Source organism: Oryx dammah, unplaced genomic scaffold (assembly GCF_014754425.2).
Source record: "Oryx dammah isolate SB20612 unplaced genomic scaffold, SCBI_Odam_1.1 HiC_scaffold_16, whole genome shotgun sequence".
Lineage (NCBI taxonomy): Eukaryota > Metazoa > Chordata > Mammalia > Artiodactyla > Bovidae > Oryx > Oryx dammah.
This window is the reverse complement of record NW_024070200.1, coordinates 49,389,818-49,448,202: the sequence shown is the minus strand read 5'-3', so window position 1 is coordinate 49,448,202 and position 58,385 is coordinate 49,389,818. Positions and strand designations below refer to the sequence as shown.

The 58,385-nt window shown below is 45.4% G+C and overlaps 1 protein-coding gene across 1 annotated transcript; it reads right to left on the bottom strand.

The window, feature by feature from the left end:
• Positions 1 to 16,835: 16,835 nt before the first annotated feature.
• Positions 16,836 to 41,043, bottom strand: DET1 (DET1 partner of COP1 E3 ubiquitin ligase). Its single transcript, XM_040257590.1, has 5 exons — positions 40,903 to 41,043; positions 32,496 to 33,588; positions 28,130 to 28,317; positions 21,098 to 21,289; positions 16,836 to 17,488 (listed from the first exon to the last, which is right to left on the bottom strand). The coding sequence occupies exons 2-5, from the start codon at positions 33,582 to 33,584 to the stop codon at positions 17,299 to 17,301; spliced, it is 1,659 nt and encodes a 552-aa protein (XP_040113524.1). The 5' UTR covers positions 33,585 to 33,588; positions 40,903 to 41,043; the 3' UTR covers positions 16,836 to 17,298.
• Between the last annotated feature and the right edge of the window lie 17,342 nt (positions 41,044 to 58,385).

Here is a 58,385-nt window from a genome sequence, read left to right as displayed (position 1 = left end):
CTCTACTGAGCATGCAAAATCCTTGGGGACCTTGTTAAAATGTGGGTTCTGATGTGGTGGATCTCAGTTGAGACCTGAGAGTCTGCATTTCTGACAAGTCCCAGCGAGTGCTTTTGGCGTCACCCCCACCCCCTGCGAAGAGCACAGCTATAGCCTGAGAGGATACTGAACATCTCTGGTCCCCCTTTGGGGGCCTTTAGCGGAAGTTCCAAGGCAGCATGAAGAAGCCCCTTTACCATCCTGCCTAAGTGCACGCTGGGTTAGGTGCGTGGGGGGCGTCGTGGGGAATGAGACACACTGGGGACCCCCAGGATCACGGTGGGCCAGCTCCTACCTCACACAGAGCCCCTTGTGCCTTGGGGACCCAGCCTCCCACCTTCCGTGTCTTGTGACTAAAGGATTCATCCCGCTCCTCAGACAAAGGCAAGCAAGTGCTTCCCGGCTGGATGGGGGTTTCAGTCCCTCAGTGGATGAGCACTTTAGGAGCACAGCAGAGCAAGGCGCTCATTCCGGCGGCAGACCAGGGGAGGGGAGGACAGCGCAGGGGGCCGCAGCTGCCAAGCATCACGGGTGGGTGTGGAGCAGTGGAATCATGACTGAAAGGCTGGAAAACGTCAAGGTCAGGCTTGGCAGTGTGTTCTGTAAACAGCCCTCTTGATCCACGGGTGGGTCAGGATGAGCAGAGTTGGGGGGCAGGGTCGGCTGGGAATGCCAAGTGGAAGGCCTGAAAAGGGGCTGAGGCCAGGCTGGTAAGGCCAGGCAAAGGAATCTGGTGCACCCCTAAGGATTCTGAACAGGGCTCTGATCAGAGGCAAGACAGCATTCGGGGGATGGAATGGGGTCCGACGAGCAGACACATAAGATAAAAGGGTTCCAAGGTCACATGTCCTTCCACCAGCCCTGGATTATAGGAGCCCAGCTTCATCGGCCTTATTAACTATCTTATAAACAGAGGCACTCACTCTGCTGGCTTTCGTGTCTTTTTTTTTTTTTTTTTCCAAAAGTAGAACACTAAATGAAACACCAGAAAAGAACATGTTGTCCATTTAGATTACACAAAAACATGCACTTTTGAGGGGCAACTGGAAAATAACCATCACGGCACTCAATAAATATGTGTTGAATGTGACCCACGAATGAATGAATGCAGAAGTCTAGGGCAAGCTGCCTTGGGCAGGAGGATTCCAGGGGAGTCCAGGGTGGCCCTGATCACAGGCAGGGTGGCACTGGGCAGCCTGTTCCTTGCGGGCCATCCCTCTGCTCCTGCACACCCAGCCCAGATTCAGTGACGAGCTGACAGATCACTAGAAGTTTGTGGAGCTTTTTACTGACTATCTCATAGATATCTCGACCCAGTCTGGCCAAAATAAAACTCTTGATTCTCATCCCCTCTCCAGAAACCCTTTCCCTCTTCCAGTCTAACATAAGTAGCTAATGGAACCATTTCCCAGTTCAGGCCAAAAAACTCTGGATGCATCCTTGATTCCTTTGTCTTACCTCTACGCAGAACTCTGCAACTGGGCCAGCCGGCTCTGCCTTCGAAATATGTCCAAGTCTGATGGCTTCTCACCACATCTACTGCCACACCCTTGTCTTGCCTGGCCTGTTGCCTTGGCCTCTTAAGTGGGCTCCCTGTTTCCTACCAGCCCCTGCCCTGAGCACAACCCATTTTCTACACAGCAGCCAAAGGGATGTTGCCAAAACATAAACGAGATGATGTCACTCTATTAGTTTTCTCATTTGTGTTCTGCTTTGTCTGCTAGAACGGAACACCAAAAATGCAGGGACTGGTGGATTCACAGTACCCGGAGCCTAAGAAAGTGCTCAACACGTGTGTGCTAAGTCGCTTCAGTCATGCACAACTCTGTGCAACCCCATGGACTGTAAGGCCACCTGGCCCCTCTGTCCATGGGATTCTCCAGGCCAGAATACTCGAGTGGGCTGCCATGCCCTCCTCCAGGGGATCTTCCCGACCCAGGGATCAAACCTGCGTCTTCTACACCTGCTGCATTGGCAGGCGGGTTCTTTACCACTAGCACCACCTGGGATCAATAAATGTCTGTAAATCTCACTGAATCAAGGGGCCTAAACCAGTGACTGGAGTCGGGGCCTCGCCTCCAACCTCAGTCACCCAGGACTTCCCAGACTGGCTCATGCTGCCCAGAAGCCAATACCCAGTTACAAACTCAGCCATAATCCAGATAATACCATGAGAAAGTTGGCAAGCATTAGAAAAATGTGATTTTTAAAATGGTTTTCTAGAACATTTCTGGAGAAACATTCTAGGACAATAAGGAAAAGACTCTGGCTTACCAAGATGCACACTTAAAATGATATGTAGTAGTGAATTCCGGAGTGTTAAGTAGAATTTAAAATACTAGCCAGCATATCTGATTTTGAAAGACCATCATATTGATGGCCCCAAAATATGACAAAAGAATTTAGAAAAGCAAATAGTGGAAATACTTTGCTGCTTCTTTTTTTTAAAAAAGGTACTTAATATTTATTGAATTAATCAAATTCTTTTGTTACATAAAAAAGAAAATATGCCCCAAATGTCATTCTAAGCATTAAAGTGTTAAAGACTAGAGTGGTTCCAGAAGCAGTATTGAGAAAAGGGGTCACTAAGGGATCCTGGCATTCCATACACACCTTTGATGGTTTACCCATACAGTCCTCTGGCCCCAAGTTACTCAAATACATATTTCATTATTCTATTTTCCACCAGCCATGTATGGAAGTTAGAGTTGGCCCATAAAGAAGGCTGAGCACCGAAGAATTGATGCTTTCAAACTGTGGTGCTAGAGAAGGCTCTTGAGAGTCCCTTGGACTGCAAGGAGATCAAACTAGTCAATCCTAAAGGAAATCAACCCTGAATATTCATTGGAAGGACTGATGCTGAAGCTGAAGCTCCAATACTTTGGCCACTTAATGCAAACAGCCAACTCATTGGAAAAGAGCCTGATGCCAGGCAAGATTGAGGGCAGGAGGAGAAGGGGACAACAGAGGATGAGATTGGATAGCATCACTGACTCAATGGACGTGAGTTTGAGCAAACTCCGGGAAATAGTAAAGGACAGGGAAGCCTGGTGTGCTGCAGTCCATGAGGTCTCAAAGAGTTGGACACAACTTAGCAACTGAACAACAACATTATTTTCAATATATATTTTGAGAGCTGCTTCAAATCTTTTGTGAAATAAGGCAGGAAACAGACAGGAGGGCAGAAAAAAACAATGAAATCTGCAGCCCCATATCAAAGCAGATACAAAGCACGTGGACGAAAGGGGGATGAGTAGGACAGGAGAGAGACCATTCACCACAGTTACAGATGAGCCTGGGCTTGTCTTCTTAGTTGGGCTTCTTACCTTCTAGGAGAGAGGAGGTTCTCTGATCATTTGCAAAAGCTCCCTGGCCATCAAGAAGTGGAAGATTCCACGGCCTTAGCAATGGCCCTCTCACCTCCTGCTGCCATGGGGACAGAGATTAGCAAGCACTAAGCTCCCCAGGTTTGGAGGTGCTGGAGGGACCAGCCAGAAGGGCCCAGTGTGTGTCTCCTCCCCCCTCCCCCCAGTGGTCACTGAGGTTGCAGGGTACACCTAATCCAGCTGTCACCACGCACTCTGCAAACAACAGCTGGTCAGGGCCGGGCTCCATGGCTGCCCATCTGTCACCCACCCTTCCTGGCCAGAGATGCTCAGGTGTCCTTAAGATGGCACTTATCCCTCACAGCATCCCTCCTCTGTCCCCCTGCCTTGGCTCTGCGGCTCATATGGGGATTTTCCACCCTTCCCAGAGGGCTGGCTGCTGGCAGTGAGTCCCAGACATGCCATCTGCCCTCAGGGATCTCAGGCCCTTTCCCTGGGCCCCTGATCACACACAACGTGGAGCAGGCCTGAGCTGCTGACACTGAACCCCATTTGAATTCTGACTCCAGCTCTGTGACCTTTGGCAGGTTACTTCATCTCTCTGTGCCTGAATCCTTGTCTCTAAGATGGAGACAAGGCACTTCAGAGAACTGAGTCAATCAGTTAACATGCATAAAGAATGTGTGACCCAGTGCCTGGCTCACATGCCCAAGAAATGCTCACTCTCTTTAGACCCTTGCATTCCCTCTGACCTCTAGAAGGCACCCCTGGCAGCTGACCTCCCCTTTAACTCCAGCAGAGTCTTCAACTCCAGCTGTTTGCACTCTATTAAGCAGAGCCAAAGAAGTCATTTTAAAACTCTCTTTGGAAAGTGTCTTGAAGTCTATGAGGACCTTAAGAATTCAGTGGAGAGACTTTCCTGGTGGTCAAGCAGTTGGGAGTCCGTCTGTCAATCAATGCAGGGGACACATGGGTTAGATCCCTGGTCGGGGAAGATCCCACTTGCCTCTGGGCAACCAGCGCGGTGCTCCGCGGTGCTCCGTGAGCCAGCACTCTAGAGCCCATGCTCTGCAACAAAAGTAGCCACCACAAGGAGAAGCTTTCGCAGCACATCTACAGATTAGCTCCCGCCCACAGCAACTAGAGAAAAACTACACCAGCACAGTGAAAAATAAATTAAAAAATAATTTTTTAAAGCTATTAAAAAAGAATCTAGCGGAAAGGCTGCAGGCTGATGCTGGCCCCGTCAGTGAGTCCCTTGTTCTTGTTCTCTAGCTGGTTTCCTGGTCCATAACCTGGGAATCATTTTGCCTGAGCCCCATCACTCCAACAGCAGCATTTCAATAACTGATGCTGCTGCCTGATGGGAACTGGATCTAGAAAACAAAGTTTTAGACTAAATATCAATATTTGGGGGCTACTGCCCTAGGAAGGGGGCTGCCCCTGTATCCTTCCTGTCCAGCGGGCCAGGAAGTCTGCACTGGTAGGCCGACTGGCAGAGCCTCAGCTGTGAGGCCCCATGGAGTAAGCTGGTTTTGCTCCCTATTGTTTTGTCTGGTGCTCTGTCGTGTTCAGCTCTTTGCGATCCCATGAAATGTAGCCCGCCAGGCTTCTCTGTCCATGGGATTTCCCAGGCAAGAGTACTGGAGAGGGTTGTCATTTCCTCCTCCAGGGGGTCTTCCCGACCCCGGGATCGGACCTGCATCTCCTTCGTCTCCTGCGTTGGCAGGCAGATTCTCTACTGCTGAGCCACGAGGGAAGCCCTGGCCCCCTGTTGGAACTCATAAAATGTAGAATCTACAAACCCAGAAAGAGGCTCAAATGCCAGGGGAAGTCAAGATGATGAAGGCACTCCGCGGTCTGAAAAGCAGAACCGTTGGGGAGAGCCCACTGAAGTCAATATAAGGGTGAATGGAGGCCTTGAAATTGAAACTGTTGGGTGTGTCTGAATCTCATGGCCTCTCATGAGGTCAGCACAGGGACGCTGCGACGCCCGACTGCCTTCCGCCCTGTGCTCTTGCAGCACCGGTGGCCCGAGCCCGCTCGCTCTGTTCTGTTTCCTAGAGAAGGTGTGTTGAGGATGCACTCTTCCCCGGCCTTCCTCCACACCCACCCCTCAGCGGGCGTCCCGTTGTGCTGTGGCTTGCACAATATAAAACCCACACCCAGAAGGTGTCCGCAGGCTGAGACAAGCTGGCCTTTGCCTTCGCGATGGGTGAACCCGGAGTGGGAGGCTTCCTATTTTCACTTCAACTACAAGCAGCAGCTGGAAGGGAAGGCAGAAACATGGGTTGCCATCTCCCATGGCCTCTCTAGAAATGGGAAAAGCTAGTCCTGGCTCACCATGGGTAGAATGACTTGAAAATGCCAGGTTAACCCTTCAAACACTCACTTGTACCCACCCGGACCCAGGGAGAGGGCGTGTGCTCCCTGGGAGGGAGGCAGGGGCTGCCCAGCCTGGCGTTTGACAAGCGTTTTCTGCCCCAGGTACTGGGCACCCGCTATAATGCGGGTGGGGCCCAGATGTGCAGGCTCTAATTCCATCCTCACAATGGCCCTCGAAAGTCAGTACTGTTATGCCTTTTTATGGGGCTTTCCCAGTTGCTCAGCTGGTAAAGAATCTGCAGGCCAATGCAGGAAATGCAAGAGATGTGGGTTCAATTCCTGAGTCGGGAAGATCGCCTGGGAAAGGAAATGGCAACCCACTCCAGTATTCTTGCCTGGAGAATCCCATGGACAGAGGAGTCTGGCGGGCTACAATCCATGGGGTCGCAAAGAATCGGACACGACTGAGCTCACATGCACCTCTATGTGAAGAAACAGGCTCCAAGAGGCCACACTTTAGCATCAGAGACTGAGAAGGTATGGAATGAGAATTCTACAGAACAGAGTCCCAGCCACTCCCTGGCCTCCCTCCCTCTGGGATGGTCAGTGCCTCTGGTAGAGTCTCCTCCTCTCCCCTCTTCTCATCAGGCTAACCCTTCTCATCTTTCAGAATTCAGCTGAGGTCTCAGCTTTGCCAGAAACCTTCCTGGACACCACTAGCCGGGGTCAGGTGCCCGAGTCTCTGCTCCCCTGTTTCCTGTGCTTCCATCTCCCGCTTGCTCTCAGTGACCTCCCTCACCCCAGCCTGCTTCCTTCTCTGTCTCCCCATCCGGTCCATAAACTCAGGTCTGCAAGGACCATGCCTTCCCATCCTTTCAACCCAGTGCCTAGCTCAGGCTGTGATGCTCAGAAGAAGCTCAAGAAATGTTTGTGGAAAGAACCGAGTAAAAAAAAAAAAAAAAAGAATTAAGCAGTAAATACAAGTGGACCACTGCAGAAGCAACATTGTTCACATCATGGATACAGAAAGGTGAGGGGTCACAGGGCAAATGGGCCAATACATGAGTGAAATGGGTTATGCAAGCTGGAGACACACATGCCCGGTCTAAGATGACCCCAGCCATGGGACTCGGGCTGCCTAATGGCAATGTGAACATGCAGGATATTTTATAAACCTTCAAATCTGTGAAAATACCACTATGGGGCTTCCCTGGTGGTCCAGTGGCTAAGACCATGCTCCATGCTGGGGGCCTGGGACCAATCCCTAGTCAAGGAACTAGATCCCACACGCCACAACGAAAGACCTGGCCCTGCCAAATAATTATTAAAAAAAAAAAAAAAAACCACGTACACCATAAAGGCATGTCACTGAATGGCATCTCATCTAACAGTGTCCAGTTTGCAAACTCTGTGCAAGCATTTGGGTGGAATTAGGCCTAGAGTCTGGTTCCTAGGTAGCCATTGCTCACACTCTGGAGGGGTGGTGAGTTCAGATACAGGGTGTGGCTTCTGCTGACATCTTCCCACCCCCAGCCCCTTTCCAAAAGCCCAGGAAACCCAGAGCAGTTGGGGCCACCTGGAATGAGGCTTTCCTTTCTCTCTGTGCCCAGGATAGGCGCCCCCAGAGACCCCCCCACACACACCTCCACGACCATCCCAAAAGTCAGGCTCTGCCTACTGTGGGGCAAGTCCCCCTCTCTTGCCCCAGAGTCTCCCAGCTGCACTTCACAAGCCCTGCAGACTTTCCTGGATCACATTGCTCCATCTGTGTTATAACTGGTGACCTTCTCTCTGCTCTAATCATGAACTTGAGGGAGTGGGGTGGAGCAGGTAGGTCAGAGGTTTTAGCCCCCTTTCTGGCTTTACAGGAATAATAGGTTCAGATCACCCACTTCCCCTGGAGAGTTAGCCTGAGACCCAGGACCACCCCCACCCCCTCCCACCCCAGGCTGTGACAGCAGGTGGGCAGGCCACCCACCTGGTCTGGGGAGAAGCAATCAGGCCAGAGTGCCCCCCGTTGCTAGGGAGCCACTGGCAACAGCTGGCTGAGGAATAAGTCGTGTCCTTGGGAAAGCATGTTCTCGGCCTTTAATTAAATGCTGCTGCACGTCTCTTCCTTCAGGGAGCTATAGAAATGTGCTGAATCAATGCAGGTAGGAGCAGGCAGGGAGCAGCAAGTTCACAATCGTGTTAATGCCTCTCTGTCTGGGCAAAGGAAAGGCTCAAGGGGCAGGAATGAAATTGCTCAACCTCCACGAGGCTGGTAAAGTAAAGAAAATCATGACCTCACACTACTCGGCTCAACTAAGACCACAGTGGCTACTTCTGTTGCTACAAGGAAATTCACGTTAAACACTTTTTAAAAAGCTCTTTAAATCCCGCTCCTGGGTATTTATCCAAAAGAATTGAAAGCAGGATCTCAAAGAGATATATGCTCATCTTATGTTCATAGACACATCATTCACAATAGCAAAGAAGTCAGAGTAACCCGTGTCCAGCAACAATGAATGAATAGATTAAACAAAATGTATTCAATAGTATATACATTTGAAAGTGAAAAAGTGTTAGTCTATCAGTCTTTGCAACCCTATGGACTGTAGCCCACCAGGCTCCTCCATTCATGGAATTCTTCAAGAAAGAATATTGGAGTTGGTTGCCCTGCTCTCCTCCAGGGGATCTTCCCAATCCAGGGATCCAACCCAGGTCTCCTGCATTCCAGGAAAATTCTTTAGAGCATCTGAGCCACCAGGAAAGCCCCAGTATATACATATAATGGATTATTATTTAGCCTTTAAAACCAATGCTCTCACATGGATGAACTTTGAGGACATTGTGCTAAGTGAAAACAGCCAGACACAAAAAGACAAATACTGTATAATTCTACTTATCTGAGGTAGTTATTAGTCAAATTCATAGAGACAGAAGGTAGAACAGTGGTTGCCAGGGGTGGCGTGACAGGGAAATGGGGGGATTACTGTTTAATGGGTATAGAAGTTTGAGTTTCGCAAGCTGAAACAGTTGTAGTTTCAGAATTGCAAAATGAAAATGTAGAGATGGGCTGCTCAACAGTGTGAGTGTACTTAATGCTACTGAATTGCGCTCAGAAATGCTGTACACGCGTTTAAGATGGTAAATTGCATGCCATCTGTTTGTTTACCACAGCCACAAATCAGGAATAAACTCATTTAAAAATTTTAAGAAATACATGTTCACAGTAAAAGAACCACAAAGATAAAGAGGATAAGCTAAAAAGTGAATGTCCGCCTTCCCTCAGCCCCAGGCCCAGAGGGAACCACCATAATCGTGTCTTCCGTGAGCCTTCAAAAATGTTTTCTGACTCTAAGAATATGTATGTATTTATGTCTATATTGATTTCAATTTCATTTCAGATTCGTTTTTCTTTTTTACAGAAAAGAGCATCACACTAAACACACTCGTTCAATTAATATGTCTCAGAGAGCTTTCCAAATCAATATGTATGGATCTGGTTCATTACTTTTAACAGCGGTATCAGATCCCATTTTATGGATGTTTCATAATCTATTTAGTTTGTCTCTCTTGACATACATTCAGTAGTTTCCACTTTTTCATAATAAAAAAGTTGCAATGAAAAACCTCATGCATATATCTCAGGCACATATACATATGTTTTGGCCTAATAACATAACATTTAACTGAGCTAAAAGATATGCACATTTATTAAGACGCTGCTGTTTGTCTTTCAAGAAATCTGAATCAACTTTCTCTCCCACTAACAGTGGGTGAGAGTACTCTACCTTCTTGACAATACTGGGTCATCAAATATTTTTAGCCCTTGCTAATCTGATCAGTGAAAAATAAATATTATAAACATTTTTCGTATAGTTTTTGACCATGCATTTATTTTTTCTGTGAACACCCTGCTAATAATACCCTGGGCCCATTTTTTCTTTGGGATAGTTCATCTTTTTGTTTGACATAGAATGAAAAGAATGCTAGATTTCCAATTTAAAAAAAAAAACAGATATGCAACAAACAACAAAGATTTACTGTGTAGCACAGAGAACTATAGTCAATATTTTAAATGTTTTTAAACTAAGGAAATCAATCCTTTGACAAACGGGTTGATTTTATTTTGGTAATTTTCCCCAAGTTTCCATTTGTATGTATTATTGAGGATTTTTTCCCCCTTCTTAAAAGGGGCTTATTCACTGCAAAATTATAAATAGAAATCTAGAAGGCAACGGCACCTCAGCAATTACATGTTCATTTTGTATCCCTTATCTTTCTGTGACCTTGCTACCTGCCCCTCCCTGAATCTTCTCTTCAGGAGCTCATAGAAATGTTCCATCTCAGGGGCTTTGCTGGTGGTCCAGTGGTGAAGACTCTGCCTCCCAGTGCAGGGGGTGGGGTTCAGTCGCTGGTAGGGGAACTAAGGTCACACATGACCCATGGTGAGGCCAAAAGATTGAAAAAAAGAAAGAAAGAAATGTTCCTTCTCCAGCTTTTTCCATTCTACCTTTTTTTTTTTTAAATGATATCCAACATCTTTCTAACACAATGCTTTCCAGCCTCCCAAAACACATCTCCCTGTTTGATAACCAGGAAAATCTTCTGTCCTTCTAGGATGTTTTAAAGGATGTGTCCCAATTATGAATCCCTGTGTCTTCTTGCTTAACCTCATCAGGTAAGATTTTTTCCAATGTCTCCAGTTTGTAATGTGAAAATTTATGCATATTTTTCATTTTTTCAATAAAAATGGTTACCAACTTGTTTTTCCAACAGACTCTCCCTCAAGATTTGAACATGCCCACTGCTTCAATCTTAATCTTAACCGATGCTGAGTTGAAAATCACTTTTCAGATAAACTTTATTTTTAAAAAATATAAATAGAATGGCATTTAAAGTTTAAAAAGATTGTTGACTTGGGAAAACAGTCCAGAGGTAATTTATTTTGAGCAACACATTCCTCCATAAGGATATATTTCAATCCTTATAACCTCCAACAAAAACTATTAGGGAGAAGCCTGAAAATTACCTTTTACTTTTTTCAACTGTTCAGAATATTTCCATTCCTTTTTTTTTTAGTAGAAATATAGACCTCACTCTATTCTTTCAACAATTAGTTGAATATTGATACCACATATAAAATAGATAACTAATGAGAACCTACTGTATAGCACAGGGATCTCTGCTTAATGTACTGGGGTGACCTGAATGAGAAGGAAGTCCAAAAAAAAGAGGGTATATATGTATAATGGACATCTGGCTGATTCACTCTGCTGTGCAGCAGAAACTAACACAGTATTGCAAAGCAACTATACTCCAATAAAAAGTAATTTAAAAAACAGTGAAGGATATAAGCTTCCCTGGTGGCTCAGCTGGTAAAGAACCTGCCTGCCAGTGCAAGAGACGCAAGAGATGCAAGTTCAATCCCTGGGTTGGGAAGATCCCCTGGAGAAGGAAATGGCAACACACTCCAGTATTCTTGCCTGAAGAATTCCATGGACACTTTGGGATGGATTGGTCACACCAGGCCTTTCACTGCATTAGAAACTTCTTCCATTTAATCCAAAGGATGGGACGGTTTTCCCATCATTCATTTGCCCTGTTTTGTGTTTGATGGGCAAGCCTTTTACACTAATCTCAGCATGTCAGTAAATTTTCAATTACTAGTGTGTATCTTTCTTTAGTTCTAAGATGCACTTGGGGCTTCCGTGGTGACTCAGACAGGAAAGAATCTGACTGCAATGCAGGAGACCAGGGCTGGGAAGATCCTCTGGAAAAGGGAATGGCAACCCACTCAAGTATTCTTGCCTGGAGAATTCCATGGACAGAGGAGCCTGGCGGGCTACAGTGCATGGGGTCACAAAGAGTCAGACACGATTGAATGACTGACACTTTCAAGATACACCTGATTGCTGTTTTGCAAAAAATACTACCTCATGTTCATTCCAGCAGCAGCAGCAGCATGTTCATTCCTAAAATGGCAAACCTCTGCTTCAATAATACCAAAATGAATCCCACTGCTCTGCTTCTATGGGCTTCCGTGGTTGCTCAGATGGTAAAGCATCTGCCTGCGATGCAGGAGATGTGGGTTTGATCCTTGGGTGGGGAAGATGCCCTGGAGAGGGAAATGGCTACCCACTCCAGTATTCTTGCCTGGGAAATCCCATGGACAGAGGAGCCTGGCGGGCTACAGTCCATGGGATCACAGAGTCAGACAGCACTGAGCAACCAACACTTTCATTTTCAAACTGCTTCTGTACCTTTCTGAGTACAAAATAACCTTTCATTGTAATACCAAATCACGGTACAACGCCCTTTTTCTTTTAAGTTGGAGTGTAACTGCTTTATAATGCTGTGTTAGTTCCTGCTGTACAACACAGCGAATCAGCCATCTGTATACATACACCCACACTTCCCATCGACCCCTCCAGGTCACCACAGGGCACAGAGCTGAGTTCCCTGTTCTATTCAGCAGGTTCCCACTAGCTATGTATTTCACATATGACTGTATGTATGTCAACCCTAATCTCCCCTTTCATCCCACCCTCTCCTTCCCGCTCTGTGTCTACGTGTCTGTTCTCTACATATGTGTCTCTATTCCTGCCCTGGAAATAGATTATTTTCTAGAGTCCACATATATGCGTTTAGCCAGGACATGCAAACAACCTAAATGGCCCACGACAGATGAGCGGATGATGAAGATGTGCCACATGTATGTGATGGAACATTACTCAGTCACACAAAGGAATGAAATCAGGTCATCTGCAGAGATGTAGATGGACCTAGAGTCTGCTATACAGAGTAAAGTAAGTCGGAAAGAGAAGAGCAAGTATTATAGTTCAGTCTTTTGGAAGACACGTGAAACAGCACAGAACTTTACCACATGTCACGTCAGTAATGCATATTACTTGGTAGAAATGCTGACATGATGACTATGCTCAACGTGATCACTCAGAGGAGCTGACAGTAGTGACGTCACAGCTGTCACCTGGCTGACACTCGGAGATGCCAACTTTAGATAGGGTCCGGTTTTGAAAACTGCATCCCAGGATGAACACAGTAGTACACAAATCCCTTCCTGTGTGAGGTGCTTAACAGAGCTTCTGGCCCATGATAGACGTTGTGAGTCACTCAGTCATGTCTGACCTCTTGCAGTCCCATGGATTATAGCCCGCCAGGCTCTTCTGTCCATGGAAGTCTCCAGGCCAGAATACTGGAGTGGGTTGCCAGTCCCTTCTCCAGGGGATCGTCCCAATCCAGGATCATAGCCAGGTCTCCCGTGTTGCAGGCATATTCTTTACTGTCTGAACCACCAGGTCCATGATAATAAGCTCTTACTAAATGCTAACAATCAATGATAACAAACTCTCAGCAAACAACGTTCTCTTCTAGCCAACATGTCTGGCTGCAAAGAGGGTTAGGGATGTTCTGATCCTCTCAGACATGGGCGAGTGGGAACAGAGGTAAAGTTACCAGTCTCCTGGGGGTGATCAGGAGCTGGGCCTGGAGAAGGCAAGCTTATGTTGCTTGGTCACCAAGGAATGAAGAAGCGTTTAGTTAATGCTCATTCAGTGCTCACACTGACCTTGCAAATGAGAAATTATCCCCATTTTACAGAGGAGAAACTAAGACTCCATCAGGTTCTCATTATCAACCCCAGGGTCACAAAACTAGTAGCACAGACCTCATTTGCAAACCTGAGCTGTTCTCATAATTCTATCAGGGCTCCATCTGTAAAGCATCTGAGTCTTACTATGCATCTCTCTGCTTCCTACATTATTTCTGCCACTGGTAATCAAATGTTGTACAATGGAGACAGCCTTCAGAATTTTTTTTTTTTTTAAAACAGGGTTATGGCTATAAAGGTATCCACTGAGCAATGTTGTTTAATGTTGTAAACAAAATTACCCCACAGAACATAAAACCACTTAATACACTCAAATGCTTTGGAAGCACGCACTGAGGAGAACCGTTATGCTGATTACCAATAATTATGATCTACTCATTAAGGAACATCCCTAAGGGCTTCTGCAAAGAACACTTCATAGCTGAGATGGAGTTACTCCATGTACTTGAAAATAATGAAGCTACGGTTCTTTTAAAAATTATCTAATTTAGGCTTTTCACTGATTTATGTGCTTCTCTGTGAGAACTCTGAACGAAAGAGGTTCTGCTGAATTTACATGGAAGCTTTTTCTCAAAGGTCCACAGCAGCCTCAAACTGACTGTTGACATGCCAGCTCCCTGCCGAGTAGGAACGAGAGGAAAGAGGTTCAGAGAAGAATTTAAATCTGAAGTCTCTGCATTTTTTAAACATTTTGGTTTCAAAGAGCTTGTTTCTCCAAAGATTCTTGAGGTTTATTGGGTGAACATTTGCAGAGAGAAGACACTAGAGTTTACTTAACACAGCTTTAAATCCTTTAGAAACAAAGTTAATGTAAACAAATGCACAGGATTTGAGAACTAAGTATGGGTCAAGTAAATGTGCTGAGTGCTTTATCGCCCATTTTAGTTAAATCCTTCTAGGGACGAGAAACAGCCAGCCCAGCTCAGGTATGGCTGCAGAGGCCTACAGGAGAACCAGAAGTCTGGCAGAAATTCAAGAACAGGGATCTAAGAATAGGAATCATAATGGGGCCTCATGGACACTGGAACGGGATCTAAGGTCCCCAGACACCAGGAACTTTATGACTCTTTCCATGGGCAACCTGCCTTTCTCTTTGCATCTATTAATTTGCTTTCAACTGCAAGAAACAGCAAATCCAATTCAAGCGGCTTAGACAGTAAGGAAATTACTGTCTCAGAGAACTGGAAATCCAGATGTAGGGTGGGCTTCAGAGTTGGCTGATCTAATCAGCCAGCTCTGTCATCCATGAATCAGGTTCTCTCTGCATTTTACCACCCAGAAGGCCAGCTTCATCCCAAGGCTGATTCTCAGTGAAATATGATCATAGGGTGTTGGATGGCAGGAGTGTGGGCTACATGTTTCCTCACTAACATGTTCTTTTTTTAGATTATCTGCTTATTCTTGGCTGCACTGGGTCTTCACTGCTGTGCACAGGCCTTCTCTAGTTGCAGGGAGCGGGGGCTACCCTTTGTTGCAGTGCTCAGGTTCCCCAATGTGGTGGCTTCTCTTGCTATGGAGCACAGGTGCTGTAGCACACAGGCTGCAGCAGGTGTTTCTCGGGCTCTCGAGCGCAGTAGTTGCAGTGCATGGGCTCAGTTGCTCCGTGGTATGTGCAATCTTCTCCAGCCAGGGATCAAATCCATGTTTCCAGCATTGGCAGTCAGATTCTTAACAGCTGGACCATCAGGGAATTCCCCCTCACTAGCATATTCTAACGGAGAAGGCAATGGCAACCCACTCCAGTGCTCTTGCCTGGAAAATCCTATGGACGGAGGAGCCTGGTGGGCTGCAGTCCATGGAGTCGCTAGGAGTCGGACATGACTGACTTCACTTTCACTTTTCACTCTAATGCATTGGAGAAGGAAATGGCAACCCGCTCCGGTGTTCTTGCCTGGAGAATCCCAGGGACGGAGGAGCCTGGTGGGCTGCCGTCTATGTGGTCACATGGAGTCAGACACGACTGAAGCGACTTAGCAGCAGCAGCAGCATATTCTAAAGAGAAATGTTCCCTCAAAGGCACTAGACACCTTTATCTCAGGGTATCACTGACCTGAACTAAGTCACATGACATTCCTACACTAACCCCTATGCCAACTGGTCTTAGCCTTATTCCAGTAACTAGCAATTCATATGAGACCACCATGATTTGCTGACTGCTCAGGGCACTTCCCTGAAGTCAGATGAGTGGGAGGTGGGGGAAAAAAAAGAAATTGAGAGAAAACTCCTTAGGTTTTGCAAGTAAATGGCTAGAACTGAAGTCATTTGAGAACCTTGTAGGAAAAACAGATTGGGGGTGGGTGTGGGAATGGAGAATATTGTTTAGGATGCACGGATTCTGATATGCCTGTTAGATCTGCACATGAAGAGGCCACATAAGCCAAGGGATACGTGAATTTGGCACTCAAGGAAGGAGTCAGGGCTGGAGTTAGTGTTTTGAGAATCATTAGCTTATCTCTAGAATTTAAAACCATGAAATGGAAGAAATCATCTAAAGAATATATAGAGAAAAAGAGGTGAGGACTCAAGGCTTCCTCTGTCCTGGCCCAAATGACATACTCTCACTTACCCAGTTTCAGCATCCCTTCCCCAGCAGTCGTCCTTCTCTGCTTCTCCTCCAACCTCCTCTACGGATCCCAGATACACACCTCAGGGTTTTTTTTAGCATTTTGCCTACTCCTCTCCTCATTCTCAACATCTCAGCACAGCATCTACCGGACACATAGTAGGTGCTCAAATCTTATACTGAACGCTGAATGAGAATGAATTTAGCTGTTCAAGACTGAAGATGATGAAATTAGCTGAACTGGTTTTGGTGGGGCTCAGCATCTCATATCACATTTCTTACGCTCCCAAGGGAAGCTCGTCCCTAGACAGGAAAGGGATGGAGGATCCAGCTGTCTGCATCCACGGCTCCTTTCCCTGCCTTCTCTGAAACCCAACACTCCAGAGCGAGCTTCAAAGTCAGAGGCTGCACAACAAACTCACTTCATAAATGGCGGACACATTTATGAGGATGAAACATACCCGTCCTGACAATCCCTGCGGGGGAAGACAGCTGAGAATGTGAGAGGGATGCTGCCTGGTGCCTGGCAGGTGTTTGGAGGAGTGTGGCGATGGCTCAGCCATCCAGGAACAGCCCGGCTGATCTCCTTAGGGACGCCTGGGGCCTGTCAGCTCCCACCCCTCCAAACGACAGTACGTGCTGCACAGAGCTTGTCCCTGCTGCGGCCGGAGAGGACGGCCTGCTCTCCACCTGCACAACACAGATGGCACAGATGGGAGCATGCTTCCACACGGGGACGGGCAATTAGGCTCCGTTCCTCCAGCTGTAACAATTACCGGGCAAACACCCTGGAGAAGGACATAAGCCTGGAAGAGAGCCGGCCTCCACACTGGCCCACCCCAACTTAGTCCTACCAGCAGGCGCTGCTGGGTCCATGGCCTCTAGTCCCTTTCACAGGCCTTGCTGGAACCCATGTATCTGGAAAGAATTTAGTGAGATCGGAACAGAAATCAGTCCTCAAGTGGGATATATTTAAGTAAGAAAATACCAAGGCTTTATTTTTTTTTTCCTTATAAAGACAGCCCTGCTGTTGGCTAATTGAAAGGATGTACAGAGTTCTCATGAGTAAACAAGAGTTTCTGCTGCAGGCTGCATACTGTAATGCCAAAGAAGTGACATGAAGGGGGCAGAGGTGTAATGCTCTCATCTTCATAGCAAAAAAATGCAAAATAAGACAAAAAATTAAATGGACTTAATGCTGGGCATCCCCACAGGGAAAGGCAAGACGACTGTTGAGTCGATCGATCAGTAGCTGTGCTGCGCACAGGGCTGAGCCACCCTCACGCCTCTTTCCTCCTGTCTCCGGCTCTCCACATCAGAGGCACAGCCTGGGCCCCCAAGGCTGCGCGACAGGAGCTTCTGCTTCACAGTCCACTGGACGCAGTGGGTGGAGGGCTGGGCAGGCCAGAGGCGCCGGCTCCATGGGGCACCTACGTGCAGCAGTGGCGCATGTGGAAGTTGACGACATACTCGGCATTCGTCCTCTGCACGGAGATGGCAAAAGGCTCGAAAGGGTGGAAGGTGAAGGCAACGAGGCGTCGCACCGTGTGGTTGATGGGGCGGCCCAGTAAGCCTGCCTGAATCTCAAACTTGAGCAGACCAGAGTCCCGGGCGTAGAACCTAAACAGAACAAGGAGAGGAGAGCGTGGAACAGACATTCACCACCACCCTAAAACCTGAATAGCAGGAAACTCATGAATTAACCTCACCGATGAAATCTCCTCTAACATCAGCCCCTAGTCAAAATCGCCTACGTCTGATCAGCTCATTTTACAAGCAGGGAGATTATGAACTTCACTATGCTGGCCCGAATCACTGGGTCATTTGTCTTTCCCAAGATGACCCTTAGTGATGGCCTTGATTATGGCCTCCCTTTTTCCAGCAGCTATCTGCCCAGCTACCTACCTGCCTAGGCCAGGGCTGGAAATGATAAGGTAAGCCAAGTAGGCATGCTTAAATGTTCAGGCAGCCACATTAAACAAAGTAAGAAGGAAAAAGTGAAATTAATTTTAATAATATTTTAGTTAACCTAACATCGGCATCTAAAATACTATCATTTCAACCAATGATATAAAAGATACTCAAGAGATATTTCTTTTTTTTGTACTAAGTCTTTGAAATCTGGTGTGTATCTGACACTTGAGCAGAGCTCACGTTAGTGCTCACCAGCCATGGGAGGCTGGTGGTTACTAGAGGATAGTGCAGATCGAGGCCCATATCTTGAGTTCTTCTTTCCTCTTTTTAAAATTTATTTTATGTATTTTTGGCTGTGCTGGGTCTTTGTTGCTGTGCACAGGCTTCCTCTAGTTGTGGCAAGCAGGGGCTATTCTCTAGTTGCAGTGTGAGGGTTTCTCATTGCAGTAGCTTCTCTTGCTGAGGAGCATGGGCTCTAGAGCTCAGGCTTCAGCAGTAGAGGTGAGTGAGCTCAGTAACTGTGGTGCAATCTTAACCTCTGGACCACCAGGGAAGTCCTGAGTTTTTAACTGTTAAGAAGAAATTCTTTTGGAAGGTTCTTCTTTTGCACACACAAAAACAAAATACTAACTAGTTTCTACTTTTTCATCTAACATGGTAAGAACAAAGATGCTTCCATTCATCCCAGGACTTAAATGCCTTTTGCCCATACGCAAAGCAAGTGCCCTGTGAACTTGGGAACTAGAGATGACTGGCAGGGTTGGGGCTGAATTGGAGGAAGCTCAAGAAAACAAGGAGCTCTGAAATAAAGAGCTCTACAATGCATGCCCCTCTTGGAAAGCAAATATATAGGAGATACAAAGATATTCGTATCCCTTGACTCAATAATCCAAGAGCTTATATCCTCAGAATTTAAGTGAAGTAAATAGTGACGTGAATCAAGATGGCTACTAAAGCATTTTGGGCTTCTCCAGGGGCTCAGTGGTAAAGAATCTGTCTGCCAATGCAGAAGACATAAGGTTGGATCTCTGGGTTGGGAAGATCCCCTGGAGGAGGGCATGGCAACCTACTCCAGTATTCTTGCCTGGAGAATTTCACGGACAGAGGAGCCTGGTTGGCTATAGTTCACACGGTTGCAAAGAGTTGGACATGACTGAAGCAGCTTAGCACGCACAGAGCATTAGCTCTAATGTAAAAATGCAGGTAGAGAATAAATGCTCAGTAATAGGGGAACAGCTAAATAAATTATGCTACATCTATTTTATGGAATAATATGCCATCATCAGGACTGTAACTTTAAGGACTATGTAACGATATGGAAAATGTTTATGAAATAAAAGCAGGCTACAAGGTACTATGCCAACCATAACTACAACTGCATAAATGTAAACACACAACACTGGCAAAGGCTAGAATGGAATATATTTAATACAATAAAGGTGTTAAGAGTAATGGCATTATCTCTTCAAATGACTTTAATATCCCTACATTTCTCATTTTAAGTTAAAAAATAAATAAGAATTACAAGAAGTCAGGGTCAATGGCATTTCCAGATTTGTTACTTAAGTTAATCTTTTCAAATCAGAAAGGCAGGGCAGTCAAAAGGGAGAGAAATGTTATCTCGGGCTACATGACAATGTCAAATGAGCCCAATTATCTGCTTTTATGTGTGAAAACCTTCCCCTCACCCACATGGTCCCCAGCACACAAAGGGCTTATAACGTAAAGCTAGTTGTTGATCCTAAATCTAACTACCAGTGTACAGGAAATAGGGGGAAATGAGAACTGCCAGGGATGCAATGAGCCAAAATCCAGAATGTGAGGAATACTACCAGACAAACAACCTGGTTTCTTCAGCAACTTCACTACAAAGAAAGTAACGGGAAGCAGAACTCATAAAATAAAAAAGACTTAGGAGGACAGCAACCAAAAAAAAAAAAAACCATACGGACCTTCTTTAGGTCTTGACTGGAACAAACTGTAAAAAGAATATATACAAAATAATAGGAAAACGTGAAAACTCACTTGATATCGGTGATCTTAATAAAGGTTTAATTTTCGTAAGATGGAATAATGGTATTGAAGTTATATTTTTTTTAAGTCCTTATCTTTTAGAAATTCATACTGAAATATTTACAAGTGCAATGCTATGATACCTGGGCTGTGAGAATCCAGACTGGCAGGTGGGAGGGGAGCAGTGGTAGCAGAAAGAGATGAAACGACACTGAGAGCTGCGGAGGTGAGGTGATGGGGACAGAGAGGCTCATTACAGTCTTCCACTTTTACATGTTTAAAAATGTCCGTAATAAAAAAATTAACTGGTCTTCAGAACTCGATTACAATTTCCCAAAGGAAATATTACAAACAGTAAATAATCGCACAGAATATGTTACACAAGCCTATTTAATATACAACGAAGCTGGATTATGAAATACTAACTACCACTGTTTCTATGTGAAGGAGACTTCCCAGAAACTACCACTGTTTCTATGTGAAGAAGACCTTCCAGAACCCAGCTCACACCTCCCTTGAAATAACCCCACAGTGGAAGTGGTGCCAGCTCCTCTCTCTAGCATCTGTGAAGGCAAAAACAGAACCCAAGCTCCCAGCACGGAGGAACAGGGGGGTCTGTGAGCGGGACACCCGGGACGAAGGAACTGCAAGGTCCTAAGAGTAACATGGCAACCTGCGTTCCAACATTCTTCCAACCGAGGAAGCGTGAGTTTCTTCAAAACCTACTTGTTCCCCAAACTGTCTCTCCTTTCCATTAGGTAACAGGAGGGGATAAAATAATTTGAGCTGGGTAAAATGTAAGACTCAATTATTTTTAAGTTTCATGTGAAATGGTATTAGGTCATTAAATTGAAAAGTATGGTTCTCTTCCCTGGCTACCTTAAAAAGAGAACAATACTTATCTGAATTGGATATTTTGAGGAGAGGCAAAGAGCAGAACTAACTCATTTTTGATACTAATGCCTAAATGATCAAAGTGAAAGTGGCTCAGTAGTGTCCAACTCCTTGCGACCCCATGGACTATACGGTCCATGGAATTCTCCAGGCCAGAATACTGGAGTGGGTAGCCTTTCCCTTCTTGAGGGGGTCTTCCCAACCCAGGAATCGAACCCAAGTCTCCCACACAATAGGCAGGTTCTTTACCAGCTGAGCCACCAGGGAAGCCCAAGCACCCACATTAAAGAAACAGCCTGCCCTGTGACTTGAACCTGTCAGTACAAGTGGACAGAGGCACAGTGAAGTGATGCTCAAGAGAAAGAGAAAGTGGCCGCCCGCGCCCAGAGGCAGCACGCAGCTGAGCACCTGATGGGGTGGTCTCCGCAAGTCTTGGGTCGCTCCATGACTGACACCCACTTGTCGTCGTAGCTAAAGAGAGACAGGTCAAGGTAAGGGCTGCCGCTGTAGGACTGGGCGCTGATGGGGAGCTGGCCCAGCAGCCGGCGAACGGCCTCCGTGTGTCCTCCGTACTTGGCGTTGACGATAGTGTCTTTAAACCTGAAATAAAGCACCGGGGAGGAAGGCTGTGTTAGCGGTGCACAAGTTGCCTTGGTTTTAAATTGACAAACATGTCTAAAAACAACATATCCTGAAAACACAATCTAGATACTGAACTCTCACACCTCCCAAGTCTACACATCTCCAAGGTGAAGTGAAAGTTGATCAGTCTTGTCTGACCTTTGTGACCCCATGAACTGCAGCCCACCAGGCTCCTCTGTCCATGGGATTTCCCAGGCAAGAATACCGGAGTAGGTTGCCATTTCCTTCTCCAGGGGATCTTCCCACCCCAGGGATCGAGCCCAGGTCTCCTGCGTTGCAGGCAGATGCTTTACCATCTGGGCCACCAGGGAAGCCCCTCTGCATACCTACAAATACTCTCAAAAAAGCAGAAAACAGAATGAAAAACTGGAAACACAAAGTTACTTAAGAAAAGTTAGCAAAGATCCTACAAAAGTTAAAAATGAGTATAACTAACCTCTGACAACTATTTCTGTTGAAATTTATATATTTCTCCCAAATTAGAGCCTTCGACTGCATTAACAAGGAGATGCAAAGAATCCTGGACAGAAGTAGTGTCTGACTCTTCTTGGGATCAGTTATAAGCCAACTTGCAAAAAATCTTTTGAAAAATTACTGTCTTTGTTTAAAGTTGGGGAGGGAATTCCCTGGCAGTGCAGGGGTTAAGACTCTGTGCTTCCACTGGCAGGTGCACGGGTTCAATCCCTGGTTGCGGAACCAAGATCCATATACCATGCAGTGTGGCCAAAAAATAAAAATAAAGTTGGGAACTAGCTACCTATACTTCTGCAGAAACACCAGAATCTAGAAGTATATAATATGAACACAGAGTCATCTATCTCACTTATCTTTAATTATAGTAATAATAACAATGGAGCAGTTATTTCTCACAATTATAATGAATATTAAACTTAATATCCTTTGACGAATCTGCCCTAGGGAAGAAAAATCCCTGTGTACATTCAATATACCAGTGGTCATGACAATGAAAAAAAATGACAGGAATATTAAAAACCTAATGGAAAACTATTATTTTCAAAGATAATGTGGTAACAGAAGAAATGTTTATCATAATAGTAAGTGAAAGAAGTAGGGTACAGGGAGCTCCCTGGTGGAATGGGGGTTAGGATTCCAGACTTTCACTGCCTGTGGCCCAGGTTCAGTCCCTGTTTGAGGAACTGAGATCTTGCAAGCCACACAGCACGCACAGACCCCCCCCCCAAAAAAACAGTAAGCTATGTTCTGTATATACAGTATGATTGAAAACACACACAAAAACTAACGTCTTTATCTGTGGGAGAGGGAGAGGGTGGGATGATTTGGGAGAATGGCATTGAAACATGTATACTATCAGGTAAGAAACGAACTGCCAGTCTATGTTCGATACAGGATACAGGATGCTTGGGGCTGGTGCACGGGGATGATCCAGAGAGATGATATGGGGTAGGAGGTGGGAGGGGGGTTCAGGATTGGGAACTCATGTACACCCGTGGCTGATTCATGTCAATGTATGGCAAAATCAATACAGTACTGTAAAGCAAAATAAAGTAAAAAAAAAAAAAAAAAAACAAACTAACGTCTTTAAAAAAAAAACAGTGGAAATACATCAAAATGGTCATAAGCTGTTTTATCAGCTTTATTTTTTAAAATCTCTACACTGAAGTACATCACACAGTTTAATAATCAAAGGGAAAATAAATAATTTTTTAGTCCAGGGGAAATGCGATATTACATCTCACCCTTGAAACTAATGGTATAAAAAAACTCAATGTTCCTAATTTTGATGAGACTAGAGAGGTTGATGAGATGGGTTTTGATTTTTGTTTTCACTGTCAACCTGAAGGGCTAGATGGACATTAACACTTCTCAGTTCCCCTAGAAGGAAGCCGAGCGTCAACAGTGCTTTTCCATTACTTTTCTTAACAGTAATTTTTCACAGCCTTGGTGTAAATCATAAAATTAAATCCTGGGCCACACAAAACTTACTTCTTTCCTTTTCATTTGAGCTGGTATCAAAGATCCTGGGTTCCTTGGTTTTCCGCCCTTTGTCAGCCAAGATCTAGTTCTCCACCCTGCCTGGCTCACTGGCTTCAAAAGGTGATTTCAAATGACGGGGCTGGCCCGTGGCTGTGATGACCACAATCAAAGCCTCCGTGGCCATCCACCGGCTGAAGCTGTTCCCACTGCCCACAGCGCCCACCACCTCTACTCTCAGATGCCCAACAACTAGAAGATGAAGCTGTCACCCCTCTGAGGTCTTCAGTGGATTAACTCCTGGTGCACTGTCCCTCTGTCCAACCACCCTTCTCTCAATTCACGATTTCAAAATTCTCAGAGGTGATCCTTCCTACACCATGGCTTCCTAGTTCCTGGACCTCCTTTCTGCCTCAGCAACGCATTCCCACATCATACCCTCAATCTCACTATTACCAATGACTGCACCTCCATAATCTCAGGGAGCAGCACATAGACTCCAGTTATCTTCTCTCCTAATTTTCCAGATAACTCACTCTGCTATCCCAGCTTCAACATCCTTCAACTGAAATGGGACCAAAATGCCACTGATTCTACCAACTTCTCGCCATCCTATGCCTTCATCATGAACTCTTTTCCTTCCTGAGCCAGCTTACATTTCACAATCATTGAAATCACAGACTTTATACCCATGAACTCATGGATAGAAATTTGCTGTAATGCTGCAAGGCACTCATGCTGCATTCCCACAGTCTGGCAAGTCACCCTCTCCCTTAGATGGCTACTTCATCCTCCCCACCCTCCATGCTCACCCTCCTGGATGGCACTGCCTTCTTTGTAACTGACAGAAGCCATGAAAAGAAAAGTTTTTAAAGCTCCCATCAGGAAACAGAATGTAGTACTTTTATTACTGGATCACCGCAATGGTTCACTAACTTCCAGCCTATCCTCCTATGATCTATTCTTAAAACAGCAGCCAGAGTGACTCTGTTAAAACATAAGTGGGAGGGACCGCCCTGGTGGTCCAGTGGTTAAGACTCCAAGCTCTCACTGCAGGGGGCACAGGTTCAGTCCCTGGTTAGGGAACGAAGATCCCACATGCCACAGGCTGTGGCCAAAAAAAAAATGTCCGTGAGACCACGTCACTCCTCTGCTCAGATACTTCAAACACTACACAATCTCATCTGTAGTTAAAGCCAAAGCCTCGGAAGGGCCATACGTGTCTGGTCCTGTCTCTCACCACACACCTCTACCTACTCTGCCTCCTGCTTCCTCCAGCCCAGCCACCCTGAGTTCCCTGCTGTTCCTCAAATGTCTGAGACCCACCTCTGGACCTTTACATTTACTTTTCCCTTGGCTTGCTCTATTCTTCCCCTGACAGCCACATGGCTTGCTCCCTAACCTCCTTCAAAAGCTTTACTCAAATATCACCTTCTCAGTGAGGCCTATGCTGAGAACCCTGCTAGGACAGCTCGGACAATCTTGTCTTAATACATTGAAAGCCAACAGATATTCTAGATATTGTCACCTGTCCTTGGGCACATCCGTGATAGGAACCTCCCCCTTCCTGCTTCCACCTACCTGGTCCAACCCGCGCTCCCGTCCTGGAGCCTCCCTTTAACATTATCCTTGGAATTCTCTGTGCTTCGCTCCACTGTTTGACTCTACTTCCTGTATCATTCTTTCATGGTTTATTGGGGGATAATATTTTTCAGAGGTTTCCTTAGAAAAAGAACATGGGAGGCAATTTTTTGAGACCTTAAGTGTCTGAAAATGTCTTTGTTAAACCCTATTATTTCAATGCAGAATTCTAGTTTTAAAACCTTTTTTGCAGAATTCTGAGGGCATAAGTGTGTGTGTGTGTGCGTGTGTGCGTGCGTGCATGCGTGTATTCTTCTTTTTCCTTTGGCCATGTCATGTGGCTTGTAGGATCTCAGTTCCCCAACCAAGGACTGAAGCTGGGCCACTAGGTCACCAGGCAACTCCCATGAAAATGCATATTTTTAATATTAGGAAATGGTTGACATAATTTCCTCCCTCTCATTTTTTTATTGCTCCTTCTGGAAGTAGCCACATATTGGATCTCTTGGGGAACTGCTCTAAACTGTTTTTTTTAATCATTTCTCTCCCATTTTCTCTTATCTTTTTTTTCCCTACTTTCTTGGAGAGTTTCTAAACTATATCTAACAGAGTTTAGATTTCTAAAGTATCTCACTTAGTATCACTATTCTAGGAATGTTCTTGTTTTTACAGTTTAAATTATTTCAGTTAATACCATGTTCATTTTTTATACTGTTTTATTTTGGTCTCTATCTTTCAAAATGAAGGCTTTCGTTAAGTGACTCGTGATCTCTGATGTACATTTTTTCTTAATCATTTATTCTAACCTATAATAGTAACAATAATAATCAATTTCACTCATTTTATCAGAAGTTCTTTGAAGACTGTAAAACTGACCCATTAGAACTATGCCTTCACAAGAAACAAAAATAATTTTGATTTATATGTACATTGTATTTTCAATGCAGTGAAATATGATAAGATGATTGATAAAATGTTATTAGGACACAATTTTGCGGAGAAGATGGATAAATTTGAAAATAAGAAGAAATATAAAAGTTCAAACAGTACAGGAAAAACTTACCCTGAGCTTTTTATGTCAACTATGAATACTAAATTACTATGGTATTAGAGTCCCTGGGCTATATTTAAAAGTCTTAATACCTTAAACTTATACAATGTTATATGCCAATTATATCTTGTAATACTTTTATTTTTAAATGTCAATGTTTAATATGCTGAAAACTGCATCCTCTGCCACTATTTAAATTTAACAGTAAGAAATTTAAAGAGCAACTTAAACATTAATGTGTGAGATCTACAGTTTTCAGAACCATTTGCTGATAAGCAAAATTTTGAAGATCATGAAGCTAGAATGTTTATTTTCTCTTCCTACAATTTCACTTAATTATGGGTACAGTGTGAAATAAATTTTCAGAAAACATAGCCTCCTCTAATTCCTGATGATGATATTCATTCAACAAATGCCTAACGAGCTCCTCCCACATGGAAGACACTGGCCGAGGTGCTGTGGATATGGCGGTGTATATATAACAGATAAACACCCCTGTCCTCATGGAGCTTGGACCTTTTGGACTCTTTGATATTTTAACTGTACCCAGCTTTTGTTACTAGTTGATAATAATCTACTTAATTTTAAAGTTAATTTTAAAAGACAAAAATTCATTTCAAAATGAAAAAAGCAAAACCTGATCCATATTTTGCTTCCAGAAATCCTTCTATACTGATGAGAGATGCCAGTCAGGCTGAAAATGTGTGTGAACCAGAAAAAATAAAAGGGCATGTTTACTTGTCCAAAAATCAATATCCACTTATTTTTAATCATGTACTATCCTTCTATAGGAATACGATGCCAGTGAATTAGATATCTGCTTTGCCCATTTCCCCCTGTAGCAGTAATGCTTATTCTGATTCATCCACTCGGATCTGATCTGTACTGGAACCTAAAGCAGCTCTTTTCTATAACTGGCTAAGGTATGTAGAACGTGATGAAACACTGACTGACTTCAGCAGGGTTGCAGGCAGACCTTTTGTCCAAAACCACTAGTCATTTCACAATAATATACTCAGATGATTATAAGAAGCTCTGGTTCTTAGCAGGTGGGTATCAATCGAGGGTGACTTAGGTGTTCTGAGAAGGGCCTCCAAGGGTCTCTTCTTCAGGCTGGTCAGTTTCCCTAGCCTGAAGAGTATATGCCTGGATACCATATCTGATAAGAGGAATAGGAGTCTACCTCATCAGTATATCAATTTTCACTTAATTCTTGAAACCAGAGGCTGCATGGTTAGATTTCTCCAGAGAATAAACCTCTAGCCTTTTGTTGAGTTGGGGAAGAGACAGTCATTTGGCAGTTGGGGGCTTAAGGAAAGGAACTAGAGTATCTGACTGTTCCCTTTAAGAATGTCATCTAGGGGACTCCCTGGCAGTCCAGTGGTTAAAACTCTACACTTCCACCGCAGGGGACACAGGTTTGATCCCTGGTCAGGGAACTAAGATGCCACAAGCTTCAAAGCACAGCAAAAATAAAAAAGAATGTCATCCAATCCTTCAGAGGTATATAGGACCTCCAGTTTCTTGACTTTTTCCAGAGTTCTCTGGTGCAAGACAGTTTACTTCTTGATGGGTAAGCTTTGTAGTCTTTTTTGTTCTTTGAGGTATGTCAAGTTAGTTATCACCCATCCACTGGCTCTTCAGCTTCTAAAATTCTGTTGATATCTCCTCTCCATTCTCTTTGCTCTTGTAGGTTTACATCTCTTCATCCTTTACTGTCACTTTAAGTAGGATCTTGGGATACAGCAGAGATAAATGCGTGTGTTCAATGCACATGTTTAACCAAAAGTTATAAAATTATTTCCTTATTCATTCAAAGTTGGTGATGGACAGGGCCGCTGCAGTCCATGGGGTTGCAAAGAGTTGGACACAACTGAGCGACTGAACTGAACTGCAATGATTCATTCAAAAATTATTTCAGGTGCTTGACAGTGAACCACTGCAGATACAGCAATAAACTAAACAAAGACACAGTCTCTATCTCTCTGCAGGTAACAGTCTAGGAGGAATCGCAGAGAACACACAAGTAATCCCTCGGGTGCTAAGAGAGACACATTTAGGACGACACAGGAGGTTACAACAGGCAGACCGACCCAAGGCCGGGTGGGCAGAAAGAACATGGGAAGGTTTCCCGAAGTAAACAACTACTGGCCCCACACCAATACATTTTCTACAGAAAAATTAAGCTTGTTAAGTCCAGGGGAGCAGCTTACCGGCGCTGGATCTGCCGTGCAAAATTGTTGCTGGAAGCTGAGCAGGGAAACTGGACTTCACTATGCAGGGTAGCATTCCGGAAGAGATCACAGAAGTTCTCAAAGAGCTCCAAAAGCTCATCTGACGTGTTCTCAAACACAGCAATCACCTCTGTTGTTACCATGTTGTACACCACAAAGAAAGATGCCTGTGGGAGGAGAGAGAGACCCAAGGGACAGCTGAGCATAAGACCTCACCCAGTATATTCACCATTTGGCTGAAAACTCAAACTCCCCTAGTAAAACAAGCAAACACCTCCACTCTGGCACTACAGCAGCAACATGATGCCTAGAGGTTCTGGAAGAGGAGGAAGCCTCGGTGGGATTGAGCCATCAAGGGCCTCAGAGCTGCCTGATTTCCCACTGTACCTGTGCTGCTAGAATTACTGAGTCGCTCAGCATATATGTATAAAAGGGCTTTCAATGTTTCATTTCAAACTGTGTGCAAATTTAATATGTTTCCTTTCAAGTGCTTATTCCCTACTTATGCCCCAACCCACTCTGAGATTAAAAACACTTTTCTAAAATGCCAGATTTAATTTTCCTTCCTGCTGAGAAAGTGATTTGCAGTCAGGAGCTGCCTGTTGGCAAATTATTTTCTCTTGTATGTGTATAGAAAGTTCAATTTGGGGGCACTTCCTTTTCTTTCTTAATATTTCTAACATGCAGAGAGACATCTTAAGCACACCATGTCCACCTAGGCAAGTTGTAACCAAGGGACTGCTGCTGAACAAATGAAAAAATCAGAGAAGTGTTTTCCATTTCTTTCCTCATAAACGTTCTTTTAGCCAAGAGCATTTGTAACACATGTTGGACATTTGTAGCAATTCAGATCAGAGGGGGAAACATGAAAAGCATTCACATGCTCTGGGTGGCAGAGTTACTGCTTTCTCTAAATGGGTCCCTAGGTGCCTGGTCCTCTTCTCTGAACCTCCAGTGCTCTGCTCAGCTTAACACAGAAGCGCGGGGTACCCCGAGTTTTTGTCACAGTGAATGTGGCAGTGTGGGTCTTCCACCAGGACTCTAGAAGTTTCCAGAATGCTAGGATTAGTATTCTGCCTCCTAGGATTAAACCTGAATCTTCATTACCAATTTTTGGAGACATCTGGCCCACCTGTTTCACCAGTAATTAGTCCTTCCCAGAGCTTATATTACATGACTTTTGTGGTCACCTGGAAATTAAATTTAGCTGTAAATTAAAGAGGCTGGAGGGTAATCTGAGAATAATACCCATAATATTAGCAAGGCTTTGTGTTGAGGTACACTTTTTACTCATTAACCTTATTGGAACCTATCAAATTAAACTGGGGAAGGAGGCTGGAGGACAACGAGGGGAGAGTCTGGGTTTAAAGTTACAAATTCTGTAAGCAAAGCAGAGAGCCCTAGCAATGTTGCTGGCTATGACTTAATGTAGCTACCGGACATAAGGAGGTCATGTTTTAGTGAAGGAGAAAAGGATAATCTCGAATGCGGCAGTCACAGACAACATACTCCCTCCAAAACAAAAAGGTAATTATAGCTCAAACCTAAATACAAGATGGACTCATATCCTTTCTATAAACCTGGACGACACTTGGATCACATGAGGGCTTCACCAGGATCCATCGTGACTGTGTGAATACAGAATTACACAAACATTTACTAACATTCCCACCAGGGCAGACTGGGAAATACACGACAGAAGGGTACAGAAGTCAAGGGCTCTAACAACACCCTCTCGGGACGCCTGAGATGAACTGGACGCTCACCCACAATGGTGACTGGCTCAATGGTGACTTCAACATTAATAAGGAAGTACAAAAATTCAGAAAAAAAAAATCTCTAACAAATTTATTACTCAGATCTCAATGGGCTTCCCTGGTATCACTGGAAAGAATCTGCTTTCCAATGCAGGATACGCAGGTTGGATCACTGGGCCAGAAAGACCCTCTGGAGAAGAAAATAACCCACTCCAGTATTCTTGCCTGGGAAATCCCATGGACAAAGGAGCCTGGCAGGCTACAGTCCATAGGGTTGCAAAGAGTGGGACATCACTTAGTAACTAAACAACAACCATTTTAGTCACCTCCCCTCCCTTCTTTTTTTTTTTTTTTTTTAAGAATACACAAGGTATGATTCAGAAGAAAAATATTAGAAACCATTTTTCCACTGATGGTTGGTAAGGTCTCAGGAGACAATTTTCTGTACAGTTTATCTTAAGGGCAGAATCAGCTACAAGTCAATGAGAGAAACCAGACTCAGCTGACTGCAGTTTGCTGGTTTGTTCTGTTGCACATTTCCAAACTTGTATATAAGGAGACAATGTGGAAATAGGAGAATGATGGGGGGTGGGGTGTTGGTTCCAAACTGGGAAAGGAATATGTAAAGGCTGTATATTGCCACCTTGCTCTTATATGCAGAGTACAACATGTGAAGTGCCAGACTGGATGAAGCACAAGTTTGAATCAAGATTGCAGGGAGAAAAATCAATAACCTCAGATATGTAGATGACATCACCCTTAAGGCAGAAAGCAAAGAAGAACTAAAGAGCCTCCTGATGAAAGTGAAAGAGATAGTGAAAAAGCTGGCTTAAATTCAAACTTCAGAAAACGAAGATAATGGCATCCGGTCCCATCACTTCATGGCAAACAGATGGGGAAACAGTGTCAGACTTTATTTTTGGGGGCTCCAAAATCACTGCAGATGGTGACTATAGCCATAAAATTAAAAGATACTTGATCTTTGGAAGAAAAGCTATGACAAACTTAGACAACATATTAAAAAACAGAGACATGACTTCACTGACAAAGGTCCATCTAGTCAAAGCTATGGTTTTTCCAGCAGTCATGTATGGTTGTGAGAGTTGGACCATGAAGAAAACCGATCACTGAAAAATTGATGCTTTTGAACTATGGTGTTGGAGAAGGCTCTTGAGAGTCCTTTAGACTGCAAGGAAATCAAACCAGTCAATCCTAAATGAAATCAGTCCTGAGTATTCATTGGAAGGACTGATGCTGAAGCTTCAATACTTTGGCCACCTGATGTGAAAAACTGACTCATTGGAAAAGACCCTGTTGCTGGGAAAGATTGAAGGTAGGAGGAGAAAGTGTCAACAGAGGGTGAGATGGTTGGATGGCATCACGGACTCGATGGACATGAGTTTGAGCAAGCTCCGGGAGTTAGTGATGGACAGGGAAGCCTGGCATGCTGCAGTCCATGGGGTTGCAAAGAGTCAGACATGACTGAGTAACTGAACTGAACTGTAAAGAAGTTCGGTCTCTCACTTGGTCAACAATAAAGTAGACAGCTCCTCAAAGGTAAATGTCCACATCGCCCTGAGGTTCAGCATGGTGTTTCAACCCAAACGTCTTCATGGTTTCTATACTCTTAACACAACACCTTATTCTTATTTATGAAATGCGTCTTCCCCATCAACATCTTTCACCCAAACCAAAAAACCCTCAGAACCTGCAGTCCTGGTGATTCACTGGTAGATCAAAAACTTTGACTTCCTTCCCATCTTATCACTGCTCCATAATCTATGTTCCAGCATGTGGGCAAGGTCAGAGTAAAGTCATAGAGCTTAACTCTGTTAAATGAACTGTCCCATTGGTTACAATCTAAAGATTTTGTGAGGAGGTATACTGACATCATTTAAGTAAGAAAAAGACTAGTTACAATCTAAAGATATTGTGAGAAAGTATATTGACATCATTTAAACAAGAAAAAAGACTAGACTTTTTGGAAGATTTTCTTTTTTTGTATGGTGGGTTCATTCTCATTGCCAGAACTAAAACAGACCAGTAAGTACAATCTTCCACAAAACCAAGGCACTATCCACAGGGAGTTAAATCTTAACCTTAGAGCATCTGGGCTTCCATCTCCAGGGTACTGTAAATGCTCTGCAGAAGAATTAGGGCAGGGAACCTCCCTGGTGGTCCAGTGGTTAAGAAACTGCCTTCCAATGCAAGGGACATAGATTTGATCCTTGGGCAGGGAATGAAGATCCCACATGCTACAGGGCAAGCAAGATGGTCCTGCTTGCTGCAGCAAAGACCCAGTGCAGCCCCCAAAAGAGTAAAGTTAAAAAATATATATATTAAAAAAAAGAGAAATAGGATAATATTCACAGGGTTGACTACCTATATGTCAATGGCTTGAGATTTAGCTTCCATTTGTCCAAATAAATACATAGGGCTAGAGATAAGTGGAGCTATTCTAAGTTCGGCCCTAGGGTAGCAAAAATTCAAGATCCACATAAAATGTTATTTCTGAGAGGCTGGCCACAGGTGGAGAGAAGCCTCTGCGAGGAGGCGGGAAGGGCGAAGGGCAGGCCGGCAGCTCCTACCTGCGATGGGTCTGTGACCCGCAGGGTCACCACGTCCTCGCTGGTGTACTTGATGAACAGGTGGTTTTCATCCAGAAGCTGCATCTTCCACATGCGCAGCTGCCGCAGCTGGTCAAAATACTGAAAGAAGCGCCTCTTGGCCACGGCGCTCCCGTCCTGCTCTGCCCGGCGCCACAGGTACACCAGCAGCCGGTGTTTCAGGGAGTTGATGAACGGGTCCCTGAACGGGTTGGCCATGCCTGTCTGGCTGTCCCGCTGCACCTCGGGGAACATGGCCGACACGGTGAGCAGGTCATCCTCGTAGCAGAAGCGGCCGATGGTCCTCACGTCGATGAAGGTGCCCTCGGGGGTCACCTGGAAGACGTGGATGGTCTGCTGCTGCACCGACAGGATGGCCAGGATGTTCTTATACAGGTAGAGTCCCTGGTTGTGCGACAGGACCACCTTGTCGCACTTGAAGGTGCGCGTGTCACACAGGCGGCCGGTGTGGAGGTCAACGATGTGGAGGGAGTAGTCCTCCAGGGGGGACCGGGGGTTGGGGGTCACAGACTCGCTGTTGCGATACACCTCGTAGAAGGGGGGGTGCGGCTCGTCCGGCAGGTAGGCAGCGGAGCCCACGATGACGCAGCGGCAGTCGTCCGTGAAGAGGCTGCACTCCCGGTTCAGGTGCTCGCCGTTGGCCGCGACGCTGGTGATGTGCAGCAGGACAAAGAAGCGCTCGAAGAGCCGGCCGCGGATGTTGACGGACCGCTGGTCGTTGCCGTTGGCCAGAATCTCCCCCTCGTAGCCCTGCAGGAGGTCCTCGGCGGCCTGGCAGCCCTGGTACTCGTAGATTTCCAGAGAGGTCTGGTCGGAAGAGAAAGCGATGAAGTAGCGTCCGTCGGGGGAGAACTTTCGCAAGAAGCAAGGCGGCTTCTCCACATTGACGACCGTGAAGTTGGGGAAGACGTTCTGGTGGAAGACCCGGACCTGGTGCCAGTGGGTGCCTGCCTTGCCCGAGCTGATCCGCCGGCGCTCCAGGCGGTGAATGACATTTTGGTTTTGGATTCTTCGAGGTTTGATGGTGGAAACATGATGATCCATTATCATATTTCTGCATGGGAAAGTAAAAAAGAGAAGTCAAGGAAACAAAAATTTACCAAAACATAAATACAGATGACCTCTGCACAAGGCAGGGGTGAGGAGCACCAACCCTCTGCACCTGAAAATTTGAGTATAACTTGTAGTTGGCTCAGTGTATGTGGTTCCTTCCTGTCCACAGATCTTCCACATCCGTGGATTCAAGCCATGTGCAGAACTGCAGTATTTCCTGTTGGAAAAAATGCACGTGTACAGGGGAAGGAGAGGGTGGGATGAACTGAGAAAGTAGCATGTTGTGTAAAACAGACAGCTAGTAGGAGGCTGCTGTCCAACACAGGGAGTCTTGCCTGGCACTCTGTGATGACCTAGAGGGGTGGGGTGGGGGTGGGAGAGAGGCTCAAGAGGAAGGCAATATATAAATAGTTATGGCTGATTCCTGCTGTTGTATGGCAGAAACCAACACAACACTGTAAAACAATCATCCTCCACTAAAAATAAAATAAAAATTATGAATGGCTTAAAAAAAAATGCATGTGTAAGCAGACCTGCATAGTTAAAATCTGTGTTGTTCAAGGATCAACTGTGTATACACAAGTCAAATACATTTCCTCCATATACCCTGGGTGGAGGAGCTCCCAACATGATGGTGATTGGCATTTCTCCTTTCCTAGTTACAGTTAGTAAGTGGTCCAGATAGCTTTAAGTCTATCAAAACTCAATTTTTGAGGGAAGGACCGAATTCTCTAGGAAGACCTGCAAAGCATGCTCAGCTGCTGGGAATATTCAAAAGAACAAACCTTCAACTACATCAAGTTTTCTCAGTGTAAACACCATATTCACTGTGTAATTCATATAAAAAATACGTTTATTGCGCTGTTAAGATGTCTATACTACCCAAAGAATCTACAAACTTAATGCAATTCTTATCAAAATTCTAAAATCATTTCTGGCAAAAATAGAAAAATTCATCCTAAAATGTACATGTAACCTCAAGGGACCCTAAAACACAATTTTGTAAAAGAACAAAGTTAGAAGACTCAGACTTACTGATTTCAAAGAAGTGTGGTGTGACATAAGATAGAAAAATATACCAAATGAAGAGAATTAAGACCTGAGAAATAAACCCTCCCACGCATAAACCCAAGTCTTCCCTGGTAGCTCAGACGGTAAAGGGTCTGCCTGCAGTGCAGGAGATCCGGGTTTGATACCTGGCTTGGGAAGATCCCTTGGAGAAGCGAATGGCAATCCGCTCCAGTATTCTTGCCTGGAAAATCCCATGGACGGAGGAGTCTGGCTGGCCCCAAACCATGAGGTCACAGTCAACACGACTGAACGACTCAGACACACATACACACATAAACCCAAGATTAGAAAATCAGAGAACGCCAAACATGATAAACCCAAAGAAATCCATGCCCAGACATATCATAGTCAAACTGTGAAAAACTAAAGCATGAAGTAAAACAACCTTGAAAGCAACCACTTAAATGATACATTACCCACAAAGGAACAACAATTCATATACCTGTGGATGTCTCATGAGAAAGTATGGAGGCCAGAAAGAAGCAAAGCAACATTTTTAAAGTGCTGAACCAACTGTCGGTTTGATCATTCAAATCTCAGCTAAATAGCAACTCTTCAGTTTTTCCCTGACTACCTTACCTAAAGTCATGCCTTTTTCCATCCACATCAATCTGCTGTTTTACCTTATTTTCTTCAGCCCTTATCACTTTCTGAAACCATTTGTTTACTGTTTTAGTATCTGTCTCCCCACACTGGACAGCAAGCAGGGGCCTTGTCTAATTCCTTGCTGAATCTCCAGCACCTAGGACAGCGCCTGAAGCACAGCAAGTGCTCACAAATAGAAATGAATGAATGGAACAACATTTGACAAAGGTCGTCCAGGATAAAGAACACATTAGGTAAAATAAAGGAGGAACATTTCAGAAAGAAAGTAGCTTAAAAAATACACTTAAAAAGAGTGTAGTGTGGTACACTTGGGAAACACAATTCCAAGTGGTTAGAACACAGGAAACACAGTGATAAAAGAAACCTAAAAAAGTAGATTGGAGTCAGATTAGAAAATACTTTGCGTGCCATGTCATGCAAGTTATTACAGGTTTTAAGCAGAGGAGTGACTGATCCAATCTGTATCTTAGAAATAAAAACATACAGACAATGGGAATTTGTTTACATTCGGTCTCCTGAAATTAGAAATGCCTGGTGTAAGTATATATACTATCTGTGCTGTGCTTAGTTGCTCAGTCGTATCCGACCCTTTGCACCCATGGACTGCAGCCTGCCAGGCTCCTTTGTCCGCGGGTGCAAGAATAATGGAGTGGGCTGCCATGCCCACCTCCAGGGGATCTTCCCGACCCAGGGATCAAACCCACAAATCCTGTATTGCCAGGCAGATTCTTTACCACTGAGCCACCAGGGAAGCCCAAGAATACTGGAGTGGGTATCTTATCCCTTCTCCAGGGGATCTTCCCAACCCAGGAATTGAGCCAGGGTCTCCTGCACTGCAAGCGGATTCTTTAGCAGCTGAGGTAGTCAAGTTAAAAATGTGCATACTTGTATGACTAAACAAATCAAGTTTCTCAAACTACTAGTCACAATTCATTAATGTATTTCCTACTGATTTAGACTAGAGCAAAAGACTGCAAACCACTGCTCTCAGGCCAAATCTAGCCTGCCTGTTTATTTTTATAAATTTTTATTGAAGCACAGTCATACCCACTTATTCACATGTCGCCTATGGCTGCTTTTGCTTTACAACGGCGTAGTTGATATGTTAAGACCAAAGACCATACAGTCCACGAGCTTAAAATCCTGACCTAGAGAAATGTCTGCATGTATATAACAGGAGACACATACAAAGATGTCCACAGCAGGACTGCTGGCAACAGCAAAATCTTGACAATACTCCAAATGTCCATCAATAGTAGACTAGCTAAAAAAAAAAAAAAAAACAGTAGACTAGCTAAATTCATCCAGGCACATTCATGCAGGGGAATCTTTTTCTTATTTATTTTTGGCTGCACCATGAGACTTGTGGGATCTTAGTTCCCTGACCAGGGATTGAACACAGGCCCCAGCAGTGAAAGCACCAAGTTCTAACCACTGGACTGCCCAGCAATTCCCCCAAGCAAGCAATGAATTAATGCACTACAGTCATACATAACAACACAGATGAATCTCAGAAACAATGTTGAATGAAAAAAGCAAGTTACAGAATACATACAGTGTGATTTCCTTTATATAAGTTTCAAACCATTTCTAGTTTAAGAACACAAACACATATGGCATATAATTAGAAACCGTAAAGGAATTACAAACGTAAGATTCAAAAGTGGTACCTCTGAGGAAGTTTAAGAAATGGGATGGGAGTTAGGGACACCCTGGTGGCATTCTGAAGTGTGTATTTTTTTTTTCCTTGAATTAGCATTCATTGTACTGTAATTCTTTTAAAATTACATATTTTTTAAAGTAGTACTTGTGCTTACTCAGAATTTTTCTTAATTAGAAAACAATCACTGTGAAGGGAAAACAAAGGGCAATAAAATGAAGTCTGAAGTACACAAAAATGCATACCATGAGAAACCGTAGAACTGCCAAGGTGGCTCTGACTTTCTCAGCAGACAAGGCACAGGAAAACACAGTTATAGACTCTACACTGCCAATAAGATAAAAACTTAATAGCTGCTTGGAAGAAGCACAGAAATTCCCAGCACTGAATTTTAAAAAAATCTCTTTCATGAGTTTTCTAAAAGGATTTTGGCATGATTCAGCAAGCAATATCCTCCACTTCTGAGCAAAAATAAACAATAGTGAGTTTCACACAGCTGCTCCTTTTCACAGTGACATCGTTCATGTGCACATTTTGATATAGTCCAAAAAAAATACTAATAAGGTTTAAGCAGTTTTAAATACCAAGTAATGTACAAAAAACTACCTCACTCACTCCCTGTCCAGGACATCTTTGCCACTCGCATCCTTCAAACCCAAGATGGGGGCTGGAATCAGACAGGGAGACCAGCAGGGGATGAGAGCCAAGTACAACCCATGAACGGAAGAAGGAATAGGCATTTGACACTGTCTAGCAGACTAACTTGGGAGAAGGCAATGGCACCCCACTCCAGTGCTCTTGCCTGGAAAATCCCATGGACAGAGAAGCCTGGTAGGCTGCAGTCCATGGGGTCGCTAAGAGTCAGACACAACTGAGTGACTTCACTTTCACTTTTCAGTTTCATGCATTGAAGAAGGACATGGCAACCCACTCCAGTGTTCTCGCCTGGAGAATCCCAGGGATGGGGGAGCCTAGTGGGCTGCCGTCTATGGGGTCGCACAGAGTCGGACACGACTGAAGCGACTTAGCAGCAGCAGCAGCAGCAGACTAACTGGCTTCCCTGGTGGCTCAAAGGTAAAGAATCTATCTGTAGTGCAGGAGACACCGGAGACTTGGGTTCAATCCCTGGGTCAGGAAGAGCCCCTGGAGGAGGACATGGCAACCCATTCCAGTATTCTTGCCTAGAGAATCCCAAAAACAGAAGAGCCTGGTGGGCTACAGTCCATAGGGTTGCAAAGAGTCGGACACAACTGAAGTGCCCGAGCATGCACAGCAGACTAACCACAAATAACCAAATTGGATAAAGCATACCAGTTGTTTGACTTACAGTCACATATCATGTTAAGCAAACTAGATGCTTAATTCTTAAAAAAAAAAGAAAAAAAAGTGTGTACATTTTGAATAGTCCCATCTTAAATTCTCTGACTTGTCTCTTTAAGGGAAAAGCCACCGGTACCGTGATGGGGGAAGAGGTGTGGGGTGGGTAGAGGTGAAGGCCTGCTGGCTTCAGCTCCAAGTTGTACAGAAAATCCTCCCTTAATTTCCTAACCCTTCTCTCAGTGTGCTCTCTACCTGCTCCGTATTTTCTATCACACAATGACAGTTTTTAGAGAGATGGTGGAATTTGGTCTTTTTCAATCTGTCTTGTTATTCCAATTATAAACTACACGCTCATAAAAACTCAGACAATATAGAAAAAGTACATAATGAAAGTCCTTCCAGTCAGAGTAGGAGTTACGAAAAATGTTAGAATGACTTATAATATTTTTTCCAAAAGCTGACCCTCTACCCTTCCCTTACTCTAGTTAATGGCACAGCCACTCACCTGCTGCCAAAGGAACCGGAAACCTAAGAGTCTCCCTTGGGACCTCTTTTCCTCAGCTGCCATACCTGATCAATCAGTCCCCGAACTCTGAAGCTTTTACCTCCTAAACTGTCCTCTAATGCTCTACCTTCTTTCTATCATGACCAGCCAGCACCCTTACCCAAAATGTTCATAACTTCATGTCTACATCATTGCAACCATTCCATAAGTGGTCTCCCTAAATTCCTGTCCGCTTCCAATCTGCTTAACAACCAGAGCAATCTTTTCAATATTCGTTTCTGATCACATCCTTTCCCCTACGGATTAAAACAAGTATTGGATTGGCAAAAAAAAAAACATTCATTCAGGTTTTTCTGTTACATCTTGTCTTAATCTGTATGCCGTGCTGTGCTCGGTCGTTCAGTCGTGTCCAACTCTTTGCAACCACATGGACTGTAGCCCACCAGGCTCCTCTGTCCATGGGATTTCCCAGCCAAGAATACTGGAGTGGGTTGCCATGCCCTCCTCCAGGGGAATCTTTCCAACCCAGGGATTGAACTCAGGTCTCCCACATTGCAGATGGATTCTTCACTGTCTGAGCCACCAGGGACGTTCCACAGGGGAAAGAAACAAACTTTCTGGGAAACCCAGTATCTTCCCATTGCTCTTAACATAAAGGATCAAAATCCTTACATGCCTTCTCTTTGCCCGCTTAATCGTTTCTTTAACGGGTGGCCCACCTCCTGTCTCTGAACCTTGGCACATGCTCTTCATCTCAGTCTGAAAAAAGCTCTTCTCTTCAATTTGCAAAGTTAACTCCTATTTCAGACATCAGCCTAATCATCACTTCCTCAGGGAAGTCTTCCTTCACCTTTCTATCAGGTATACCAGTCATATATCACCTTCATTAACACTCACCACACTTGCAACTTCATCTCTGCATTTTAGTTCTGTCTGTGGCACTAGATGGCTTCAAAGGGGGCTCAGGGGTAAAGAATCCGCCTGTGGTGCAGGAGATGCCAGTTCAATCCCTGGGTCGGGAAGATTTCCCTGGGGAAAGAAATGGCTACCCACTCCGGTATTCTTGCCTAGGAAATCCCATGGACAGAGGAGTTGGGCGGGCTACAGTTCATAGGGTCATAAGAGTCAGACAAGACTAAGCAACTAAACAACAAACGGCACTAGCTCTAGATGGTGAACTCCTGACCAGTACACAAACATTATATCCTGTAAGCCCATCATGGATTTGACCCATCGTAGGCCTAGTTGACCCACTGGAAAAGACTGATGCTGGGAGGATTGAGGGCAGGAGGAGAAGGGGACGACAGAGGATGAGATGGCTGGATGGCATCACAGACTCAAGGGACATAAGTTTGAGTGAACTCCAGGAGTTGGTGATGGACAGGGAGGCCTGGCGTGCTGCAATTCATGGGGTTGCAAAGAGTCGGACACGACTGAGCCACTGAACTGAACTGAACTGAAGCCTCCTTTTCTGAACATTCTTTACCAACTCAAATATCCACAGGGTCTGTTCCTCTACCTAGCAGGTATTTTCTCTGGCCCTTGCCACATTTTTCAAGTTGCAGCTTGAGGGTCATCTTTAGGAGGTCTTCTCTGACCACCCTGGCTGAGAGATCTTTTTCGCTTTACCTTTACTTTTCCTGTTTGAGTCCTTACTAGTCATTGCCATAATGTGAATCTGTACTTTCGTTTGCACGGCTGTTTACTGTTCGACTCCCCCATAAACTCTCCAGAAAGGGAGTAACAAACATGCCTACTTTGGTCACCTTAGTTTTTTCAGAGCCTAGCACTGAAACATGCATCTGCACTTTATCAACTGAACGAAAGAAGAAAGCCGAGCTGAAGTGGCCACTAACTCATGGTGCGGTACTAAGCTGGGTACCCGGTCAGTTTCCCTATGCCGGCAGGTGCACGTAACCCTCTCTTCTTTCTGACGGCTTCCTAAACGGGAAGGGGACACCTAGGGGCGGGCACACATGCCCAAAGGGGCGCCCCCGGAAAGAAAAGCCCGGGGCGGGGCCTCAAAGGGAAGAGCATTCTAAGGGCGGGCGGGGGCCGCAGGACCTAGGCATATGCGGGGAGGGGGCAGCCCCATAGCCTCGGGGAGAGCCTGACGGGCTGAGAGGCTGGAACAAGGAAGGAGAAGTCCTCACCTGTCCGGTCCGGGATCAAAGGGCCGGGGCAAGGGACACCCCGTCCTGCTGGGCGCGCGCCGGCCCCGGCCCCGCCCCCGCCCCCGCCATGCCGTGGGACCCGGCGCCGGCAGCCGCGGGCTCTCGCTTCCGCGAGCTACCGGAACTGCGGCGCAACGAGAAGGGAAGTGGGGAGAGCGCGGCACAGTCCAGCTGGCACTAAGGGACGTTACAGCGCACCCTGGTGCCCGGAGGGAGGGTCAAAGCCAATACAGTTACAGTGGCTGCGAAGGAAAAATGGAACCAGGCACCCTAAACATTGGAAGGACTGATGCTGCAGCTGAAACTCCAATACTTTGGACACCTGATGCGGGCAGCCGACTCATTGGAAAAGACTCTGATCCTGGGACAGATTGAGGGCAGGAGGAGAAAGGGACGACGGAGGATGAGATGGTTGATTCAATGGACATGAACTTGGGCAAACTCCAGGAGATGGTGAGGGACGGGGGGCCTGGTGTGCTGCAGTCCATGGGGTCGTGAAGAGCCCTATGCGACTGGGCGATTGAACAACAACCCTAAACCGGGCAACCGAGTGATCTGTGGCAATGTCTGCACCCTCTGGGCACATTTGCAAAAATATGAATTAAAAATAGTCACCTCTTAATTATATGCACCATTTCATCAGCTGAGAAACTATCGGTTTTCTGTTGTTTCCTCCTGAATAATGAGTGCTTTAAAGACTGGGGCTGTACTGATCTCTATGCCTAAGATATTTACTAGCACACAGCAGATGTATAGTAAAAATGTCTTGCGCTAAATTAGTCCTGTAACCTTTACTTGACTTTCATTTAGGTAATATCATTGTCTCTTTGGAGAAGGAAATGGCAACCCCCTCTGGTATTCTTGCCTGGAAAATCCCGTGGACAAAGGAGCCTGGCGGGCTATAGTCCATGGCTTTGCAAAAGAGTCGGACACCACTGAGGGTCTAAAGAACATTGTCTTCCCAGAAGCCTCTGCTTTGTCCTATTTCTGGAGAGTCTGCCCCTGAACTTCCTGGTGTCAGCCTCTTCCAGACAATTCAGATCTTGGAGCAAATGCCACCTCCTCAGAAGGCTTGTCTGACAGTTCTCATTTCACCTCCATCGTGTTATTTCTTAATAGCACTCATCTCTATCTGATAATACCCTTTTTGGTTTTTTGTTTTGTTTTCTTTCTTTGTTCTGTTTTCTTTGCCCCCACTAGAATGTAAATTCCATGAGAGCAGGGGTTTAGTTCTGTATTCTCGTCTATCCTCACCTTCAGTAGGATTTGGCATCTTGCTGGCACTCAAGGAAGATTCAGTCCATGAAAGAATGGCTCTGTCCACAGGGCTTACAGCATCTCAGTGAGTAAGGAATGTTTATTGGTTTTTACACATGAGAAATGTCCCCCACCAGGAATCCAACCCATGCCCTCTGCAGTGGAATCTTAACCACTGGACCACCAGGGAAGTCAGGCATTTTAAAAGGTGTTTTTTTTTTCTTCTATTTTAAATGACTATTGATTTATTTTTTGGCTGTGCTGGGTCTTCGTTGCTATACGGGCTTTTCTCTAGTTGTGGCGAGCAGGGGCTGCTGTCTAACTGTAGTGCATGGGTTTCTTATTTCAGTTGCTTCTCTTGTTGCAGAACCTGGGCTCTGGAGCTCAGCTTCAGGAGTTATGGCACCAGCCTTAGTTGCTCTGTGGTGAGTGGGAGCTTCCTGGATCAGGAATTGAACCTGCTGCATTGGCAGGCAGATTCTTTACAATTGAGCCACCAGGGAAGTCTTTAAAAAGTTTTGAGATAGAGGATGCTCATTACAAAAAGGTTGTACTAATTTGCACTCTTATTTCTGCACACCCTTGCTCATGTCATCAATCTTTCTTATTTATGCCAGGTATTTCATTGCTCTAACTTGAATTTTCCTCATTATGATGAAGTTGACTGTTTTGGGGGTGTTTATTGGCCATTTACAGTTTTACTGTGAGTTGCCTTTACATATCTTTTGCCCATTTTCCTACTGGGATATTATTTCTTATTGATATATGGAAATTATCTTTATATTCTGGATATCGATCCTTTGTTAGGACTGTAAGCATTTTTTCCCTGTGTGAGACTTGTCTTTAATTTTTAACTTTACTCACAGTGATGCCTTGAAAATACCCTGACCTCCCATGACTTTTCTTGCTGTTTGTCTATTTACTGCAGAGTCTCATGTGGGGAGGTCATTACACTGCGCTTCCTGGAAAATCTGCCAGTGGCAGAGGAGGCCCAAGGTTGTTTTTTTTCCCTGCCTTTTCTAGGAAGTGGATTCTGTTTCATTTTTCCAGCGGCTGTTGCTGTCGGAGTTTGTGGTTAAAGAAGCAACCGGAGGCAGGACCATGCCTACTTTGTAGGTCTTTGCAAGGACTTTGTCTTCAATTCTGAATGAAATCAAGAGCACAAGAGGATTTGAGCAGAGGACTAGCACAACTAGACTTACGTTTTAGAAATTTCACTCTGGCTGCCGCAGGGAAAGGAGGGCCATTAAGAGACCAGCCAGGAGTCTAGTGTCACAGTCTGGACAAGAGATGATGATGGTAACCTGGACTGATGTCAGAGAGGTGGAGGTGGTGAGAAGTGGTCAGATTAGGAATATATATGGAGATGGAGTCAATAGGACTTGCCAATGAATCGGATAGCAGTGTGGAAGGAAGAGAAAAGGCAAAAATATGCCAAGGTGTTGGGCCTAAGTGATTGCATGCTTTTGCTCAGAAAGGACCAGCATATTTAGCCTGGGGTACATTTGAAGCCAGCTCAGAGGAGCCTGGCAGGCTAGAGTTCGTGGGGTCACAGAGTGAGACAGGACTGCGTGCACATGCAGCGTGAGGACAAGGGCCATTTCTGTCTTGCGTCTCCTGTTTTGCAGGGCCGCGCCTCAGCGCCGCGGTCTTCAAGCACAGTGGATGCCACTCTCTGTTGCCACAGGTCCTCAGAACTGCCTCTCCCAGACGTTCCAACTTCTGATTCCACTCCACTCCCCCCGCAACTGTCCTCTCACCCCGGGAAGAACAGGAAGTCCTGCGTCCCCACTGCACCCCAGGCCCCTGCCTGCTTTGTCCTTCTCCAGAGTCTCCATACACACAGGGTCCCCGGGGGGTGGGAGGCTGGAGTGATGGGGGTGCTGAAGGGCTGGAGAGCCTCTCTCCTTTCACTTCGTCCTCCCGTGGCCCTTCTGCCAAGGCTTTTAGCAGCTCTGCTTGGTTTCTGCATTAGCCATGAGAGGAGAAGGGAACAAAAAGCAGGACAAGAGGCTCTTGTTCTTTCTCCCTTTCTAGCGGAGGCTGATGAGCTCTCTTCACTTCTGTTTTCAGTGGCAGACATTTCTTATCCTGAGAGTTACATCACCACCACCCCATCACCATTGTCATCATCATCATTAATCTTTAATCAAAATAAATGAAACTGTGGAACTTCCCTGGTGGTCTAGTGGTTAAGACTTTGTGCTTTCACTTCGGGAGGCAGGGTGGGAGGCGGCGGCACAGATTCCATCCGTGGTCTGGGAACTAAGATCCCACATGCCACGTGGCGGGGCCAAGAAACAATTGAAATTGTCATTTAGTACATATTTACTGTACACCAGAGCACATGTCAGTCATTTCGCTTAGGTGATCCCATCCACTCCCCTGGGTAACCTTGTGTGTTAGGTATTATCCTCACTTTGCACACAGGAACCGAGACTAAGTCTCACTCAACCCTCCTGTGGAAACCTCACCCTATTCTTGCCTTATGAAGCTCACTTCTTCGTAAGTCTTACTTTATTGGAAGACCTTTATTATATCTTACTTTATTGATATTTGCAAGAAATGTTCAGTTTCTGCCTGCAGTTCCTCAGCTTTCAGATTTCAAACCCACAGTCTTATCAACTGTGTGAAGATGTACCTTCCCCCGTGCTCTTGGCTAAATGCTTCCTGCCCCAGGAAGCTTTTTATTTTTTTCCTTAACCTTCAGTGAGTATGCAACCTTCAGTCTTTCTCAGACATTTTCCCACTGCCTCTTGCACTTAAGATTCGGTGCTCAGACAACTGGATGAGTTTTGTTCTGTTCGGTTTCGAGGTGGGGTTGGGGGGAATAATAACTATCTAAATTGCCGTCAAGAGGAACATGGCAGCAGCTGTTTGAGCTTTTACTATTTTACTCATTTCTTACCAAAAATCTCTCTGTGTGTCTCTTACACACACACACACACACACACACACACACACATACACACACAGAGCTTTCTCTTGACTTGAACATTTTGGGGGAGAATTGCTCTTGTCTGAGTGGCAGAAAAGAAAAACACAGGTTTTGGAGTGTGGCTGATCTGCGTTTAAACAGGCCGTCCCTCACTCCGCCTGGGCTGGAAACCGTGGGGAGTGAGAAGGGGCTAAAATCTAGCTCTTCTGGCTCAGCTAAGCCCTGAGACCCTGGGACCCAGGGGCCCCGGCACAGGCTGCATCTGCTAGGAAAGGAGTGTCTTTTTCTCTCTGGTCCAGAGGTCTTGCCTTTTTTGCAGACAATCCCCTTAGAAAGGGAGCCTTGTCCTAATTCACACAGAGGTGCCTTCTGGTAGCAGCAACCCATGGTTCACATCTCATTTTTACCCTATGCTCAAAGTGTGACTGTAGACAAGTGACTTCACCAGTCTCTTCTTGTTCAGCTAATCTTTCTAGAACACTGGCTCTGTACCAGGTGCTGTGATGAGTGTGGTAGGACCAGGATGAATAAGCCATGCTTCCTGCTTCAGAGAAGCCTGCTGTCTAGTTGGAAGGATGTGTGTGTGCTCCGTTGTGTCTGACTCGGTAAGCCTATAGACTGTAGCCCCCACCAAGTTCCTCTGTCCGTGGAAATACTAAAGTGGGTTGCCATCTTCCCAACCCAGGGATCAAACCCAGGTCTCTTGCATCTCCTGCACTGCAGGCAGATTCTTTACCGTCTGAGCCACCAGGGAAGCCAAGAGCAGAGTCTGTGTTAAATAAGAAGTTTTTGACTGTCTAGTGCCTTGCACATATTAGAGTCTTAATGAGTAGGTGTTGAATGAGTGAGTGAATGGATGGATGAATTAAGCCAAAGTTGAAGTCCTTCTGGGTGTTCCTGAGATGGGAGGTTTGAAAAAGGTCTCTGGAGAGGAATAAAAAATGGGAACTACATCAGCCCCTCCCCTTTACTGTGCATGTAGCTGCTTCGACCACAGAGCAGAGCCCTATGGAGCGTGTCCCTTAGACCAGGGGTCCCCAGCAGGCCTCCCAGCCACCCTGTTCCACCTTCTCAGGAGCAGGACAGGGGAGGATGGCTGGGGTGTGAGTTGGGGTGGGTGGATTACAGGAAGAGATCCCAGAAGAGGATTTCTCACGTTACTTGCTGGAAATGAAGAGTCTGGGTTCCCACCTCCCCCCAGGAGGCAAAAAACATTTTAAAAAAATGGGAACATAAAAATAATCTTAGCTGCAAGGAAAAGCACCCTTCTTCCCATGAAGGCAATGAAATTAGAGGCAATTGTGAGACACAGAGATTCAATCAAACCTAGGGAGGCTTTCAGGTCGGGGAACCAGGACTAGCTTTGGAGATGAAACAGCTGGTCCTCCCCTCCAGCACCCAGTAATCGCCCCTCTGCTGTGACGATGATTGAACAAACAGTCCTTTCTGGCCCCACACCAGGCTGCCTTGTAATGGGGGCACCTGGGACAGGAGGAGGAGAGGGGTGGCCTGGCCACCCACAAGGCACAAGCCTCTCCATAGCCACCATCCCCTGTCTGCGGGCCTGGAGCCCATGAACTGTGGGGCTGCGAGGGCAGAAGGCTAACAAAGGTGCCTAAGCCAGGCCTCGGATCAGCTTAATAGACCACGGGCCACTAGAGGAGCTGGGAGGAGCCAGGTAAAAATCTGTGCGGGAGGGGCCGGCACCCCCCACCCCCGCTCTTTCTCTCTGTTTCACCCACGGAGGATCTGGATAAGTAACTCACACAGGAAAACAGAAAGTGGACCAGGGAAGGTGCTGGTTTAGGGCGGCACCAGGCCATGAGGATACACACAGCAGGTGACAGCCAGTCCCACTGTTCCCTAGCTGGGAAAGAGGAAGTGATCTCTAACCAGGTCTGGACCCGGCTGTCCAGGGAGCGGGCAGCGGAGGGGACGGTAGGTGAGAAAGCACAAGACAAGACATACCTTCGAATGTTTCTCATTTTTCACATTTTACACTTCGTGTTTTCACTACTAAAAATGTTATAAGTAAGACTGGGAACAGCTACCAAGAGGATGCTGATTATAAAAAAAGAAGGGTGGAAGATCAGGCAGCGATTAAAAGGTCTCAGATGAGTCTGTGTTGAATGGAAAGAATATTCATTACTGTGCTTAAGCGAGGGAATTCTACTGTTTTCCTCTATTTCTTTGTATTGTTCACTTAAGAACAGTAGAATTCCTCACTTAAGAACTATAGAAGGTATTTCACTGGAAAAACCCCTGATGTTGGAAAAGACTGAGGGCAGGAGGAGAAGGGGGAGACAGAGGATGAGGTGGTGGGATGGCGTCACCAACTCAGTGGACATGAATTTGAGCAAACTCCGGGAGATAGTGAAGAACAGGGAAACCATGGGGTCGCAAAGAGTCAGGGATGACTGAGCGACTGACGCTTTCACTTTCAGGATTAATACATACACATTACTAAGTATAAAATAATCAGCAAGGTCCTACTGTACAGTACCAGGAACTCTACTCCATATCTTTTAATAACTATAATGGTAAAGAGTCTGAAAAGCTATATATATATATATATATATATATATGTATATAAACCAAATCACTTTGCCATACACCTGAAACTAACACAACATTGTAAATCAACTATATTTAATACTTTTTAAAAAAAAATTCAGCTTGACAAGCTCTTTATACGAGCATCTCTTTGCATGGTGCCTGGCTAGGCACTGAAGGTGGGGGAAGCAACACAAAAATAAGATGAGCTCCCTCCTCAGTGTGGTTAGAGCTCAGGGCTGGTGGAAGAAAGGAAGGAAAAGCACGGGGATCTTTGAAGGGTCTCCACTGCCTGGACTTGTTCTGTAGGAAGAACGGAAAGCAGGTGACAGGAATGGCGTTGATCCTTAGGAAGATCACTCAAAGGGCAGTGAGACAGACAAAGAGGGTGGGAACAGGGACCAGAGTGACGGGAGAGTCTGGGTCATCCTTCCAGGTGATGAGGGCCCAGGCCAGGAGGTGTGTCCAGGGAACCCCTCTTATGGATCAGCAGCCAGGGAGCAAGATGAATCTCTCCCTTCTCAATGCCCTGAAAGAAGAGTGTCCCCTGGACCAATAGTTCTCAACCATGGCTGCCTGATAAATACAACCAGGGAGCTTTAGAAATGCTGAGCTCTGGGTACCTCCCCCCAAGTATTCTCTTTTGTTTTGCTCTGTTTTTGGCCACACTGCACGCATGTGGGATCATATTTCCCTCAGTTCAGTTCAGTCGCTCTGTTGTGTCCAACTCTTTGCAACCCCGTGGACTGCAGCACACCAGGCCTCCCTGTCCATCACCAACTCATGTCCATCAAGTCGGTGATGTCATCCAACCATCTCATCCTCTGTCGACCCTTCTCCTCCTGCCTTCAATCTTTCCCAGCATCAGGGTCTTTTCCAGTGAGTCAGTTCCCATCAGATGGCCAAAGTATTGGAACTTCAGCTTTAGCATCAGTCCTTCCAAAGAATATTCAGGGTTGATTTCCTTTAGGATGGACTAGTTGGAACTCCTTGCAGTCCAAGTGACTCTCAAGAGTCTTCTCCAGCACCACAGTTCAAAAGCATCAATTCTTCGGCGCTCAGCCTTCTTCACAGTCCAACTCTCACATCCATACATGACCACAGGAAAAACCATAGCTTTGACTAGATGGACATTTGTCGGCAAAGTAATGTCTCTGCTCTTGAATATGCTGTTTAGGTTGGTCATAGCTTTTCTTCCAAGGAGCAAGTGTCTTTTAATTTCACAGCTGCTGTCACCATCTGCAGTGATTTTGGAGCCCCAAAAATAAACTATCAGGGATCAAACCTGCACCCCCTGCTGGGAAAACACAGAGCCAAGTCTCAACCACTGGACTGCCAGGAAAGTGCCCATTCGCAAGCATTCTAATTTAACTGATCTGCTATGCAGCCTGGGCTTGGGGATATTTCAGAGCTTTGGAGGCATTTTAAAGTGCAGTAGAGTTTGAGAGCAACTGTTCTAAGCATCATCCAACACAGCAGGAGACAAAGGGGTCTGTGCCCAGACAAGTGCTCCCACCTCCTCCTGGAATAGATGCTAAGTAACCACACTGATGCTAAGTAACTTCCCTGGTGGCTCAGAAAGTAAAGCGTCTGCCTGCAATTCGGGAGACCTGGGTTCAATCGCTGGGTGAAGAAGATCCCCTGGAGAAGGAAATGGTGACCCACTCCAGTACTCTTGCTTGGAAAATTTCATGGATAGAGAAGCCTGGTAGGCTACAGTCCATGGGTCCGCGAGGAGTCAGACACGACTGAGCGACTTCACTCTCTTTGTCTTTAACCACACTGATCACTCTCTTGATCAGACTCTGAATTTGGCAGTTTTCTTGGGGAAGTGACAACTGTGTCCTATGAGAGTATTCGGCTGTTTGGGCTCAGTATTACCCATTACTTTCTGCCTTCCAGAAACTTGTTAATCACTTAATCTATTGTGGGTCCCTTTTCCTGTTCTCCTCATCATTATGAGTTTGTTTCCTTCTGTCCATCACCACAGGAGTTAGAGAAGGTGAGAGGAAAACATCAGTGTGCAAGGAGCCACGCTGACCTAGAGGCTCCTTTCTGTCATTTACAGGAGCAGAGGTGCTGGGAAAGATTGTGGCCCTGGGGACATTCACCCTCCCCAGAGGTTGACTATAAGAAAAGGATCACTTTAGGTATATTCATAAAGAAGCTGGCTTCTGTCCCAAGACACTGGGTTGGGCATTTGGAACTGGAAATTGATATTTGCCATCTGTAACCAAAAACCACAGAGTTTCCCAGGTGGTGCACTGGTTTAAAAAAAGAAAAAAACCTGCCTGCCCATGCAGGAGACGTAGGTTCGATCCCTGGGTGGGGAAGACCCCCTAGGGAAGGGCTACCCACTCCAGTATTCTTGCCTGGGGAATCCCATGGACAGAGGAGCCTGGTGGGCTACAGTCCACGAGGTCACAAAGAGTCAGACAAGACCGAGCCACTGAACACACACACACACACACGGCCAATAACCACAGTAGCTGGATGTGAGGTTGGCCACCCCATCCATGGGTGAGGCCACCCGGAGTTACACTCTTCTTCCTTCCACCCCATTGATGAAAACTAAAGACTAGAAGTCCTGGCTCAGCTCAGGAGAGCAGAGAAGATAGAGGATGACCTCTACAGATGTCCAAGCCCCTCAACGAGACTGCAGTAAGACCAATCACCCTCTACTCCAACTGGAATCTCCCCTATAGGCAGCCAGGGAGGGAGTTTCATAGCGCATCCCCCTGGCAGTCTATAAATGGTGAGTTTCAGAGGCAGCCAATGTCCTTCTAGGGATCTAGCCAGCAGCCTTTGTCAGGGATCTGGTACAATGGGGACCAAGTGAAGCCAGCAGCTAAGTACTAGTGGACGGCCTTCTGACCAAATGGGGCAGGTTGAAGAGATGGGAGGAGGAGACGGTGGAGTGGGGACACCTTCTCCTGCCACCTTCTGAAAACATTACTGTCCGCTGGGGGCTGGGCCCCTTGGGGCATCTGATAAGTGGTTAAGTCAACTCCAGCACCTGCCCCACCATCTGGCACTTGCATCCTCCAGACAGGGTCACCCGGGCCTCCTTGCTCACTTTCTCGAGGCCAGTGGGCTGCAGGGACCCTGAACAACTGCCAGAGGGGAATGAAAACCCCCCAAACCCCTAGAGCTATAAGGCAGAGTTCTGGGTTCTCAGGTAACACTTCAGGAACACTGCTCTAATTTCATTAAGAGATGGATTTTTAGCAATGATGCGCCCTCCCTGAGGCTCCTGGGAGTTTAAACACAGGTTAATTCTAGCCTCAGTGAGATAACAGGGCAGCGTGTTGGGATAACAGGGGCCGGAACAGGGAGAGTTTAAACAAGACTGCCCTCTCTCCATTATCAGACAAAATGGGAACTGCAGCCCAGAGACGATCAATCATCTCAGACGCTGGGCTTGAGGATCTTATCTACTGACCGATAGCCTCATTCCCACCTCTCCTGGGCTCTGGAAACCATAGCATTTGGGGAGAAAACAGTGCCTATGTTAGCAAACCTTGTTAGGCTCTGTGTAGTAGCGTATGACCCACTGATGTATATGCTTAGCTGTTCCGATAGAGTTCCGATTTGTGTTAAGAAAAACACAAGTGGAGCTGCTGGAAATATCCTGTATCTTGCCTTGTTATTTAGTCACTCAGTCGTGTCGTTTGCGACCCCGTGGACTGTAGCCTGCTATACTCCTCTGTCTGTGGGATTTCCCAGGCAAGAATACTGGACTGGGTTGTTGTTTCCTTCTCTAGGGGATCTTCCCGTCCAGGGGATTGAACCTACTTCCCTTGATGGGCAGTCAGATTATTATTCACTGAGCCACCAGAAAAGTCCCTGGATGATTTGATGTTTTACAAATGCATAGCCTGTATCCTGCCTTGGTGATGATTATACAGACGTATGACATTTGTAAAACATCATCCAGCTGTATGCCTAAATGTCCTTTATACCCGTTCTGTCTCTGTGTTATCCTTCTACTTTAGAATGTAAAAGAAAAAAAAAAAACTATTTAAAAAAAGGAACGCACAACTGAATGTTGCTAAGCTCTTAGGTTAACACATACCCCCATCCCACAACCAAGGAACCCAGGCTTTGTGTGTGCACAACTGGAGCCTTAATGCTTGGATCTCTGCTTGCTGATGTGGCTGGGGTGGGGGTGGTGGGGTGAGTGGGGGTTTGGGGGGATTGGGGGTAGTGAGGGGGTGGGGTGGGGTGGGGGTTGATCAGTAGCAAAGATGACATTTGGAGGAGGCGTATCTGTATTTGCATCTTGATTCCTCTCTTTGTAAGTTACTCTGGGCAAGTCACTTGGCCCTTCCATGCCTCAGTTTCCACACCTTAAAGAGCAGATATTATTGACTGCCTTACCAGTTGTAACTGATCAAAGACAGTTCAATGGAAAGATGCTGGCATGTGGCAGATATGTGGGAAATGCCAGCACTGGTCAGGGTGTAGTAGCTTGCCCCTCAGGAGCCTGCTTCTCCTGCTTACTTATTCTTATCTCAGTTTGACACACCCAGCACCTGAAATGAATTTTGATGTTGCGTGGCACCAACTTCTCTCTCTCTCCATCTCCTCTCATGCACTCCATGATTTTCTGGTCCTGACTCCAACTTCAGAAGTCCTTCTTATAACCTTTGACCTGTGCCCTGTTCACTCTTGCCCAGCAAGAGTGGGTGAATCTTTTTACCATCCAACCCATGAGATCACCCAAACCCCACTGCTGCGCTCAGTGTTCCCAGCAGCAGCCCTGGTCACACCAGCCTTGGTCCCCACCCTATCTGTGCATTCAGGAGACCCTGGGCTGGGATTTCCATGGTGTATGAGGAGGAGGTCAACAGCATACCCAGTACTTGCCAGTGGAGACCAGAGGGTGTCTGGTTCTTAGGACCCAGGATATGGATGAGACAGACTCAGTGCCTACACGCTGAGCTACTTGCAACCACTCAGGAATGCTGACCTGTCCAAGATGAGGTGTTGTGGAGGTACGTGCACATATCAAGGGCATCAGTGTCCATCTGAGCACATCCTTCCCCAGCAAGCATGCCTGTGCTGCAGAGAATTCACCACCTCCCCAAGACTAGCCCCTTCCTCTAGGGAAACATGTAGTTTTCAAAACCACCCCTTCATGTACACACTGCTATATTTAAAACACATAACCAGCAAGGTCCTACTGTATAGCACAGGGAACTCTGCTAAGTGTTATGTGGCAACCTGGCCACAGGGGAGTTTTGGGGAGAATGGATACATGTATATGTGTGGCTGAGTCCCTTTGCAGTCCACCTGGAACTATCACAACACTGTCAATTGGCTATATTACAATATAAAATATAAAGTTAAAAAAAACACTACCTCATAATGGGCCCACATTTGCTTCTCCCTCATGCTACACCCAGGACCAGACTAATCCCTTTTTTACACTCTCAGATTCCAAATATTTAAAGACAACCACGTCTCCAATTCTCTAAAGGAATCTTCTCCAGATTAAAGATTCCTTCAATTCCTTCAGTAGTAGCTCAGACAGGAGTCTTGCTACCATCCACCTTGCTATGCCCCGTCCTGGTTCCATCATGGAGACAGCAAGGGGTAAAATTAAGAAACGATGGCTATTTTCACACCAGCTCCCAGGCGCCCATCACAGACCGTCCTCTGTGCTCTTCACGCCCTTTTATAGCGCCCCCCCCTTCTATGATTGATTCCCGGTTCACACTAATTAGGCCTTGCTGGGACTGCGTCAGGAGCGAGTGCTTTGCCATTTTCTTTAAGGAAACCATGTGATAGGCCAACGGGCTTGTGGTTGCCAGGCAACCTTGATGATCCTACAGAAAAGACCAAGAGAGCAGCATGGTCAGAGAGCCTAGTTAGCAGCTATTGAACGTGAGCCTCTGCTCCACTGAGAGGTGCAAGAAAGGCCTGGCTGGGATTGACTCACATTGCTCCAGCTGTCTTTTTAAATGGAGTGTGTGTGTGTGTGTGTGTTAGGGGTACATACGCACAGCGAGCTGGGAAAGAAGAAAGGAGTATTAGGCTTTAAGATGGAATCACCATGAAGGATATTGTGCCAGAATTATTTATGAAATATCACACTTTATCTGTTTACACTTTTTCTTTTCTGTCTCCTTAATTCTAGTAGCTGAGTAGGAGTTGAAATTCCTTAATCAGAACAGGACAGAACGCAGAAACAGCCTATAGGCAAAGGCCTTTCCCCTCTAGGAAAATATTAAGCCACAGAACAAGGGATAATGTGAGGAGTCTTGGAAGGGGCGGGCGGGAGGGGTAGAGTCTGTCCCCAGGAGAGTCCCACAGGGTTCTGCTCGGATTCAATTTCAGGTGGGTTGAGGCACCTGGACTCCCAACCTCACCAAAGGGTTCCTTAAGCCACGTGTAGCACAGGACCTCGTGGTGAGAAGTAACCATGTGGGTGGCCAGTGATCCTTGGCTTCAGGGAAACCCAGGTGAGCTGGGGAGTCACCCCAATGCCTTAGCATCTCCAGCGACCCCGAACCTTTGCACAAGCCTGATGGTCGGAGAGGAAACAACGACTTATATTGGATTTCCCTCACTGAAGCCAGATGGGGACTCGGCAGAGTGGGTTTGATGTAGAGTGGGGAAACCTCTTTAGGGGGACAACTTGGGGATATCACACTCAGTTATTTCACTTGTCATAAGAGGTCACATTCACTGTATGTTTAACATGTGCCAGGCAATGCTGTAAGGACTCTCCTAGTCACACACTCACCAGCAATATGAGACTATGTATATGTTCTACATGCTTGCCATCAGACAATGTTAACAGTCTTTAAAAGTTTTGCCAGTCTATTATTGGGAAAAAATGGTATCTCATTGTTGTTTTAATGTACAGAATACTGAGTAGCGATCTTTCACTTCCATTTCTGTATTGTTTGCCTTTTAACAACGAGGATGTATTTGTGTACTAACTTGTGTATGTGAAACTGAAAGTTGCTCAGTCGTGTCCCACTCTTTGTGACCCTATGGACTTTAGTCTGCCAGGCTCCTCTGTCCGTGGAATTCTCCAGGGCAGAATGCTGGAGTGGGTAGCCTATCCCTTCTCCAGTGGATCTTCCCCACCCAGGAATCAAACTGGGGCCTCCTGCATCGCAGGCAGATTCTTTACCAGTTTAGCTACAAAAGTAAATAAAAATCGTGATTCTTTATGCACTTGAGAGCATGACTGAAATATATAGGCCAAAAAATGGTAGAAAAATAAATCAATAAACCCACATGGTAGAAGGTTTTGACCATATTTATTGGATACTACGTAAAAATAAGAGACTTGATAACACAGTTACTTAGGGACTAGCTCAGACGGTAAAGAATTTACCTGCAATGCAGGAGACATGGTTTCAATCCCGTGTTGGGAAAATCCCCTGGAGAAGGGAATGGCAACCCACTCCAGTGTTTTTGCCTGGAGAATTCCATAGACAAAGGAGCCTGGTGGGCTATAGTCCGTGGGATCACAGAGTCAGACACGACTGAGAGACTAACACTTTCACTTAACATAATTAAATTTGATAATATATAAATGTATATTTCATTTATATGTACATGCATATATACACACAAAGACATACAAAATTTAATAAAATGATGTATACATACACAGCATATAGAGAGCAGTCTCAAAAAATTGACTCTGTCTTAGGCTACAAAGGAAAACTGGACAAATTCTAAAATTCAAAAATCATACAGAGTACAAAACCTCTGAACACAACGAAATAATATTCAAGATTAATAATTTTAAAGGGATAACCAAAATATTATCTGCCTAGAAGAATTAAATAATCCCCTAAATAATTCTTTCCTGGTGGCTCAGGGGTAAAGAATCCATCTGCATGCAGGAGACCCAGGTTCAATCCCTGGATTGGGAAGAGCCCCTGGAGAAGGGCATGGCAACCCACTCCACTGTTCTTGCCTGGAGAATCCTCATGGACAGAGGAGCCTGGAGGGGTCCATGGGGTTGCAAAGGGTCGAACACGACTGAGCGACTTTCACTTCACTTCAAATAATTCTTATGGTAGGAAAAAAAAGTCAAATTACTAATTTATACAGGAATGAAAGGCACCAAATTGGTTTGAAGATTTAAATGTAAACAAAATTAGACAAACTATGGATAATTAAAAAAATAATCTTAGCATAAGAAAGGCCTTTCTAAATATGACATAAACCGCAGATACCCCAAAAGACTAATATATTCAGCCACCATAGAATTTTTAAAAGTTCTATGTGACAAAGACCTCAGTAGGCAAAAGCAAATGATAAACTGGGGGAAAAAATGGCAACCTATATCACAGACAAAGTGATCATTTCTTTATATGTAAAGGTCTCCTGGACTTCCCTGGTGGTCCAGTGGTTAAGAATACAACTGCCAATGCAGGGGACACAGGTTCTATCTCCGGTCTGGGAAGATCCCACATGCTGCAGGACGGGTAAGCCCGTGCACTACAACTACTGAGCCCACCCTCTGGGATCTGCCTGCCACAACCAAGAGTAGCCCCTACTCTCCACAGTGAAAGCCCACGCACTACCGTGGAGACCCAGTGCAGTCATAAAGAGCTCACATCACCAGCCATAAGATGATACCACTGTGGTCCCCCTGATATGATGCAATGAGAACACAGGATCTCTCCCGTCTGGACAGTTACAGAAGTCCCCACTTGTTTTTGTAGGCCAACTAAGAGGATGTGTGTGTGTGTGTGTGTGTGTGTGTGTGCATGTGTGTGTTTGACATAAATTGCAAACCTCCAGTTCACCTCTGGGTCCCCTGAAGTCAAAAGCTCAGAAAGGTCATTGAGCAGCAGAGCCTGGAGCAACAAAACATTTTTTACCAAAAGGAAATGTTATTTTAGAATGAAATCCTAGCCAAGGCTGCCAGGGGCTGTGGAGCACAAACCTATAAAACCAAGGTCCTTGGAGCACTTAATGAGATTTCCCACCTGATGAGAGGACAGCAATAATTTTACTGCGATGTCCGCAGGAAACTGGTTTCTCCCAATCCAGCTGAAGGGCTGAGCTCATTTTAGTAATAACAGTGAGGATCAGCAGCAGTCAGACAGCGAGGTGCATCTCCTGTGCATATTAATTAATTCATCAATTACCTTCCCAAGGGCAAGAGAAGACAGAGGCTCAGAGGCAAGTCTCCTGAGCTTTCCTGCCTCAAGGATGCCAGGAACTCACTAGTATCCTCTCTGGAACGGTCTGCCTCCTAGACAAACTAACTGATCACTTCTACCTGCTTCTTTCTGTTGCAGCCTCTGGCATTTTCCACTAAAAGTCTCCCCTGATGGATAACGCAGAAGACTGCCAAAGGAGTGATTTATGCCCACCGTTAAACCCAGGACCTTCTCACCCACCTTCTTAGGCAAAATGCCTTCATCTGCACTGCTTAGAACACCCTGGGGACACATGAAGGGGAAAATTGAGTGCTGTCTCTTTGTCTATAACCTAATTTAAAATTAGTGTGTGCTCTAGTTGTAAATCTTAGATTAAGCTGTTCTTAGCTCATTATATTTTTGCCATTTCATTTTATGTGCTAACAATAGTATCAGCATTAAGCAGAATTTATAGTTTTCCAAAGTGCTCTCTTGTGTGTAAGTGTATTTGATGCTCAGTAAAATGCTATTAGAGAGAAAAGGAAGGGTCACCAGTCCTATTTGAGTAAAGAGAACCTGTGACAGAGGTTAAAGGGCTCTCCAAGGTGAAATATCAATTTCTACCATGAAGCAACCTTGTGCAAGGATTGTGTCTACTTGTAAAAATATATTATTAAGTATTTCAAAGGAATGTAAAACAGAAAATGTAAAAGCCACATAATCTATCTCCCAGCTGTTTACATATTTCCTTCAGATTCCTTTTAAAAAGTAGATAAAAGGATACAGATAACAGTTTTTAACCACCTCATTTCCTCTCTTTCTTGCTAGAGGTGATTGCTATCTTAAAGTTTCTATCTCTCTGTCCATCCTTCTGTCCTTGTTATTAAGCATTTGCTACTCTGTAGACTCATAAAACATATATTAAAAGTATGTGTACAGGTGGGAGGGGGATTCAGGATTGGGAACTCTTGTACACCCGTGGCAGATTCATGTTGATGTATGGCAAAACCAATACAGTATTGTAAAGTAAAATAAAATTTTTAAAAATGTGTAGTCTTTTTATTATTCATGTTATAGTTTTTGAATCTTTTTGTAACTTGCTTTTCTCACTGAACAAGTTTTTTAGATGCCCAAGTTAATTAATGCAGAACTGCAAGTTAATTGATCTATGTATTCTCCCCTGAACTCTAGTATTTAATTGCATTAATAGACTCCAGTTTATTTATCCATTCTCCTGTGCTGTGCTGTGCTTAGTCACTCAGTCGTGTCTGACTCTTTGCAACTTCATGGACTGTAGCCCACCAGGCTCCTCTGTCCATGAAATTCTCCAGGAAAGAATACTGGCATGGGTAGCCTATCCCTTCTCCAGGGGATCTTCCTGACCCAGGAATCGAACAGGGGTCTCCTGCATTGCAGGCAGATTCTTTCCCAGCTGAGCTGCCAGGGAAGCCCTATCCATTCTCTTACTGATGGTTATTTAAGCCGTTTCCATGTCTTTCAACTTTCAAACACTGCTTCAGTGAATATTTTCCCTATGCTTCCTGGTAACTACCTATAAGAACTTCTGCAATGTACCTGGTGTTCCAGTGGCT

Bases quoted from the DNA above. Each gene is read 5' to 3' on its own strand.
- DET1 (XM_040257590.1), bottom strand. From the start codon at position 33,584: ATGATAATGGATCATCATGTTTCCACCATCAAACCTCGAAGAATCCAA. The intron at 28,318-32,495 runs GTAGGAGCTGCC...CTCCTCCCACAG, and splicing joins GGGTCACAGACCCATCGCAG to GCATCTTTCTTTGTGGTGTA. The intron at 21,290-28,129 runs GTAAGCTGCTCC...GCTTTATTTCAG, and splicing joins GCACGGCAGATCCAGCGCCG to GTTTAAAGACACTATCGTCA.